General features: G+C 34.2%; 5 protein-coding genes and 1 long non-coding RNA gene across 19 annotated transcripts; 3 read left to right on the top strand and 3 right to left on the bottom strand.

The window, feature by feature from the left end:
- The first annotated feature begins 17,024 nt into the window (after nucleotides 1–17,024).
- Nucleotides 17,025–23,322, top strand: Grip163 (gamma-tubulin complex component 6). 8 transcript variants are annotated; one of them, XM_073974210.1, is made up of 12 exons: nucleotides 17,025–17,234; nucleotides 17,457–17,499; nucleotides 17,567–17,959; nucleotides 18,045–18,681; nucleotides 18,752–18,954; nucleotides 19,013–19,166; nucleotides 19,242–19,377; nucleotides 19,727–19,943; nucleotides 20,032–20,947; nucleotides 21,011–22,141; nucleotides 22,466–23,003; nucleotides 23,078–23,322. In XM_073974210.1, the coding sequence occupies exons 3-12, from the start codon at nucleotides 17,588–17,590 to the stop codon at nucleotides 23,295–23,297; spliced, it is 4,524 nt and encodes a 1,507-aa protein (XP_073830311.1). In that variant the 5' UTR covers nucleotides 17,025–17,234; nucleotides 17,457–17,499; nucleotides 17,567–17,587; the 3' UTR covers nucleotides 23,298–23,322. The 8 variants fall into 8 exon arrangements, with proteins under 8 accessions (XP_073830311.1, XP_073830313.1, XP_073830309.1 ...); XM_073974206.1 differs by having other exon boundaries at nucleotides 17,036–17,234; nucleotides 21,002–22,141; XM_073974207.1 differs by having other exon boundaries at nucleotides 17,036–17,237; nucleotides 21,002–22,141.
- A 1,785-nt stretch (nucleotides 23,323–25,107) lies between these two features.
- On the bottom strand, nucleotides 25,108–30,749 carry LOC141397761 (uncharacterized). Of its 3 annotated transcripts, none has more exons than XR_012411496.1 (3): nucleotides 30,523–30,749; nucleotides 27,411–30,451; nucleotides 25,108–27,357 (listed from the first exon to the last, which is right to left on the bottom strand). XR_012411496.1 is itself a non-coding variant. In XM_073974448.1 (2 exons), exons 1-2 carry the CDS (start codon nucleotides 30,747–30,749, stop codon nucleotides 29,902–29,904), a joined length of 777 nt encoding a protein of 258 aa, XP_073830549.1. In that variant the 3' UTR covers nucleotides 25,108–29,901. The 3 variants fall into 3 exon arrangements, 1 of the variants encoding a protein (XP_073830549.1); XR_012411497.1 differs by having other exon boundaries at nucleotides 25,108–27,349; XM_073974448.1 differs by having other exon boundaries at nucleotides 25,108–30,451.
- Nucleotides 30,750–38,025: 7,276 nt separating this feature from the next.
- On the bottom strand, nucleotides 38,026–43,031 carry LOC141397645 (polyubiquitin-C). Of its 2 annotated transcripts, none has more exons than XM_073974203.1 (2): nucleotides 42,744–43,031; nucleotides 38,026–42,087 (listed from the first exon to the last, which is right to left on the bottom strand). In XM_073974203.1, the coding sequence occupies exon 2, from the start codon at nucleotides 42,078–42,080 to the stop codon at nucleotides 38,187–38,189; it is 3,894 nt and encodes a 1,297-aa protein (XP_073830304.1). In that variant the 5' UTR covers nucleotides 42,081–42,087; nucleotides 42,744–43,031; the 3' UTR covers nucleotides 38,026–38,186. The 2 variants fall into 2 exon arrangements, with proteins under 2 accessions (XP_073830304.1, XP_073830305.1); XM_073974204.1 differs by having other exon boundaries at nucleotides 42,477–42,747.
- A 1,003-nt stretch (nucleotides 43,032–44,034) lies between these two features.
- Nucleotides 44,035–49,622, top strand: LOC141397646 (uncharacterized). The gene is made up of 3 exons (XR_012411466.1): nucleotides 44,035–44,363; nucleotides 49,239–49,316; nucleotides 49,404–49,622. It is a non-coding gene; the product is annotated as an uncharacterized lncRNA (long non-coding RNA).
- A 1,336-nt stretch (nucleotides 49,623–50,958) lies between these two features.
- LOC141397644 (cytochrome b5) lies at nucleotides 50,959–62,387 on the top strand. Of its 4 annotated transcripts, XR_012411463.1 has the most exons (5): nucleotides 50,959–51,236; nucleotides 51,300–51,388; nucleotides 51,595–51,663; nucleotides 60,493–60,603; nucleotides 62,232–62,387. XR_012411463.1 is itself a non-coding variant. In XM_073974202.1 (4 exons), exons 1-4 carry the CDS (start codon nucleotides 51,132–51,134, stop codon nucleotides 62,311–62,313), a joined length of 345 nt encoding a protein of 114 aa, XP_073830303.1. In that variant the 5' UTR covers nucleotides 50,959–51,131; the 3' UTR covers nucleotides 62,314–62,387. The 4 variants fall into 4 exon arrangements, 1 of the variants encoding a protein (XP_073830303.1); XR_012411464.1 differs by lacking the exon at nucleotides 60,493–60,603 and having other exon boundaries at nucleotides 51,595–52,901; nucleotides 61,516–62,387; XR_012411465.1 differs by lacking the exons at nucleotides 60,493–60,603; nucleotides 62,232–62,387 and adding an exon at nucleotides 51,911–52,032 and having other exon boundaries at nucleotides 51,595–51,841.
- Pex5 (peroxisomal biogenesis factor 5) lies at nucleotides 62,151–64,325 on the bottom strand. The gene has a single exon (XM_073974200.1). The coding sequence runs from the start codon at nucleotides 64,189–64,191 to the stop codon at nucleotides 62,518–62,520; it is 1,674 nt and encodes a 557-aa protein (XP_073830301.1). The 5' UTR covers nucleotides 64,192–64,325; the 3' UTR covers nucleotides 62,151–62,517.
- Nucleotides 64,326–72,089: the final 7,764 nt, after the last annotated feature.

The following is a 72,089-nucleotide window of genomic DNA, read 5'->3' as shown; positions in this document are numbered from 1 at the left end:
AGTTGTTTTTTTTTGTATTGTGATCTATATTACTGCTATTTTCGCTAATTGTAATATTATTAGTGAAATGTAGTTGTATATAGTTATCCCAATGCCTGCTAGTTTTGTGTTTTAATGACTTATCCTCTCTATCAAGTCTTCTCAAATTTTATTAAATATTCTGATATTTTACTTTTTTAATTTTTTATGATATTGTATTCCTTACATAGTTGTATCTCAATTTCTTAAATGTGGCCCTTGGGCTTTGAAATTATGAATAAACATGTAAATAAAATAAATAAATAAATAATATTTTTTATTTTGTTTTCGAAATATAGATTTTACCTTCGAATTATACCGCGAGTTTTGAATATTTTTAAAAATAAATTGCACATCCATAGAATTTGACATGTTCTTTCTTCGAATCAAATTAGAGAACTCGCGTTATTAAAAGTGCAAAAATCGACTTTTTTATATGTACATGTTGTTTCATATGTTGTTTTTCGCCTTGTTTACAAATTTTGACATTAGGTGTGTTCGTTTACGCGATAATTTGTACAAATTTGTACAAATTGTTACGGGATGTTGTTCGTTTACACAATTATCCAGCAAAAGAGAGCGAATTGAGAGAGCACTTTTGACAGTTGTGTGACTGAGAACTTACAAATTCTTGCTGGGAAAATTTGTCCAGTAAGAATTCGTAAGTTAGATCAGCTGTTCATTAATCAGTTGTTTTGCGGTAAACAAACAAAACAAACAAGAGTTTGCAGAATAAATTTATTTCTTAACACTTTCAAAGGAAAAAAGCAAGTAAAAATAAAAAAGAACTTTTGGTTAACAATTTAATTTAGGTGACAAAACAAAGCGCGGTGACTGGAGTACCTTTGCCAACCAAGAAGATGCTGGAAGAACAGGTACATATTTGTTGTAGATGCTTCATAAATGGTTGTTAATTGCTTTGTAATTTGTGTTCATACTTTACAACAGGCTGTATGGTCAAGTGATTCATGTTTTGGACGAAATTTCTTTTAGGCAATTTGAAGTAAATTTTGTTCTGTCCACCCGTTCATCTGACTGAAGCACAAGGTGACAACCGAACGGAGTACCGATACTTTGCGCATAGTAAGCACTCATTGTAGTGGGGCAACACAAAACTTCAAATGTGCAGTTTTAAAGAGTACTTCCTGAGATAACTATCCTTAAGTTCTAAAAAAAAATATTCAGCCACCGAATAAATTGCTAGCGTTCAAGATAAATTTCCAAAGCTTAAACATTGGCCTTCCAAATTCACATAAAATTCGAAGATGGATTATATTAATGTACCGTACCCCCATAAAACTTCAAACATTTCGCTTTAATAAAGGCTGATACCAGTTCACCCATGGTATAAGTAAAGAGGTAGATTTAAATGAAAAAAATCTATAGAACCCTTGTTTTTCTTGAATTCCTAAAACTTCAAAATAAAAGCAACAAGTGGGTTTGTTTACAATGCATTTTTTGAGCATTTTATAAAAAACGCGAAAAATGAATGAAGAGTTAAGATTTCTCCGCATAATCGAATTGTGAATATGATAAACTGCTTGTTTCAATGCAAATCTTACCAATTTCTTCCATACAAATGGTCTAAAAACAAATTTAAAAATCATTGAATTCGATTGTTTTTAAAATTGTTTGGCATTATTCAAACACCACACACACACATACACAGTTTGTTTATATTGTTTTGAAGTTTTAGGCATACTCGAATGAAAAAATTTAAATTGACATAAAGCTTTGGCTAACCTTTCTTATTAAACCATGAGTTCACCAATAAATTTTGAAGTTTGTTTAGGATAGTGGGCCACGCCCAATTGTAAACACATCCGCATTGCACCCTGAATACCCTGGTTCGGGCAATTTCGAGTTGATTTAGCCATGTCCGTCCGTCTGTCTGGTGCGTTCGGTAACCAATTTGGTCCATACTTTGTAAATCGTAATATTTCTACCAGACACTCGGTCACTTCTTCGTGTACCTTCCACACTAAATTTCGGAACCGCATCCAACCATGTGATTTTTTGGAATCACCATCAGAATTTAATTGTGGATTTGTCTTATCCTGAGAATATGAAGATGCCAATTCCAAACCAAGTTGTACCGCGTTGACTCCTGGTTCGGGATTTGGCGAGAACACAATCTCATCAAAATCTTTCGAAGTCATTTGGGACAAAACAGAATTCATATACTCTCGATCTAAAAGATAATCAATATTAACTAAAACAAAAATACTTCGTATAATTTATAATACCACTTGCTACTCGTTTGTATGTTCCTGGGGAGCACACCAAATCCAACTTCCTTTTATTATTCATTTTGTGCAATAAAACTGTTCCAATTATGGCTTTGCTGATTTTGTTTATTTGCGCCAAACACAAGCGATAAAAAGAGACAACAAGAGACCATTTGGCGAAAATTTTGACAGTTTACATTACAAAAAAAGTTGCTTTGTTGTAGCAATTCGCCGATGCATCTATCTTTCTTATTGTACCATGGTTTTATGTTTTGATTTTTCATGGCGAATTCCTAGTTTTTTGACGTTTTAGATTCGATCAGCTGGGCTGAGGCATCTACCTTCTTAATTGTACCATGTACAATTAGAAAGGCACAATTGTTTAATTGCCTTTTGGCAGTTGCTGGAGTAGTTTTTCAATTCTTTTTCCAAAAATTTGTATGGCTAAATTTATTGCCTTTTTGTTTGAGATTTATTTATTTATTTTTATAATTCATTTAATGATGGCTAATATTGTAGTAATTTATACTTTGATATTTTATAAATTATATTAACCCAGATAAAGCCACTGGTCGTTTAAACGCCACGAAAAATGGTTGCGAAAATTGAGGTAAATCTCTGGCTTTTTCGAATATTTTTGTGGGTTTTTTTTGCATTTTGTTATAGTATTGTCTATTATCTGTCATTTCACGCTTATAACGCTTCATTTGACCTACGCATTTCCACGCAATGGGCCTAAAATCCAAGCTATTCAAAAAAATCGACTTTTTTGTAATTTTCGACTTTTGATGAAAAATTTAAATATGCGATAAAAATTTAATCATAAATGTTAGAATCATATAAAGTCAAGGATTTGTTAGGAATATAATAAGAGTATTTTCTCAATTAAAAACCAAGGGATTGTCATGTAAGGATACACCAATATTACCCTCCAAAGTTTTTGGCACTTTTAAAAGAAGGCCTGATTGCAGGAAAACTATACGTTTTAGAGAAAAAAAGTTATTTTTTAAAAAATGCTTAAAAAGTCTCAAAAATATAATTTTCATAAACAACTTTAAGTTTTCTCGCAAAAAAAAAAAAATTCTCGGCGCTAAGTGGGTTAAGTTTATTATTATTATTTTTTGTCCAGTTGATTTGATAGTCAGGATATGTTTTATATGATGCGTGTTCTATGTTGTGTATGTTGTGTTTATCTTATGTTGAGAGCAAGATCTATTTAACAGGTCACGTAAGTAGCACAACAACAACTCTATTTTGGCCGAAAATTCTTCAATATGTCAAAATGTTTGTTTACGTTTTCATACAATTTATTCACAATAACAAAATATTTGACAAATTGAAACCAATCAGCTGGCCGTTTTCCGCCACCTTATAATTTCATCATGGTTGAGAGCTATTTCTGCTCGGTTTTTTCGAGTAGTTCTTAGTTGTTTTTTTTTTTTTTTTTTTTGTATTGTGATCTATATTACTGCTATTTTCGCTAATTGTAATATTATTAGTGAAATGTAGTTGTATATAGTTATCCCAATGCCTGCTAGTTTTGTGTTTTAATGACTTATGCCAAGTTTACACTTGCGCTCCAAAATCCACTGGATTTCACGAAATCCTGAAATACACCCCGATGTTTACACTTATTTGTTGATGATTTCAAACATATCACAATAATCAAGGTAGATGCATATGCGCAGCTGATCGAACATGAATTTTATAAACAAGTTGTTGTAAATTGTATTAATCATCAAAAATATACGACAATATAGAACTTTACAACTTTAGGGGTCGATCATCGATAACAATTATCGTTGAGTGGCGTTGTCAGTTGTCAAAATTGATCCACGTATGGCAACTCTCAACTGAAGTTGCGAATCTTATGCCTAGTTTACACTTGCGCTCCAAAATCCACTGGATTTCACGAAATCCTGAAATACACCCCGGTGTTTACACTTATTTTTTGTTGATTTCAAACGTATCACAATGATCACATATGCGTAGCTGATCGAACATGAATTTTCAAATCAAGTTTTTGTAAATTGAATTAATCATCAAAAATATACGACAATATAGAATTTTACAACTTTCTTTGGAAAATTATAGTAAAATTATCTATATATCGAATTATTTGTGTATAGTACTAACAAATGAAAAAATAAAAAAATGATTTTATCGTTGAGACATCGTTACAATAAATTTTGATAGATAAAAGTTGTGCTCAGATCCTGCACAATATTAGTACTTGCAGTAGTTTTCCCGTTTAGTGCTAAAAATGCGTTCCCGTAATCCGAAATCTAGTAATACTTGCACTTCTCTTCAAACAAAAATCGCGCCGAATAACACCCTCTTCTCCTGTTTTCTGCCATACACTTTTGGCCTAGTAGAAACTAGCAGCAAGCATGTTCATTGGTATCTAATATGATAGCTGATACGTGGATTTTGACATTTATGCTGGAGTTTTTGCACTTTCCGTAATTTTTCCGTTTCCGTATTTTTTAAGAAATTTGTATGGGGAAGCAATTTTTGACAATTCGCTCTTTTTTCTAACATTACCATTAAAAAAGTACGGGAGCACAATGAAAAATAGCATTGTAACAAAGTAATTTAATATTTTTTCACATTGTTTACAAATTTTGATACTAAAATTTTTTGTTGCAGCAATTGACCATCTACCTTATTTATTGTGATACGTGAAAAGTGTTGCAACTTTTGGTACTTTTTTATGCAAATACAGGGTTGTATATCATGTGTACTGTGATTAAGAGTTTACTGTGACATTAATGCCAAGTTTACACTTGCGCTCCAAAATCCACTGGATTTCACGAAATCCTGAAATACACCCCGGTGTTTACACTTATTTTTTGTTGATTTCAAACATATCACAATGATCAAGGTAGATGCATATGCGCAGCTGATTGAACATGAATTTTCAAAACAAGTGGTTGTAAATTGAATTAAACATCAAAAATATACGACAATATAGAACTTTACAACTTATCTATATATCATATATACAACATATCTATATATCATATCAATTGTGTATAGTATCAAAAAAAAAAAAAAATAATAATAATGATTTTATCGTTGAGACATCGTAATAATAAATTTTGATAGATAAAAGTTGCGCTCAGAACCTGCAAAATATTAGTACTTGCAGTAGTTTTCCCGTTTAGTGCTAAAAATGCGTTCCCGTACTCCGAAATTTAGCAAGACATGCACTTCTCTTTAAACAAAAATAGCGCCGAATAACAATTTTGACCTAGTAGAAACTAGCAGCAAGCATGTTCATATGTTCATTGGTATCTAATATTATAGCTGATACGTTGATTTTGACATTTCTGCTGGAGTTTTTGCAATTTCCGTCATTTTTCCGTTCCCGTATTTTTTACGAAATTTGTATGGGGAAGAAATTTTTGACAATTCGATCTATTTTCTAAAATTGCCATTAAAATAGTACGGGAGCACAATGAAAAATAGCATTGTAGCAAAGTAATTTAATTTTTCACGTTGTTTACAAATTTTGATACTAAAATTTTTTGTTGCAGCAATTCGCATATCTACCCTGTTTATTGTGATGCGTGAAAAGTGTTGCAACTTTTGGTATTTTTTAGGCAAAAGCAGGGTTGTATATCATGTGTACTGTGATTTCGATGTTGATTTCGCTGAAATCACGAAATGAGATGATTTAATTTTTGTATGCGAAATCATGATAAATTTTGCTTGATTCCGCACGAAATCACGAAACGCCTTCGAAATCACGAAACGACGCCGAATGTAAACCAAGCATTATGCCAAGTTTTTGTTGATTTCAAACATATCACAATGATCAAGGTAGATGCATTACTCAGCTGATTGAACATGAATTTTCAAAACATGTTGTTGTAAATTGAATTAAACATCAAAAATATACGACAATATAGAACTTTACAACTTTATTTGGAAAATTATCGTAAAATTATCTATATATCGTATCAATTGTGTATAGTACAAAAAAAAAAAAAAAATAAATAAATAAATAATGATTTTATCGTTAAGACATCATAATAATAAATTTTGATTGATAAAAGTTGTGCTCAGAACCTGCAAAATATTAGTACTTGCAGTAGTTTTCCCGTTTAGCGCTAAAAATACGTTCCCGTACTCCGAAATCTAGCAAGACTTGCACTTCTCTTTAAACAAAAATAGCGCCGAATAACACCCTCTTCTCCTGTTTTCTATTATACAATTTTGGCCTAGTAGAAACTAGCAGCAAGCAAGTTCATATGTTCATTGGTATCTAATATTATAGCTGATACGTTGATTTTGACATTTCTGCTAGAGTTTTTGCAATTTCCATCATTTTTCCGTCCCCGTATTTTTAACGAAACTTGTTGACAATTCGATCTATTTTCTAAAATTAAAAAACACACAATGACGGGAACACAATGACAAATAGCATTGCAACAAGGTTATTTAATATTTTTTCACGTTGTTTACAAATTTTGATTCTAAAATTTTTTGTTGCTGCAATTCGCACATCCACCTTGTTTATTGTGATACGTGAAAAGTGTTGCAACTTTTGGTACTTTTTTAGGCAAAAGCAAGGTTGTATATCATGTGTACTGTGATTTCGATGTTGATTTCGCTGAAATCACGAAATGAGATGATTTCATTTTTGTATGCGAAATCATGATAAATTTTGCTTGATTCCGCACGAAATCACGAAACGCCTTCGAAATCACGAAACGACGCCGAATGTAAACCAAGCATTATCAAGTCTTCTCAAATTTTATTAAATATTCTGTTATTTTACTTTTTTTATTTTTTGTATGATATTGTATTCCTTACATAGTTGTATCTCAATTTCTTAAATGTGGCCCTTGGGCTTTGAAATTATGAATAAACATTTAAATAAATAAATAAATAAATAACATTTTTTATTTTGTTTTCGAAATATTGATTTTACCTTCGAATTATACCGCGACTTTTGCATATTTTTAAAAATAAATTGCACATCCATAGAATTTGACATGTTCTTTCTTCGAATCAAATTAGAGAACTCGCGTTATTAAAAGTGCAAAAATCGACTTTTGGGGAAAAAGTGCAAAATGTGTTAGGGCTAAACCTATAGCTCTGCGTCTTGCGTGTGCGTTCAAAAATACAAAAACAAAATACATGTAATTCAAATTGAAATACATGTATTTTGTTTTTGTATTTTTGAACGCACACTCAGAGCTATAGGTCTTGGTAGAGTTGCGTCGTTCATGAACGAACCGGCTCAAAGGAACGATTCCGTAAAAAGAACGAACGGATCCGTATCCAGCTCATTCTTTTATATCGTTCATTTAGATACCCGATGGACGAGTCATTGCTACTTACAAAATCAGCAGCATTGGTTTTGCAGTCAAACTCTAAACAAACGCACAAAACGAAACAACCAATGATTCAGAGAGCTACTCTCGCTCAGTAACTCACCTCATTCAGTAGCACATCTCGGTCATATCTTTCTTTTGCATCATTCGTTCATCTGGTTCTTTCATATCAAAACCACCACCACTACGTTCAGAAACAAAACCACCCCCATTAGCACACAAACAAGCGAGTAACACAACAGTTGTGTCATTCGTGAACGAACATTTTCAAAAGAACGATTCGGTGAAAAGAACGACGGAGTCATATGCAGCAGAGAACGATCGACTTCAAAAGAAAATAATACAGTCAAACGTATTGTTGAACGAAAAAGAGCCAACGAACGAAGTAAACGATCCGGATCTTTTTGGTGAACGGAATGAAAAAGATCGATCCGCTCAATGAACGAGATTGCCCAACACTAGGTCTTGGCTTTAAATGTGTAAAAACTGTTTTAGTTCTGGAACGAAGCTTTTATATTTACATGTTGTTTCATATGTTGTTTTTCGGCTTGTTTACAAATTTTGACATTAAAAAAAGTTGCTTTGTTATAGAAATTCGCCTATGCCATGGTAATTGTGCCATGTACATACATACATACATATGTACATACATACATGCATACAGTTAGTCAACTATATTATTGCAAACGATGAATCGTTAAACATTTAGATTTTTAATTAGGAATTAATACAAGAAATTCTTTCAATAATGTTGGGTTTTTTGTACGTATCTGTTGATTTACCTGTTAATGACAACATCCAGCCAAAAAATGCAGAAATCGGTCGTAAATTACAAAAACAGCGGACAAAAAGTATAGGTACCTGGTTTTTGTGGTGTCAACTAAATGTTTGCAAAATGAATGAATGTGCAATAAAATCGTGGGATTTTCACAGCGATTTTTTTTTCAATAAAAGATTTTTATGATTTTATGTTATGTGGACAGGTAAACCCATAATTTTCTATCATAAATTAATTGTTCTGTGTGTAACATAGGCGGTATATTCAGAAAAAGAGAAACTCAGGTAAACGGATTTCGAAAAATATGCTACATTTGGTCTATTCCGATATAATAATGGTAAATCCGCCAGAGAAATCGCTAAAATCACCTCTCATAAGCTGATAACTATATGCAACATCATATACCGCACGGAGAGAGAAGGCAGGTTCAAACTAAAGACGTCATATTGTAGGCCAAAAGTAGTAAATCCACGAATTGGCAGAAGACTGATTAAAGAAATTGACGAAAGACCCCAAATCAGCACCAGATAATTGCTTTTTCTAACCAAAATAGAACTTGGAGTAAGTGTTTCACATGGAAAAGTCAGAAAAGTGCTACATAACAACAAGCCTTGATCATGAGTGACTAGGTAAAAAATATAGCCCTCCTAGCACAACATATAGAAACTATTCAGACTTGTTAGATACAGCTTTTCATGCCATCTTAAGTATTGGGATGACGTTATATTTTCTGATAAGACTAAAATTATATTGTACTATCACGATGGGCCTCAAAAAGTACTGCGAAACCCCTATATAGCCATGGAAAACAAGAATTTAATTCATACCGCAAAGTTCGGAAAACTGTCTATTATGGTATTGGGTTGTATACCAAGCAGTGACGTTGGTGACATCCAGATTTTGAAGGAAACAATGACAGAGTACGTTTATTTACGTGTTTTAAACATTATTTATCCAAAAACGTCAAGAAATTTGGACCTGTTGACCCTGAAAATGCAAAAAATTGCAATATGAATACTACCAAGACAACGACCCTACGCATAAATCGTATTTATGTAGGACTTGGTTGTTATGCAACTGCACCAAAGTCATTGACACCCCAGTCCAAAGCCTAAATTTTAACCCAACATCGACAATTCATGGGTACACCTGAAGAAAAAAGTCGGGAATAGGTCGCCCACTAACCTGGGGGACTAAATAAAATGCAATAAAGAAGAATGGTTAAAAAATACCATTGGAATATGACATTCCGAAACTTATTTATTAAATTCTGATACGTTTACAAGCTGTTTTTGATGCCAAATGTGGGCATAGTGTAACAGCCGTGTACAGTGGAGTTGGTACAAGTTGGTGTGGCTGCGGCTTAGCTCGCCGGAAGGGGGAGTTCTTTTATCCACTTGACTGTACATTTAGAAAATTTTTGTACCATCATCATAATATTGGTTCGATTTATCGGAATTTTTAATTTATGGTCTGTTAATGAGAAGAAAAATACCACAAGGAAACGAATGTACACCAATACTTCTTGACAGCCTTTCAACTTAAAATAAACAATGGTCAGATTTCACTTTGTTTTGAGGTTATGATGTTTTTACCTCATAGGCTTTTCCCACCCCATTTGACATATTTCAGCCAACCTTGGTATTTCAGTAGCCAAGTCTTATTGAAATACCCCAAATACGGAAATATCACTATCTGCAAATCTACTCAACCCATTTTAAGAAAATACTCAGAACATTTTAATTATATTCACTTAAAATTTCAAATTTTTAATTAATTTATTTATAACAGTCTTCATTTTAACATTTTTATATAATATCTACTCTTACATTATTTTATATAATTTTAAATCTATGTATTTTTTTATATATAAAAATTTTGGTTTTAGTTTAACCTTGATTTTTTTTGCATGCATTTATTTTAATATATTTTTTTATGTAGTCATTATTTTATGTATATTTGAAAATATTTACTTTCTTCTTTTCTTTACAGGTTATGTTTCATGATTTTTTTATGTTTTTCAGGTTATCTTTCTAATTTTCATTTAATTTCATGATTTTTCAAATTTCTTTTGGTTATTTAAATAAAATGACAAAAATTTATATCATGCTGGTATTTTTTTACAAAAAGCTTTTATACAGGGATAAATTTGTTCGTATAAATCAAAGCGCCTAAAATGCTGCTTTGAGGTTAGGTACATTAGATTTCCACATGGTGTAAATGAAACTTGTGTAATTGATTTTTGATAATGTGGCTGTTTGTAACCACGTGAAAATGGATTTTGTGGTTATCTCAAATAATCTACAGTTGAGCACTAGTTTTCTTTATATTTAACATATTAGCATCACTTTGAAACAATTTTCTTAAGATTTTCTTTTATATACTTTTGCGCAGTAATTTAAACTACGTTTACACTACCCTTTTAATTTCTGTTTTGTGTACTCACTGATTTTATTTTCAATGTCTGGTGGTGAATAGCAAAATTTCTTCAAGTTAGCCAAGACAGCAGCTTTTGGCGTAATCACGATAACCAAATTTATTTTGGATTGTGTCACCATCTGCTCGTCACAATGAGAATCAAATTTTGATAGGGTTTTTCATCCGACCTAATTTGGAATATTGTGGCAAATCTTCAAGCTAATTTCTTTGGGATTCGACCACAATATTCTGAATTAAATAATGAAAGATGTTTCAATATCTTCTTAAACCGAACTTTATTCAATAACTTTGAATAATTATGCAGACATTTGCTTACCCAAGTGAAGTATATGTACGTGTAAGACCTTTTTGGTAATTGAAAGATATTTCAGCCAATTGCACTCAATAATTATATTATATTTGAATATTAGCACTTTATGTGTATATTTGAATTACTTAAAATTTTGTGATAATTAAGTACTGTCTTCGTTCAAGTACGGTATCGACAGATTTAATTACGAACTTTTTGTTAAACTCTTTTTTCGGAGTGATAAATAACCTCAAAACTTTTGACAACTCTCTGATGACTTCAACAATTGCAATGACTTATAATACAACCCAATGTGACTTTCGGTAGAGGTCAGAATACACATGGAGAAGTTTCAGAGTTGAAATCCTAGTTCCCATACAACTATGGTAGATCCTGACTTCTCTTACTATCTTACATAGATGCTAAGCAGAACATCTAGATGGCGCTGTGTTGGTGGCATTACCATCAATGAATATTAATTTTCGTGATATTTGTGTATGTTTATAATTTATAGCTAATATTCATTCTATATCTGACGTATAGACAAATATAATTAGTTATAAGACCCTCATAATTGGTTCATAAACGAGTAAAAGGCATTTTACACTAGCAAAACAGGTGTGTTGGGAATTTATGTCATTTATTTGACAGACAATCTATGGAATTGACAGCTTAAGTGACGCATGTTTTATAAAACAATGCAAGTGTAAAATGTGTTCAACATGCTTGACTAAAGCTCTGTTCCAGAACTAAAAAGATTTAACAATTTTTACCACTTTATAAAGTACGGGAACAGACCATAAATTTACTAATGATTTGTCGTACAACTGTTTGTCAGCTAACAAAAGTGTTGGTGTAAATCGCCTTATAGCTGAAACAAACAAGACATTTTCCAACACTTACAACACATATGTTCATCATTTTATTTACATTTTGTTATTCACAACAATTCAAATGGGCCGGTCATAGAAATATAAAAATAAAAAAGAATTGTGCAAAGCTGAACATAGTTCTACTGAAAACTATTGGAAAATTTTTGCTGCCTTTCCATTTATTGACTCCAGCCAAGGAATGGCTGTCACAAAGCCTGATCATTTCACGGAAACCTGTGAAGTTAAATGATCTGGGAAAAAGTAAACACCAATAGCATCAGGTAAGCATAAGTGAATTTTCATTTTAGAAAGATCGTTAATGTTTTTTTTTTTCTATTTACAGATATGAAGCATTTCAGTGGATGACCCATACTGTGAATGTGATGGACAAATTGCACAGGTAGCATTATTGCCTTTGTTGGGTAAAGTGAAAAACTGCAACTGGCCAAAATGATACATGTCATAAAGTAGACAAGTTACATGCAGACAACAAAATGTGAACCTAGCTCTTATGACGAAGACATGATTTAAAGAAGGGAGAGTATATGTCCAATTGTGAAATGTTTTTCCAAAGTTATTCTAATAAGATTCTTGTTATCCTTTGCAGATACGTTGCTCTTGTCTTGTGGGTGCATGTGGCTGGATATATACATATTTATAAAAACCAAAAGTATGTGTCAAAGCAACACATACGGATGGAAACAAACGGATTATATGCGACTGAGAAAGGAATTGTCAAATTATGTTCAATAATGGTTTTCGTTACAATGAAACTATGAAACTAAAAAAATGCCTGGATTATTAAATTTGCAACACAATAAATAGTTCATAACACTTTCATGTGGGAATACAGGTAAGTAACCGCTTGCAATTGTTGTCTTTTCTGTTGCTTATTTTGTTTTACTTTTCAGGTATGATTTCAAAGGGGTCTTCTAACCATGAGTTGATGTGTGCATAATAAAATGTACAAATGAACGTGGCTGAATGCGTACAAACGTTTTTATAAAAAAAACAAATGTGTGTGCCTTTGGAAAACAATTGCTCTGTTCAAGAATTGACATGAAGCTACTGATTTTCATTTTTTTAACCTAATGGAAACATATGGATTGAGTGATTGAACAGGAGATTGACAAAATTACTTGCTTAGCGTAGTTTTCACTATAAATATATTGGGGTGTGGCAGAAAAGTAATATGGATATGGATGTGTATAAAAAATGAATGTGGCGATGAGGTCCAGTACAACATTAGAATATTATGATGGTATTTGCAGAGGAAAAATATTGAAAAAAAAACTACCTGCGTACATTTGCATTATGAACATTTCAAATGTGGCCGAACAATAATTGGTTGAATATGAAATGTTTGCAACAGAGAAAAAGTATTCCTATGATGCATATTTATACATTTAAAATGGATACTACATTTTTCAATGAATACAGGTAAATACATATTTTTGAGAGTGTGCGCCCTTATGTTGTTGACATGTCTTTTTATTTTTATTACAGGCATGAATCCAAGGGAGTTTTGTGACCAAATGACAATGACATTTCCAGGTAGAAATGAAAGGTTGCCATATAAGGATAATATTAGTAAGCTGCTACCAACCTATGACTATTAGAAAGACTATATTTTTGAAATTCGGAAAGTATAATTTCAAATTCATAATGTTTTAATAACTCTTCTAATAAGATATTTTGGTTTCTTTTTCAGATAAGTATTTTTGTTACAAGGCCTTTTTATTTTTGTTGGTATGCTTGTTTGTTTATTTTTTTTTAGTATTTTTGAATCTTAATTTAATTATATGAATCAACTACTTTATGATTGTTGATTTATTTAATGTAATTGAATATTTTTTTGATATTATTTTAAACAGTTAATATTGTGTTTTTTTATAATTCAGTTATCAAAATTACTTTTATAAAACTTTTACTGATTTTTTTATGACATACATTAATATTTTGGTAAATAATATTTCTTTGTTTTTCAATATTTTAAATTTTTATCGATATTTTTTATCTTAGGTTTAAGCAGTATAATTAATAATTATATAAAATTTAACTTTTTTATCTATTTTATTTTTGTATAATTATTTTATGATTATTAATCAATTTAATGTTTTTTTAATGAAAATTTTAATTATTGGGTTGAATATATATATTGCAGATAGCGATTTTCTTGTATAAACATTTTGTAAGTAGAAATCTGAAATACAATTAATATATCTTCTATAGCATTAATAGTCTTCTAATTTTATTTAGGAGCATAAAAAATAGAAAATGAAATTGTATTAAAATATTTTAGTTTACATTTATTTGTTAATAAATATATCAAATAAGTTGTTTATTTTAAATTAAAATTTGTTGTTTATGAAAAAAATGGCTTTTTGTTTTAAAAGTAAGTATGGGTATACAATTTGGAGGAAAAAAAAACTTTATATTAGTACTATGACTTTCGAAATCAATGAATTATGCTTACAAAAACGAACAAATATTTACGTTGCTATATAGCCTTACATGAATATGTTTCGCTTTTGATTGCATTATCATATCAATCGATTGGTGACTTCTGTACTCGATTACATCTGCGTACCTGTACAGCACGGTATGGCTCTAAACGTGCCTTCCGGGATACCGATGCGCGAATGCAATCTTGTATAGAGTTTTGGCTATGGGAAATAATGAAAAATTTAAATTGCTCGATAGTTGGGCGCCATAAATGTAACAGCCGTGTACAGTGGAGTTGGTACAAGTTGGTGTGGCTGCGGCTTAGCTCGCCGGAAGGGGGAGTTCTTTTATCCACTTGACTGTACATTTAGAAAATTTTTGTACCATCATCATAATATTGGTTCGATTTATCGGAATTTTTAATTTATGGTCTGTTAATGAGAAGAAAAATACCACAAGGAAACGAATGTACACCAATACTTCTTGACAGCCTTTCAACTTAAAATAAACAATGGTCAGATTTCACTTTGTTTTGAGGTTATGATGTTTTTACCTCATAGGCTTTTCCCACCCCATTTGACATATTTCAGCCAACCTTGGTATTTCAGTAGCCAAGTCTTATTGAAATACCCCAAATACGGAAATATCACTATCTGCAAATCTACTCAACCCATTTTAAGAAAATACTCAGAACATTTTAATTATATTCACTTAAAATTTCAAATTTTTAATTAATTTATTTATAACAGTCTTCATTTTAACATTTTTATATAATATCTACTCTTACATTATTTTATATAATTTTAAATCTATGTATTTTTTTATATATAAAAATTTTGGTTTTAGTTTAACCTTGATTTTTTTTGCATGCATTTATTTTAATATATTTTTTTATGTAGTCATTATTTTATGTATATTTGAAAATATTTACTTTCTTCTTTTCTTTACAGGTTATGTTTCATGATTTTTTTATGTTTTTCAGGTTATCTTTCTAATTTTCATTTAATTTCATGATTTTTCAAATTTCTTTTGGTTATTTAAATAAAATGACAAAAATTTATATCATGCTGGTATTTTTTTACAAAAAGCTTTTATACAGGGATAAATTTGTTCGTATAAATCAAAGCGCCTAAAATGCTGCTTTGAGGTTAGGTACATTAGATTTCCACATGGTGTAAATGAAACTTGTGTAATTGATTTTTGATAATGTGGCTGTTTGTAACCACGTGAAAATGGATTTTGTGGTTATCTCAAATAATCTACAGTTGAGCACTAGTTTTCTTTATATTTAACATATTAGCATCACTTTGAAACAATTTTCTTAAGATTTTCTTTTATATACTTTTGCGCAGTAATTTAAACTACGTTTACACTACCCTTTTAATTTCTGTTTTGTGTACTCACTGATTTTATTTTCAATGTCTGGTGGTGAATAGCAAAATTTCTTCAAGTTAGCCAAGACAGCAGCTTTTGGCGTAATCACGATAACCAAATTTATTTTGGATTGTGTCACCATCTGCTCGTCACAATGAGAATCAAATTTTGATAGGGTTTTTCATCCGACCTAATTTGGAATATTGTGGCAAATCTTCAAGCTAATTTCTTTGGGATTCGACCACAATATTCTGAATTAAATAATGAAAGATGTTTCAATATCTTCTTAAACCGAACTTTATTCAATAACTTTGAATAATTATGCAGACATTTGCTTACCCAAGTGAAGTATATGTACGTGTAAGACCTTTTTGGTAATTGAAAGATATTTCAGCCAATTGCACTCAATAATTATATTATATTTGAATATTAGCACTTTATGTGTATATTTGAATTACTTAAAATTTTGTGATAATTAAGTACTGTCTTCGTTCAAGTACGGTATCGACAGATTTAATTACGAACTTTTTGTTAAACTCTTTTTTCGGAGTGATAAATAACCTCAAAACTTTTGACAACTCTCTGATGACTTCAACAATTGCAATGACTTATAATACAACCCAATGTGACTTTCGGTAGAGGTCAGAATACACATGGAGAAGTTTCAGAGTTGAAATCCTAGTTCCCATACAACTATGGTAGATCCTGACTTCTCTTACTATCTTACATAGATGCTAAGCAGAACATCTAGATGGCGCTGTGTTGGTGGCATTACCATCAATGAATATTAATTTTCGTGATATTTGTGTATGTTTATAATTTATAGCTAATATTCATTCTATATCTGACGTATAGACAAATATAATTAGTTATAAGACCCTCATAATTGGTTCATAAACGAGTAAAAGGCATTTTACACTAGCAAAACAGGTGTGTTGGGAATTTATGTCATTTATTTGACAGACAATCTATGGAATTGACAGCTTAAGTGACGCATGTTTTATAAAACAATGCAAGTGTAAAATGTGTTCAACATGCTTGACTAAAGCTCTGTTCCAGAACTAAAAAGATTTAACAATTTTTACCACTTTATAAAGTACGGGAACAGACCATAAATTTACTAATGATTTGTCGTACAACTGTTTGTCAGCTAACAAAAGTGTTGGTGTAAATCGCCTTATAGCTGAAACAAACAAGACATTTTCCAACACTTACAACACATATGTTCATCATTTTATTTACATTTTGTTATTCACAACAATTCAAATGGGCCGGTCATAGAAATATAAAAATAAAAAAGAATTGTGCAAAGCTGAACATAGTTCTACTGAAAACTATTGGAAAATTTTTGCTGCCTTTCCATTTATTGACTCCAGCCAAGGAATGGCTGTCACAATAGGAAATATTAAAACCAACTTTTCGAAAAATATCGTGAAAAACTGAAAAGTTGTAAATTTTGCAATTCTTTAGTTGACAGAGCAAATAATGAGTTGTACTCATTTTTCTTAAGTTTAAGAAAATGTTTAGTGAAATTTAGCTACTTTTTTATTTAAAATTTTATAATAATTTTGGTTTTGCAATAATATAGTTGACTAACTGTATGTATATTTTTTTGACTTCTTCCATTCCACTCACATACTAAACAATTTCATGCAAAAAATTGCTAAGTTATTGCCTATGTTGTTTTCCCCTCGTTCTAACGGTGTTAAATGTAATTATACTTTAATTAAATAAATAGAAGGATATTGGAAGGACTGATTTTGTTCTCGCCTACTTAGCCCTGTTAACTGACTTGAAAAATGCACGATTTGGAAGAAAATAAAGACAGCGTGTATTATTTAGTTGGCCGATTGTGCAGGAGCATCCTGCTACAGACAGAAGATGTAAATAATGATGGAAAACAAAAGGTTTTGAACAAACTTAAGATCTTGGCTTACAGCATTCTATTGTCAGGGAATGAACGGGAAGAAGAGTTTGAGCCAGAACGAGCTTGGGACGAACAAATTTTTGCGGCCAAGATCAGCTCTCATGCACACAATTTAAACTTTCCAGCGTTTGAAGAACATCTAGAAATAATAAAAATTGAGCCCTACTTCAACACAGAACAAGGCAAAAGCGTAGTGGAACTACTTTTTGCACTGAACGGAAGTAGGCAAGAGGAATATGAAGTAGTAAGAAATATCTTTCGCCTGAGTTTCTAAGATATACATATTTTATATTTGCTGTTTTCTTATTTATATTTACTTTGTATTCTAGTCCAACAATATGTGCACTCCAGTTTTATTGTGTCCTAGCAGTTTTACTTTACACTCTAGTCCCAAAAACAACAAGCACTATCCCGAACTAGTAGATTACGATTTAATGAATCCAAAACCTAGATTCTTCAAAGGCATACAAGAACTGAAATCCAATGATAATCCTTACTTGCCGCACTTTATATTCGGTGGTGAAAAGGACCAACTCGCGGTCATTCAAGATAAATTTTCTCCCAAACAATCAAAGTGGGACGACAGTACATCCGAAATTACATTTACGGGAATGACAAAACGTTTGATTGGTTCGTCAATGCGTATTAATACGAGTGCACTACGGTTGTTTCCAGAATCAATAAATCAACCTGTTGTTAATCGACTAAAAACAAAGAAACCTACGCAAAGGCCAACACTGGGCAATATCAACCATGACAATTCCAACAAAGCAAACAAACAGAAGTTATTCTCATGGAATTGGGAAGGATTGGGTTGTTTTGGTATAACATGTTCCAAACCATTTGCCGGAGATGCCAGTGTTACCTTATTATTGCAGAGTTATATCAATGAAACGAAAAACCAGCTATTTATCGCAAAGGTTCTAAATGAAAAAAATTTTATAGCTGATCTGAAATTGTTGACAGGTACATCATTGACTGTCCCATCAGTAAACGTAAACATGTTGCACTAACAAAACTTTTGTATGTCTTACAGTTGGCATACAATCGGACACATTTTATCACGACGATTTCATCATATTCTCCATGGAGTCTAATATAACCATTGAAGGTGTATTACCAGCCACTGTAAAGAATTTAGTCACAGAGTTTCTTGAATGCGGAACATGTTACAAACGAATGCAAACCATGATTATGAAGAGAGACTATAAACTCATGTTCGAGGGATTCATGTTTAAGGTAATGTTTTCGAACTCACACTGTGCATCGCATTAGTAACAAAAGTTGTAAAATATAGGCCTTGTGTAGTGCTATTGACGAATACTTAATGACTTTTCGCCAATTTGTATTTGCCTACGACGATGAACACATAGTAGGTTATTATCAGCGTATCAACAAAATGATGAAGCAAATAAATTGTCTGTCCTACACGTTGGCAATTCATCCGAAAGGTGTGTAAAATATTAGGCATTTAGTTCCTTTTATAATGTTTTTCTTATTTTGTTTTATATTTCTTTGTCTTAAAGTTGATGCCACTGTAAAACCTCCAATGGGATCTCAATTTCTGGGCTATTTATACAGGGAAATAATGCGTTTAACAGAGAATGATTTGATTGCTGTATTAATTTATTTATTAAAAAAGTGTTGTCACGTTTATTTCAAGTAAGTTTAAAATATAAAATAGGCCTGGATGTCCTCAGTAAGCCTCAGTTTTTTTAAATGAAAGTGTTCACTTGACCTGCTATGAAAAAACATTACATTGGATATTATATATATAAAACACCCAACTGCCTTTATGTTGAAACAGCAGAGAGACAAAATTACGTGGATTTTACATTCGGAATAAGGCTCACCGTGTAGGAGTGAGACCGGTCTATTAGAGCAGCCCTATTTTCTTAAACACTTCATATCTACAAATCATATATTTTTAATATTTTTATTCTATGAAAGGATATCTTTAAAGATATTGAAAATATGTTTGTCTAAATAATTTAATAATCTCTAATTATAGACACTTGCAGAAGTGGATTTACTATGGATTGTTGGATGATCCTTGCAATGAGCTATTTATTGCTTTTGTGGATCATTACAGGGAAAACACAAAATACTTCTATGATAAAGCCTATTCAGTTCGCAAAGAAGTTGTACCTGATTTCTTTCAAAACTTCGAAGATCAAATATTGCAATGTGGCAAGTACACTATGCTACTCAAGGCATATGATCCAAATGTAAGTAGGAATAAATAAATGAATTGAATAATGAATAATGCCTCTTTTTTCCATTCGACGCACATATTTTACAAATTCTTACAAATAGCATCCTTTATTTGAATTGGATTACCCGCCCATATCAGTGTGCCTTTCTGTTGGTGAAATTGAGAGTTTAGAAGCAACATGCAAGTCGTATTTCGACAATGCTCGTAGTCTATGTTCGAGTCCAGTAACAATCGGTGAAGTATTTGAAACTAGAAAGGAGGCAAAACGTCAGTTTTTCCAGCGTATGCTCGAGAGATCTCGAGCTAATCTTGAACGTTGGACCGACGAACAGAAAGATATGGCGCAGGCGGCCACAGAACGGAAGAAAAAACTGCTTGAAGAACTTTCAACACAATTGCAAGATGCTAGGAAGCGGAAAATTCTTGAACGCAAAGCCAATGTAGAAAACGAATTAAAATATCTACGAGAAGCTGAACATATAGAACAGCAGCGCGTTGCAGTAGATAACATCAACTTACGAAAACGCATAGAATACTATCAAGAATTGCATAACATGATAACCGAAAAAGATAAAAAAAACAACACAAAGTTATCACTGGTAATACCACCCACGGTTATGTTGTTACCATCACCTCGAACCCCAGTAAGTACAGCTGGGACAGAGTTTGAATCTTGCTTCGGAGATGAGGAACAGACGTCAGAATATGAGGAGTGCATTTCGGATGATTTTATAGACAAGTTCAAGGAAAACGAAGTTGAGCTTCAAATCATGTCGAAGACAAATCACGGGACAGATAAAGAGGAAAACGCAGTACTTAATAAGGGAAATCAGGATTTAATAATAAATGGCGGACTAAAGCGTAGTACTTCGGATGTAATTAACTCCAATGATTTTCCAGACAAAGATGACAGTTTGCAGCGTAACCGGCTGAAAGCTATGTCGGGTACTAATATTGCAAATTGTATGCATTGGGAAAACAATTCTGTTACACATACGAGGAAAGAGGAAGGAATAGGTAAGTAATTTGTATCCACGTTTAGAAAATTGCAGAGAAGTCACATTTTGGTAGTCATTGCAGGTGGCGAAACTAGCAAGCTTCGAGTTTTAACTGAAGAATTCGGAATTCGTGGCAAAACTTCCCAGAAAGTATTCGTAGCAGATGTTAATCTCAATTTGTCAGAGAACACATTAACCGATCTGCAACGTAATCGTCGCCGCATGATGCAAAACGATTTGTTCAGTGAAGTCAACACAAATGTTTTGGATAATCGATCGCTAATGTACCTTGATTTGAACAGTGACAGGTCTAGAAACCGTAAGAAGGTTTTGGAAAGTGAATACAATATAATTACCGGATGTCCTCAAATGAAAAAAGCTAACTCGGTGGTGAATATTCCCAGCGACACTCCACTAACCCCTATGTCGACTGCATCCGATGATGTTCAGTTAACGAAGGATGGTTTAAGTGACAGTGAGGCTGACAAATGCAATGGGAATATAAGCTCGGAGACACAGATTTTTTCAAATTCTAATAATCATACACTTAGTTTAAAAATCGACATACAAGCTGAATATGAAGTTTCACAAGAACAGGAGCTAACAACAGCAAATACATGCTATGAACCAACACCAGAATGTGCACTGAATACGGCTGGGCTCATGGCCAAGCAAGGATTTTTGTTTCCGAGCGATGACAAGGGCACCGGACGTCAACAAAATAACTCTGTCGATAATTTTACTAATCATGTGGTACAGCTAGAAAATGGCGAGATGGATTCGCCTAGCAAAACGAACTGCGATAACCCATATAAGCGATGCGAAGAATTAATTGCCACAAATTTTAAATGTAGCACATCAAGTCCTTTTATGCGTCTTAATATGTTCACAAACAATTCGTCAGAGATCAGAAAGGACTCTGCCTTAACTGAATTTCTTACAGAATTTCTACAAAAATCTGTCATAATTCCGATGAGTACTCATTTGGAGCTGGTAAATAACGAAGTTATGCGCATGTTTTTACATGACCTAAAAGTGCTGGACCACTTTAGGAGCTTGCGAAACTATTTCTTTATGATGGACGGAGAATTTGGGTCCATTATATGTGACGGCATTATTGGCAAGTTAGAAGCAGGGGCCAAACCGGAAAAATTGCTGAATTATCAAATATTACATTCGATTTTGGACACAGCATTGGGCGCTAGTATTACAGGTGATTTTATTTTCTCTATATATTCGACTATCGGTTATGGTTTGGGCTATAAAATATGGAACAGAGTATGTAAATGTTGTCACTTTCAAAGATCAATTTTTTGTTAGTTTTAAACCTTCCTTATCCGTATACCCTAACCCATATATGCATAAGAGGCTGCATCAATTTGTTACCTGTTGCCTAATTTGCGTGTAATCCGTGTGTAATACAATGCGTCGCATTCATTCTGTATCACTGCTATATGGAATAGGATGCTTAAGACATTCACAAAACAACTGACGTTTCGAAGTCAGCCGTAAACTCATTCTTTTTTTTGTTCTTTAGGGAAGGACAAAAATGCAGAAAATTTGTCATTTATTGTTAGTGATGTTCCAGATAAGTTTGAACTCTCTTCACCGGATGTTTTAAATAATCTCAGTCTAAGTTACCGCATAAACTGGCCACTAAATCTTATTTTGAATCCAGAAACTTTGGAACAGTATGCCAACATCTTTAAGTATCTGGTACGCGTGAGACGCATCAGTTGGATTCTAGAAAGAAGCTATCAAATTCTTAAAGAGAATGTTAAACAACATGGAAAAGACATTCTGAGGTCGCCGCAGTATCGACATGTTCAATTGATTCGTCATAAATTTTACCACTTTGTTGTACATTTGCAAAATCATATCACATCAAATGCTTTGCAAGCCTCTTGGAAAACTTTTAAGGATGAACTTATTTCAGCAAAGTCCATCGAAGACATATACAGGAAGCACGCCACCTACATAAAGCGAATATTGTTCTTATGTATGTTGAACAAAAGGAGTGCAGAGTTTTACAATGCCATCGACAATATCTTTAAAATTTCAATACGGTTTTACAAGTTAGTACCTCCTCTATATACGCAACAATGTTTCCACATTTTACTAATGAACATATGTATCCGTATTTTTTCAGCAACTTAAAGTCGAGAGAGTTTAAACTGAAGCCTGGAGAAGAATTCTATACGCACTCTAGATATGAGAAACTAGTTTATGATGAAATCGAATTCAATAAGTTCATTAAATACACAATATATTTGGGCAATAAAATTGTTCGACATGGATATCAGGCGGAAATTGGCGAATTTATAAATTTGATTAACTATAATCAGTACTATCTTAATTCAATATACTAATAAATGCAATTTCGTTGAACATGTACATGCTGTTCCTTCCCAAGAACAAAATTTAATTTTGAAAGGTCGCGTTGCCAGTTGCAATTTTTACATTACGTATGGCAAAATTCGCCCGACGACGTCAAATTCTGTCGCCATAAAGATCATTTTCGGGCGACAACAGATAAGCTGTGACCGTGCATATTTAAAAAAAAAAAATAAAAATTGAAACATAAGTAACATTTTTATTGCATTTTTTTTGGAGATTCTTGCTATCAGGAAAGCCCATGAATTGGTTGAAAGGGCTTGAAGGCAGCCTTACAGGACCGGTGACTATATATCGCTCATTTACTCAAAGAGTGACATAACTCCAAAAATGCGTCTTCTGATTTAGCAATTTCTATTTTTTCTACGACTTCTACTTTATCTTGTGTCAAATTTTCATATTGTTATCTCTAAAACTCGGCGATTTACAGTTCATTTACTACGAGTTTCGCATAACTCAACACAAAAGTTTTTTTAATGGGCCGATTCCGTACAGCGAGGCGTGTCGCGTTGCCAGTAGCAATTATTCCATTACGTATGGCAAAAGTCGCACGACGACGTCAAATTTTGTCGCCGTAATGTTCATTTTAAGGCGACAACAAATTAGCTGTCGTCGTTCATTTTAACTAACGAATAAAAAAAAATAAAAATAACTTGTTATCGACGATTATTTTCTATCGCTGTACGTAGTGCATTTTTTAAATTTTGTCACAGAGACGATAGACGACGCGACATGACTCGCCTTGCTGTACGGAATCGGCCCATAAGTTTATGAAGAACTAAAACACTTCAAATCATGCACAGAAATTTAGCACTGATTTCTGGCAAAATATGGTCCAAGTAGTTATTTTAGTTTTAGTGTAATAATCTTTTTAAGTTAGGAAGTTAAAATTCAATCGCCAACTTAAAACGCGTTTTTCGCGAAACTTGATTTTTCGAGATATGTCACTCTTTGAGTAAATGAGCGATATGTCGATAGTCAAGCGGCCCTCAAGTCTCTCAAGTCATGGACAATAAATTCAAGAGCTATTCTTGATTGTAAGAGAGCTCTGCAGGATATACGCCATATCGTAAAGCTATGTTGGGTTCCGGGTAACAGCAACATTATGGGAAACGAGGTAGCAGATGAACTTTGCTCTCGGTCTATCGACTTATCAGTTAATGAAACCGTTCGGCCACCGATGTGCCACTACATCGGCAAACTTCGGGAGATCTTCAACGAGAGAGCACATCAAAGATGGCTATTGGAACCTGGTTGTAGGGTATCCAAGGCAATCTGGCCTGTGGTCTCTCGTGGAAGAACGGCTTCCCTCCTCTCACTTCATAAGTTGGGGATGAAAATCGTGGTGGGACTTATAACAGGTCACTGCAGAGTGAGATCTCCAACTTCAAAATGGGACTACAGTGGCATTGACTACTGCAGACTATGTGAAGATGCGGCGGGAGATAGAGGCTGTCGAAAATCTGCTTTGTAGGTGCCCCTTGTTGCAAGCAACGAGATACCGAACACTAGGTAGATATGAGATGGACACTCTGACCTTCCTGTCTAACATAGATCCCATGGTCCTACTCAACTTTGCCAAACATCTATCATGGCTTGGCAAAGGTCTTAAAAAACCAATAATAATCAGACTCTTTTCACTCTTCCAGAACATTCTCATCTATACCTTGGCATCAATCTCCATCCTATTTTTAGGTTATGGCCGAATCATGTGCGCTATGATATACTTGAATACTGGACTATATAGTAGACACCCTAAGTGTTAAATTGAAACACGTGATCTTATTGAATGTTACATAGAGAGTGAGAATATATGAGTTTATTATTAATGACAGTTGTCACTTACAAGTTGTATACAACATATGATGATAACTAGTATGTTATCGATAACTATCTCTGACATTTCTTCCTTCCTTAACAATTGCTCTGTTCCAGAACCTGCAAGAATCTACTATTTTTTACTACGATAACAATTTTTCCTTTATGTTATCGGAAAAAATAGTAAAAATTAGTAGATTCTTGCAGTACTGGAACAGACCAAATAATTCATTTATTAATGCTTAATAGAGAAATGTATTTTTATAATAAAGAAATGTATTTACTTATAAAATGCATTATAAATTTAACCGATTCGGAGCCCTTATTTGTCTAGATGAACGCCGTAAATGTTGTGGTTCTGTAGCAGCAGGTGTTAATAAACTTGTAGTATCTTGGACCTCTTCATGATCCGCTGATGCAGATAAATCCTCAGGAGAGACAGGTTGATATTCACTATCAGGATTCCTTACAAAGTTATGCTCAAATGAAGATGGCAAACTAGCGCTACCTTCTCTCTCCTTAGCTGCGCTTTCGTTCTCGTGCGTTGACGCAACCAACCGCATTTGGTCAATGTGTCTTCTCCAAACACGATTATCTTCCAGCTCCACATCGTAGTGTAACTCTCCCACTTTTCGAATAACTTTGCCACAACGCCATTTCTCACCTGACAAATATTCACGCACCATCACCTTTTACCCTTCTGAAAACTGTATTTTCGGTACAGGACGATCCGGCTCCTCCACCCCTCTTGGTACAATTAAATCCAGGCGTGATGAAATTTGACGACCCAACATAAGCATCGCTGGAGACCTGCCTGTACTTGGGTGCACTGCTCTTCGATATGCTAACAAGATCCTTGATATTTCTTTTTGCAAATCCGGCCCGGTACATTTTACTGCTTTCAACTTATTTTTTATTGTTTGCACGAAACGTTCCGCGAGTCCATTTGTGGCGGGGTGGTAAGGTGCGCCCATTTTATGCTGTATGCCATTACTCTTTAGGAATCTTTGAAATTCTTTCGACGTAAACTGCGTCCCATGATCGCTTACGAAAATTCTCGGAGCTCCCATCCTTGCGAATATTTCCCGACAAAGCTGTATTGTGGCCTCCGCTGTCATACTCGATGTCAAATGAACCTCGGGCCACTTACTAAAGGCATGAACCAGGATCAAAAGGTATTTTCCATGATTTGGGCCGGCAAAATCGGCATGAACACGTTCGAATGGGTACGTTGCGACACTCCACGGATGACTTGGCGATGTTTTCCCAGGATCCGGTCGAACCATTTGACAAGGCCTGTATGTCTGTACCAGACGCTCGATTCCTTTATCCATAGTAGGCCACCAACAATAACCCCGTGCCAATGCTTTCATTTTTGGTATACCAAAATGACCGGAATGCAGCTCTGCTGATATCCGCTGCCGTAGTTTGCGTGGAATGTAAACACTGATGCCACGCATTAAACATCCCTGTTGTAGTGCAAATTCAGTTTGTTGTAAATGAAATCGGTGTCTTGGTTCACACTCACGTCAATGCTTCAAACCTTCCAACAAAACTTTTACCTCCTCGTCCTTTTGCGTTTCTTTCCTTAATTCATCCAAAGTCACCGGTAAACTTTGCAGCAATTCCATTTCTATTACATCTACTTCCTCAATATTCGCATTCTTACCTTCCAGAGGCAATCTCGACAATGCATCTGCATTCGAATTTTCCTTAGATTTCTTGACCTGTATAATGTAATTGAACGATGATAAGAATAAAGCGTAATGTTGCATTCTACTGGCTGTAAGTACTGGTAGTCCTTTATCGGGTGAGAAAATCTGGGCTAAAGGCTTATTATCCGTTACCAGCGTAAATTTCCGTCCGTATAAATATTGATGGAACTTTCGAATGCCAAAAACTATAGCGTAAGCCTCTTTATCTATCTGACTGTATTTCTGCTGAGTCTTTGTTAGGGTTTGCGACGTAAATTGTATTGGTCTCTCCGATCCATCCGGATAAGTATGGCTCAACACCGCCCCTACTCCATATGGGCTTGCATCCACCGCTAATTTCAGAGGCAACTTGGGATCGTAAAATGCCAGCACTATATTTGAACCCATTATTTTTTTAATTTTCCGAAACGATTTTTCACAGTCATCATCCCAACTAAAAGGCACCTTTTGTTGCAGCAATTTATTTATAGGGTACAGGATCGCACTTAAATTTTCTACAAAACTTCCATAATAATTGATTAGACCCACCAGCGCTTTTACCTCGTCTCTATTTACCGGCCGCTTCATGTTCGATATTGCTTCCATCTTTTCATCAGTTTTACTTATGCCACCTTTGCTAGCCTCGTATCCGCAATACTGAATTTTGTTTTGCATCCACTCACATTTATTCAAATTAATTCGCATATTACATTCGTTTAGTCGTTGTAATACCTGTTCAACCCTCCGCATATGCTCCAAATCATTTTCAGCTGTTATCCGAATGTCATCTAAAAATACGGCAACACCGGGAATGCCTCTCAGCAGCTGCTCCATAAATCGTTGCCATTTAGCCGGGGCACTAGCTATGGCAAACATTAGTCTCGTCGGCTGAAACAATCCTTTATGTGTATTTAGAGTTAAAAGATGACGATCATGCGGATGAATTTCCAACTGCAAGTAGGCCTTCGATAGATCCAATTTCGTAAATTTGTCTCCCCCTGCCATCGTACTAAATAGTTCATCCACATTTGGGAGGGGGTACTCATCAACTTTCAGCACTGGATTTATTGTTATTTTGTAGTCACCGCACAATCTTACCTGCCTGTCTTTTTTAGGCACTACCATGGTACAATCATTAAAAGGTAGGGCACAGCACACATCTGATTACAATTTTTTCCTGAGGTCCTCCTATTGTGTCAAAACAGTTTTGACAAAGTTGGCAAACGGCAAAATAAATTTATTCAAAATCACATTGGAAACATACAAAAACAAATATAGAAGATGTACAATTTTGAAAGCAGAAATGACTTCAACATTGTCGACGTGTTCTTGCATTAAACGATGGGGTCAGATGAGTGGAATATGCTGTGGATATGTGTTGTTATTGCAGCTTACCGATGTCCAACTTCCGTGTTGTGTCTGTCCGTAACAATAAATCTAATACTGCTAACGGCCATGTTTTGTCGCTGAGAAGTCTATCAACATGATTCCTTTGGCAGAAGCTTCACTGGGAAGACAGAATTTTCGGACTGTTGGACCAAAGTCATTCTCCTTTCCAATTTCGGCATTAAAATCGAATAAAATAAATGTGTCATGTGCAGGACAACTATCATGCGTTTCTTCTAAGCGCTCGTAAAATATATATTTGGTCTGTTCGGACCCGCATGTGCCGGGGCCATTAGGTGTTATTGTGGCGCCTTTCCCAATGCATCGTATATCCTGTATGGCAGTAATATCGGTCTTGTATTTTTCAAGTACATATTCCAAAGCGTAAACTGCACCTTCTGTGAAGATTCCGAACATTCCAGGTGCAGATTCGCTGTTTGTAATCCATAAAACTTTTGCGTGGTCATCAACGTAAGATGGGGGTGTTTTCTGTTTCTATGTTTTTCATAATACGATCTTTTGGAACGATGGGTTACTAGCCCAATGCCCAGCTCAAGTTTTTAGGGTTCTTATGAGTAAACATGTTAGCTCACTAACCTTAACAGATGGTAAAGGTAGCTTGGAAGGTGGCACCACGGTGAGCTTAGTGACCACTGGGCCGGGCGAACGTTTTATATCCTCCGCCGTTAAGTTTTCTGAACTAAAATTTACAGGTTTCCTTGTATGGGGGTTATACCATAACGTGGACTTTATAAAAAATTTTTTGTGGAAATGTGTTTTAACTTCTGCAGATACAAAGTCTTAAATTACAAGGGCAAATTGGGCTAATACATTCAAAATTCTTGAAAGCGACAATTCGCGTTATATGGGGCTATACCAAAACGTGGGCATACATATGTAAAATATTTCAATTTAAATATTTGACAATATTTCAAATAAACAAAACCTGTTGCATTTGTTATTAGTCATTTGAAGTTATAAGCAAACCGGCATCAGAGTTGTTTTTTTATAATTTCATGAACCTGCCCAACCTTCTAATAATTGAACCATGGGCACTACTACTATTGGCGTAGCCCAATCACTTGCACTAACTGGTTCTAGCAATCCATCTCGAAGTTGTTTTTCCAATTCCTCCTCTACGGGTTGTACCAGGGAAAATGGAACCCTTCGTGCTTTAAAAAACTTTGGAACAGCACCTTCCATTATCGACAACCTTGCCTGATAACCGGTTATTTTACCCATAGTTGCAGAAAATACCTTTGAGTATTTACTTATCAAATGTTTAATTTCTTGATCAGCCTTCGATGCACTTATTCGATTAACCATTGTGTCGCCTTTCCCCAATTTATCCTCCAATATAGCTGTCCAATTAAGCTTAATCATTCTCAACCATTCCCGTCCCAGCAGTGGGTTCCTCTGAGATTTGACAATATACAATTTTAATGGAGTATACGTCTCAATACCATCCATTGTAACGATTATGTAACCTACACAGTCTAGAGGAGTGTGGCAATAACTATACAGTACCGTGTCACTCATAAATTTTCTCTTTCGCAAAATGTTTCTTTGCATCCACCAAATTTATTATTGATACAGGTGCACCAGTATCGATTTCAAAGCATATTGTGGCACTGTTAATTTTGAATCGATGCGAGATTTTAGCACGGTTCTTGGCCACCTGTTAATTTTGAATGTTCTTAACGTCACCTTCGTATATCTGATTTATCTCTTCCACCAAGTTCTGCTCGTCCTCGCTGATGTCTTCACTTATTTGATTCAGATGTCGTGATGCCTTCAAACATACCCGCCGTATGTGCCCTTTCAATTTGCAAAAATGACAGATTGTGTCCCCATGTACGCATTGATTTGCCAAATGTTTTCCGCTACCACATCTAAAACATTTCTTATTTTCTTTAGGCTGTTGCAGCTTCTTTACTTTCTTCCGATCGCCAATCAAATCCACCACCATATTATTTGTTCCTTGATGTAACTCCATGCCGCCCTTTGCTGCCGCTTCACATGTATTTGCCATATTAATAGCCGAGTCTATTGTCAAGTCGGCTTTCTCCAGTAAACGACTCTGTATAGTTGAATTCCTCAACCCAAATACAAACTGATTCCGTAAAGCCGTATTTAAGTATGACCCAAAATCACAATTAGTAGCCAACCTCCTCAGCGTTACCAAATATTCTGCACACGTTTCGTCCTCCTTCTGTCTACATAAATTAAATCTGTAATTTTTAAAATTACGTTAGGTTTCGGATTGAAATGTTCACTCAGCAATTTCACTATCTCCTCATACGTTTTGTCCTCTGGATTACTTGGTGACAATTTGTCGCAGAGCATATCGTAGGTTCCAGCACCCATGTAATGCAGAAGGAACATTTTCTTTTTAACCTCTGCGCACTCAAAAATGTTCAATGCCGTCTCAAAACGACGTACCCACCTTTGCCAGGTAGTGACTCTCGCATCAAATGGTTCGAAGTTAAATCCCGACACTTGAATTTTCGTTGCAGCCTCTGTTGACATAATTGTACTTTTTTCTTTTGCAAAAAGGCAGTGAATTATCAAATCTCAGTTAACTTTAACCTTACTCGTCGCCAAATGTTAAATTGAAACACGTGATCTTATTGAATGTTACATAGAGAGTGAGAATATATGAGTTTATTATTAATGACAGTTGTCACTTACAAGTTGCACACAACATATGATGATAACTAGTATGTTATCGATAACTATCTCTGACACAAAGCATATCCGGTATCCCATGTGAAGATCCTACGACTTCCCCCGATGACGCAATCACAGCTTAAAGTACTCAAAATATGCAATTTTTACAAGGTCCGACGTATGTTTTCTATATTTTTTGATATATGTATGTTAGAGTTGTGCGAAAGGAACTATATGGAACTATCTAGTTCACTTCGCAGTTCCAATGGCCCACATTTTTTCTTTGAACAAACTGCGTATACTTACTATCACACGTTATATTTCATGTTGTTACTCATACGTTTTGGAACTAGTACAAGGAACTAGGAACTAGATTACCCAACTCTAATGTATGTATATTCACCATAATTATTTCAAAATCTGTTTGTATCGAACGTACAACATCCCCTTAATATATTAAGTGTCGAAAAACCCACAAAAAATATTTGTTTGTATCCGGAAATAACGAAATTCTGGGCAAAACTCGTAAAAACCGATTTTGAGCTATATCTCAAGAACAAGAGCTGATGGAGAAATACCGCGACCGGATATGAAAAGATGCGTGAAATTTCTTAAAAAAACCTATTTGGTTTTTTTTACGCGGCGGATCTAATTAGCCCATCGAATCCATCCACTAAAACCGAGGATGTAGATACCTTGGAAATAGGAAATTCAGCAAAAATATGTTTTGACAAATCCGCGTACTAAACCGCGATTTTCTTCAAAAATTTTTACATAAATTGAATCCTTTTTATGCGATTATAATGTTTGCGAAAACGCGTGCCATAAATTACAGAGATGTGCGAGTAAGATGGGTCTTTTATGAATGTGGAGGTACATCCGCGGTTCTTGAAAATCTATTTGAAATAGATGTATATTGACGTATTTTTGATGGGCACTAATGATCCGGATGCGCATCAAAATCGTATGCATGTTGCGCGACTTTTACCCACTTTAAGGTTTCATGCATAGTGTGATGTAGCTGACGGCACACTTTGGCCGCTGAGTGAAACATCGAAATATTCATAGATATTAAAAGAGATTGATTCGCTGTATCCAAAATCGGATGCACATCAAATGATTTTAACTAATTCGCGAATAACAGGCTTTTTAATTTTCATATTTTTTAAATGATTGTAATTTCAATATTACTCTTACTTTCCTGTCCATTATAAATTATCACAGTAAGCAGTTAAGCTCTCGCGAAGGTAAACCATATTGAAGAAGTTTTAGCAGTATACATACATTAATTATTGTATTGTATTTTAACGAAATAGTTGGAGAACTCCCAAATATTTTTTTTTTCTAATAATTTTTCTAATCAAACTAAAAAATATAGGGTAAGTGCACCTAATGTCGGCATGTACCAGTAGTCGGCACCTTTTGAATTTGAACTCAAATAACTAAAAATTAAGAACACAAAATAGGAAAATAATCTTAAAAATTCTTCAACAATATTGTCAGCTAACTAACTAACTTTTAGCTAAAAATTATAAAAAATACTAAAGAAATACTTTATAGGCTAATTAATAAAAAAATAGTTTCAATTTGAAAGGAACTTTAGCGATTTTAAGCAATATTAGCCATGATTTGAAGTACGTACGTTGTGGGGTGCCGACAACTGGGTAATAGATGCCGACTACTGGTACGAACTAATTTATTTAAACAATATGTTTAAATTCCCTTATTTTTTGAAGTAAAATCAATAGAAATGTACACAAATAAACTAGAAATGTATAAATAACTAATGCTTAAGCTATAGTTCTTTCAAATATTTAAGAAAAAATGTAAAGTATGCATTTTTTCTTTATTTAAATATAACATGCCGACTACTGGATCATATCATGCCGACTATAGGGGAATGGTGCCGACTACTGGTGAAAAATCAGTATTTCACTAAAATTTTATTTTTTGCATGTTGAACAGAAATAATCAAAAAAATTGTTTATATAATCTAAAACTACACAAAATAACGAATCATAACAACTTAAATTTAATTTGATTGGATATTTAGACTCGGAATGACATACGGCTGAAGATACGAGAATCCTTAAAGTGCCGACTACTGGTGCACTTACCCTACGTTTTTGATTGAATCTAAAACTAAAACACATGCCCTTGCAAAATTTCAAGCTTCTACGTTCAAAAATAACGATCCTATTCAAGAAAAGGCATTTCGGAAAATGGAATAGCATTGCAATAATTTAGCATATATGTATATACGTTTGTGTGATCGTCGTCGTGTCGTTGAGGAGACTAACACGTTTTCAATAGAACGTTAATCGTCTGATTTAAAAAAAACCCGAAGGTTATATTACGAAAATGAATAAGAGTTGTAAAGATTGTATATATTATGGTTATTTTCCAATATATTTTAATAATTATTGCCAAAAATTCTTTTGAAATTGATTTGTTTTTACTTGTTGTTCTGCGTTAATAGAATCAACCATGACTCTTTTTCTCGTATTTCAATACATATGGTCTGTTCCAGAACTGCAAAAATCTACTAATTTTTTTTTTTTTTTTTTTGTTTTGTTCGAAAGGAACATTTTTTATCGGTGTAAAACATGTTAGATTCTTGCAGGTTTTTGTATCATATAAGAATATGCAAAATCCGAAGTCTACTAATGACATATTTTACAGTACATTCTGTATGATTTTATTAAGCAAACACATGGCGATTATAAATATTCGCAATAATTTTGTCGTGTAGATGTCTTAAAATATGAAATTTCATAAATATATGAAATTTCTTGAAATTTTTTTCAAACTCCCACACTGTTTGCTGGGGAGATTTTTCCCACAAAAAGACACAAAATTCTCCCACAATTCAAGATAGAGAATGTATACTTTTTTCCCATGGGAACAAATTCCCAATTCGAACTTCATTCAGAATGAGGGAAGATGGGAAATGGGAAAAAACTCCCACAAAATTTTATTCAGAATCAGCCCTATTCTGAACATTCCCATGGGAACGGTTTCCCATGGGAGCGAAATTTCCCATTCCCACGTTTTCCATATTCTAAACGACGTGGGAAGAGCAAACCGTGGGAGCTGAAATTTCGAAATTCGAAATTAGTTACACCAAATTATTATAGCATACTTTTGGGAGCTGTTATTTTGTTTTGTAATACAAAATGCATGGTAGAACAAGAAAAGGTAGCAGCAATACCCAGCTGACTGAACTGGGTTGTTGTGTTAGTGTCAAATTCCATTCGACATTTTATGTATTTATTTCTATGTTCGATGTATGTTAGGGATATATAGTTTTTGAAGAAAAAATATATTCATCAAAAAAAAAAATATTTCACATAAAGACTTCTTCATATAAATTACATGTAACCTCATCCAAGTCCGAACGACATGCCGCACACTAAAACACCGCTTATAGAGGCGGTACAATATTTGTTAATATGTGTGGTATTTTGTTAAACTTGAAAAGAATAAAGCCCTAATAAACATGTGCTTTTTTGTTTTCAAAAGCAAATGATTGAAACATCTTCTCTTTTTTCAATGAATTACCAGCGACCCGAAACATTTTTGCAAGTATTCTACTTTCTGCGAGAAATTATGCATTTAGTGGAATGATATGGAAACATTCAAATTGAAAATCTAACGAGTTTTCATTCATGTTTTCCAAAATATTTAATCAAATGTGAAAAATTAGCTGTGTCTGGTTACCCTAAAATTTGTAACAATTTGTACCAATTGTTGCTGGAAGTCTGTTAACACAAAAAACCAGCAAAAGAGAGCGATTCGAGAGAGACATTTTGACAGTTCTTTCACTGAGAGCTTGCAAATTCTTGCTGGACAAATTTCTTCTAGCAAGCACTTGCAAGCTCTTCTTCTTCCTGAAAACAATCAATCAGCCGTTTTTAGTTTTTTGTTGATTTATGTTTGTGAACATTAAAAACAATTTTATTGTGGAAATAACATAAGCTCTGTTCCCGAACTAAAAAGTTTTTACAACTTTCACCACTTTTACACATTTTGCGTTCCCGTACACAAAATTTATATGAAAATCGTTTACGACTTTTACAACTTTTACGACTTTTACCACTTTATAAAGTACTGGAACAGGCCAATAGTCTAATTGTATTGTTTTATGGAGAACAAATTTGTAAAGTGGAAAAATACTTTTTGTTTCATTTTCTTTTTTATTTTTAATAAAATACAACGTGTTTGCTTCCTTTGTTGGCGGACAAATTGTTCTGTTTTGGCAAGTCAGCTGATTGCTTGCTGGTTTTTGCTGGGAAGGTGTCTGTTTACTTTTTACAATTTTCTAGCAAAAGAGAATAAAAACCCCTTACTCTCTGAGAAAGTTCTTGCTGGACAATTCTTGCTGGGAAAGTAACCAGACAAACTTATTATTAGTTTTTTAAATTCCAATAATTTATAGACATTTCCTTGTTTTGTTTACATTTACGTTGACACTAATGGGCCGATTCCGTACAGCGAGGCGAGTCATGTCGCGTCGTCTATCGTCTCTGTAACAACATTTAAAAAATGCACTACGTACAGCGATAGAAAATAATCGTCGATAACAAGTTATTTTTATTTTTTTTTTTATTTTATTTGTATTCGTTAGTAAAAATGTACGGTGACAGCTAATTTGTTGTCGCCGGAAAATGAACATTTCGGCGACAAAATTTGACGACGTCAGGCGATATTGCCATACGGAATCGAAAAATTGCATTTGACAACGCGACACGACTCGCCTCGCTGTACGGAATCGGCCCATAAGGTTTACAAACAAAAACAAATTCCTTTGTGGTTGTTGTTCGAGTTGTATTTGTTGTAGTATTAACTTTACCTTGTATTTGTTCTACCATGTACAAAATGCCTATTTGCATTGAATTCGCGGTTTTTGAATTAGATTAGCAAAAGCACAACTCACTTAATTCAACAACCGTGCATTGATTTATGGATTTTTAAGTGAATGGAGTTAGCGATGTGTGATTTTGTTCTAATAAGCACATTTTCTTCAGAATGTGCGAATTGGTGTAAGCATTTTTTTAATTAGTAGGCAAAAATAATTTTTGTGTATAAAGTAATTGTAACGAATTTAAAAATTGCATGTAATATTAGTTGGGGGTTTAACGGAGTAATTTTAGTTGGGGGTTTAACGAGTACATTGCTAGTTTTACTTATTCCTAATGATCGCTAGAACTCGTATTTTGCATATTTAAAAAAAATTCAAAAAGATAAATTCGGATATTTTTCTCAATTATTACATATTTTTGCGTGTTATTACATATCGTCACCATAAATTTCCGAAGACGTATCTAAAAAAAAAAAATAAATAAATAAAATACGTTTTTGATTGAATCTAAAACTAAAACACGTGCCCTTGAAAAATTTCAAGCTTCTACGTTCAAAAATAACGATCCTATTCAAGAAAAGGCATTTCGGAAAATGGAATGGCATTGCAATAATTTGGCATATATGTATGTATGTACGTTTGTGTGATCGTTGTCGTGTCGTTGAGGAGACTAACACGTTTTCAATAGAACGTTAGTCGTCTGATTTAAAAAACCCGAAGGTTATATTACGAAAATGAATAAAAGTTGTAAAGATTGCATATGGTACGGTTATTTTCCAATATATTTTAATAATTATTGCCAAAAATTCTTTTGAAATTGATTTGTTTTTACTTGCTGTGCTGCGTTAACAGAATCATGACCCTTTTTCTCGTATTTCAATACATATGGTCTGTTCCAGAACTGCAAAAATTTACTAATTTTTTCTACATTTTTTTTTTTTTTTGTTTTGTTCGATAACATAAAGGAAAATTTTTTATCGGTGTAAAACATGTTAGATTCTTGCAGGTTTTTGTATCATATAAGAATATGCAAAATCCGAAGTCTACTAATGGCATATTTTACAGTACATTTTGTATGTTTTTATTAAGCAAACACATGGCGATTATAAATATTGGCAATAATTTTGTCGTGTAGATGTCTTAAAATATGAAATTTCATAAAAATATGAAATTTCTTAAATTTTTTTTTTTCAAACTCCCACACTGTTTGCTGGGGAGATTTTTCCCACAAAAAGACACAAAATTCTCCCACAATTCAAGATAGAGAATGTATACTTTTTTCCCATGGGAACAAATTCCCAATTCGAACTTCATTCAGAATAAGGGGAGATGGGAAATGGGAAAAAAGTCCCACAAAATTTTATTCAGAATACGAAAATGTGGGAATGGGAAAAAATTCCCAACTCCCATGCGTTCAGAATAGGGCTGCATATGATTCTGAACCGCTTCCCATATCTGAAAAATGTTGGCCAACTTCAACTCCACCTCCAAATTACGCCAAACTCGATTGAGGTCTTCCTTGCTTCATTGATACAGGGATGAACATGTATAGTTGCCAAAAGAATTTCTAACTGTTTTTTATTTGTTACCTTTAACGTAAAACACAAATAAATACAATTGATTACCATTGCAAAAGATTCGTTTCTTGTCGATTTTTCTATAAAAAATGTCCATAGTTACATTTTTTTGTTCAACTCACCTTGATTTCTGTAGTGAGAGAAAATTGCCTCACATTCTCACTTTCTTGACATTTATGATAGCTACTTTTCTCACGAACGTGAGTTTTGTTCTCCCTTATGATGTTTATAATAAGGGAGGAGGCGAGAGTGAGAAAACTCACGGTGAGATGATGTTTATGATTGGGCTGATACGCTTTTGTATTACAGATTGCGGCGATGGCAGAAAGGAAAAGGGAACAAAAATAGCTAGGAAAGGACATACGAAAACGAATTAGAGACGCATCGCAATAGAGGGTAACCCCCCTGATTTTTTTGGAGTTACGTCTTTGGGTATTCTTCACAATTTAAAACATTTTTAATTCTTCCAATTAATCTAGGTACCTACCATGGCAGAACTACCAGGTAGTGGTATCACACCAGCTGATCGAATATGAAAAGTCAAATCCCTTTATAAAAGAAATATTTTTGTTGTAATTTCCCCAACAACATAAAGAAAGTTTTGACATAAAATATTCAAAATTTTACGATGCCACTACCTGGGTAATTGTGCCATGGTACCTACGTATTTCTTGCTTAAAAAAAAAACAAAATTTCGTTTAATTTATTTGTGATTCAATTGGGCACATCTTTTATTAATTCAATTCAAACAAGTAAAATTGTTGAAAATAAAACTAGCAGTGAATATAGTATTTATGTCGTATTGGCTAGCCCTTTAATTTAAAAATCATATAGAAAACATTCTGCGGTTTTTACACACTAAAAATAATCTAGAGAGCCTCCGCGAAGACGCAGTACCAGATGGAGAGTTGATTCCTTTTGGATGTTGTAGTCGGAAAGTGTGCGCCCATCTTCCAATTGTTTTCCAGCAAAAATTAACCGCTGTTGATCTGGGGGAATGCCTTCTTTGTCTTGAATTTTAGCCTTGACGTTTTCAATGGTATCAGATGGTTCCACTTCCAAGGTGATGGTTTTGCCAGTCAAGGTCTTCACGAAGATTTGCATACCACCACGAAGACGCAAGACCAAATGCAAGGTTGACTCCTTCTGGATATTGTAGTCGGACAATGTACGACCATCTTCCAATTGCTTACCAGCAAAAATAAGACGCTGTTGATCTGGAGGAATACCTTCTTTATCTTGAATTTTGGCCTTGACGTTTTCAATGGTATCAGATGGTTCCACTTCCAAGGTGATGGTTTTGCCAGTCAAGGTCTTCACGAAGATTTGCATACCACCACGAAGACGCAAGACCAGATGCAAGGTTGACTCCTTCTGGATATTGTAGTCGGACAATGTACGACCATCTTCCAATTGCTTACCAGCAAAAATAAGACGCTGTTGATCTGGAGGAATACCTTCCTTGTCTTGAATTTTGGCCTTAACATTTTCAATGGTATCAGATGGTTCCACTTCCAAAGTGATGGTTTTGCCAGTTAAGGTCTTCACGAAGATTTGCATACCACCACGAAGACGCAAGACCAGATGCAAGGTTGACTCCTTTTGGATATTGTAGTCGGACAATGTGCGACCATCTTCCAATTGCTTACCAGCAAAAATCAGACGCTGTTGATCTGGAGGAATGCCTTCTTTATCTTGAATTTTGGCCTTGACGTTTTCAATGGTATCAGATGGTTCCACTTCCAAGGTGATGGTTTTACCAGTCAAGGTCTTCACGAAGATTTGCATACCACCACGAAGACGCAAGACCAGATGCAAGGTTGACTCCTTCTGGATATTGTAGTCGGACAATGTACGACCATCTTCCAATTGTTTTCCAGCAAAAATTAACCGTTGTTGATCTGGAGGAATGCCTTCCTTATCTTGAATTTTGGCTTTAACGTTTTCAATGGTATCAGATGGTTCCACTTCCAAAGTGATGGTTTTGCCAGTTAAGGTCTTCACGAAGATTTGCATACCACCACGAAGACGCAAGACCAGATGCAAGGTTGACTCCTTCTGGATATTGTAGTCGGACAATGTACGACCATCTTCCAATTGCTTACCAGCAAAAATAAGACGCTGTTGATCTGGAGGAATACCTTCCTTGTCTTGAATTTTGGCCTTAACATTTTCAATGGTATCAGATGGTTCCACTTCCAAAGTGATGGTTTTGCCAGTTAAGGTCTTCACGAAGATTTGCATACCACCACGAAGACGCAAGACCAGATGCAAGGTTGACTCCTTTTGGATATTGTAGTCGGACAATGTGCGACCATCTTCCAATTGCTTACCAGCAAAAATCAGACGCTGTTGATCTGGAGGAATGCCTTCTTTATCTTGAATTTTGGCCTTGACGTTTTCAATGGTATCAGATGGTTCCACTTCCAAGGTGATGGTTTTACCAGTCAAGGTCTTCACGAAGATTTGCATACCACCACGAAGACGCAAGACCAGATGCAAGGTTGACTCCTTCTGGATATTGTAGTCGGACAATGTACGACCATCTTCCAATTGTTTTCCAGCAAAAATTAACCGTTGTTGATCTGGAGGAATGCCTTCCTTATCTTGAATTTTGGCTTTAACGTTTTCAATGGTATCAGATGGTTCCACTTCCAAAGTGATGGTTTTGCCAGTTAAGGTCTTCACGAAGATTTGCATACCACCACGAAGACGCAAGACCAGATGCAAGGTTGACTCCTTCTGGATATTGTAGTCGGACAATGTACGACCATCTTCCAATTGCTTACCAGCAAAAATAAGACGCTGTTGATCTGGAGGAATGCCTTCTTTATCTTGAATTTTGGCCTTGACGTTTTCAATGGTATCAGATGGTTCCACTTCCAAAGTGATGGTTTTGCCAGTTAAGGTCTTCACGAAGATTTGCATACCACCACGAAGGCGCAAGACCAGATGCAATGTTGACTCCTTCTGGATATTGTAGTCGGACAACGTACGACCATCTTCCAATTGCTTACCAGCAAAAATAAGACGCTGTTGATCTGGAGGAATACCTTCCTTGTCTTGAATTTTGGCCTTAACATTTTCAATGGTATCAGATGGTTCCACTTCCAAAGTGATGGTTTTGCCAGTTAAGGTCTTCACGAAGATTTGCATACCACCACGAAGACGCAAGACCAGATGCAATGTTGACTCCTTCTGGATATTGTAGTCGGACAACGTACGACCATCTTCCAATTGCTTACCAGCAAAAATAAGACGCTGTTGATCTGGAGGAATACCTTCCTTGTCTTGAATTTTGGCCTTAACATTTTCAATGGTATCAGATGGTTCCACTTCCAAAGTGATGGTTTTGCCAGTTAAGGTCTTCACGAAGATTTGCATACCACCACGAAGACGCAAGACCAGATGCAAGGTTGACTCCTTCTGGATATTGTAGTCGGACAATGTACGACCATCTTCCAATTGCTTACCAGCAAAAATAAGACGCTGTTGATCTGGAGGAATGCCTTCTTTATCTTGAATTTTTGCCTTGACGTTTTCAATGGTATCAGATGGTTCCACTTCCAAAGTGATGGTTTTGCCAGTTAAGGTCTTCACGAAGATTTGCATACCACCACGAAGACGCAAGACCAGATGCAATGTTGACTCCTTCTGGATATTGTAGTCGGACAATGTACGGCCATCCTCCAATTGTTTGCCAGCAAAAATTAGACGCTGCTGATCTGGAGGAATACCTTCTTTGTCTTGAATTTTAGCCTTGACGTTTTCAATGGTATCAGATGGTTCCACTTCCAAGGTGATGGTTTTGCCAGTCAAGGTCTTCACGAAGATTTGCATACCACCTCGAAGACGCAAGACCAGATGCAAGGTTGACTCCTTCTGGATATTGTAGTCGGACAATGTACGACCATCTTCCAATTGCTTACCAGCAAAAATCAGACGCTGTTGATCTGGAGGAATACCTTCTTTATCTTGGATTTTGGCCTTGACGTTTTCAATGGTATCAGATGGTTCCACTTCCAAAGTGATAGTTTTCCCAGTCAAGGTCTTCACGAAGATTTGCATACCACCACGGAGACGCAAGACCAGATGCAAGGTTGACTCCTTTTGGATATTGTAGTCGGACAATGTACGACCATCTTCCAATTGCTTACCAGCGAAAATAAGACGCTGCTGATCTGGAGGAATACCTTCTTTGTCTTGAATCTTGGCTTTTACATTCTCTATTGTGTCAGAAGGTTCAACCTCCAATGTGATTGTCTTTCCCGTCAATGTTTTTACGAAAATTTGCATGCCACCACGAAGACGTAGTACCAAGTGCAATGTGGATTCCTTTTGAATATTGTAATCAGACAATGTACGACCATCTTCCAACTGTTTGCCAGCAAAGATCAAGCGTTGCTGGTCTGGGGGAATACCTTCTTTGTCTTGAATCTTGGCTTTTACATTTTCTATTGTGTCAGAAGGTTCAACTTCCAAAGTGATAGTCTTTCCAGTCAATGTTTTCACAAAAATCTGCATACCACCTCTAAGACGGAGTACCAAGTGAAGTGTTGACTCTTTTTGGATATTGTAATCTGATAGTGTGCGTCCATCTTCAAGCTGCTTACCAGCAAAAATCAATCTTTGCTGATCTGGCGGAATACCTTCTTTGTCTTGAATTTTAGCTTTTACATTTTCAATGGTGTCTGAAGGTTCTACCTCCAAGGTAATGGTCTTGCCAGTCAGGGTCTTCACGAAGATCTGCATATTGTTTCTAAAAATTATAGAAAAAAAAAATAAAAAATCTATTAGTCTGACAAGTATTTCAAAAGTACTGCTAAAATAAGTGACTCAATTCCGAGAGAAATAATGCGCATTGGAAGAAAATACGTTGTACATTGTCGTCATTAAAGCTGACTCATGTATACATGGTACATATTATATACATTATTTAATTCCAGAACTTCCACTTCCAATAATTGTCAACCCAGGATGTTGGTGCGAGCATTGTACTACAAACTGTATATATTTCAACTTGTTTTAACGGAATTTTACAATTCGCCATTAATATGAGGGATTCAAAAATGTTCCTAATCCCGAATTTATAGAAGTTAATTAAGTGTTCCCATGTAACTTGTAACTGAATTATGGTTATGTACGTACATTTTATTGTATGTATAATAGAATGCAATACCCCAAAATATTCCCCTAGTTAGATAGCATTGACAACAATGACGCCATAACTGCAAACGTATTTTCTAGAATGCGTTAAATGACTTTGGTTGCTGCTGTTGTGAAATTAAGATTATTTTTAAGACTGAATGAATAATTTGTCAATTTTTTTGCTTCGCGTGTTTCTTTTCCTGCCGATAATTGCAATGTAATGTACTTTTTCATATAAAGAAATATTTACTGCGTAGTTGCACTCACCTTTAATGCGATAAATATGTTATGCACTAATTTTTATTTTTTTTTTGTAAGCACACACAATATCAATATCACTATGCTTCCAAGTACGTTTCTCTCAATATTTTCTGTATAACTAAGTGCCAATACGAAAGATAAGTGCCTTTTATACCTTTCCTTGGAAAACTGGAATGCTTTGTTTTATTTTCACCCTGTTTAGTTTATTGGAAGTTTTATTCACATAACATTCTCTCTCTCGCTCTTTCTCTTTGCCTAGTGTTGGAAAACGTACTTTTGTTGTGTGCTAGTCATGGCACAATTACCAGGTGGATGCATCAGCCAACAACTACAACAAAAACCAGTTCAACACTGTAAAATGTCAAAAATGTTTTCCAAAAATAAAGCAATTTTCAACAAAATTTTGTTAGACAGGTATTATTACAAAAAAACCATCAAAAATTCACAATTTTTATTTAAAATTTTTGTTTTTTAATTTTGTGTTTTCAATTACAACTTTTTTTACAGCTTGCAGTACATCAGCTGGGCTGACGCGGATACCTGTATGATTGTGCCATTGTGCTAGTACTGACAACTCTCGTCTTTGATCAAAAACTATTAATTTTCTCATCTTATCATATGACAACAAATTTACATGTTCAAACTGGAATGGCAAATTTTTCCCAATAATTGCTTAAGCTGGGTATGCATTGTCACTTTTGAATGACAGCTTTGCTCAAATAATCACTCGGTTGTTAGTGTGGCCGTTTATTATTGCATAGATGGGCAAAATTTCTCTTAAATAGAATTTAAGGCAAAATTAGAAAGGGGGTTTTATTAAAATTTGTTTGTTTTTTTAATATTTTTGAAACACAGACGATATCTTAACAAATCCAAAAAACTATTATATTAAAAACAAATTTGCAAAATTACCCGTAAATGTTTATTTATGTTGTAACAACGAAAAAGAGAAACAAAAACGCTGGCGTGCAAGAAAGCCCTTCTATGCATTATTGTCATTCATCATGCAACCACAAAATATTTTTTGGTTGTGGAAAAACCGACGTTCAAAACTGACAATTTGTACTGCACCTTTGCTTTGTTTGCTTTTTTAATGGAAAAGCTAGCAAAGAAGCAAACTTGAACTTGTTTGAAATTTCAGGATCCCATTTCAGACTTTCAGAATAATGACTATTAAAAAAATTGAAAACTTCAATCCGAAATCGAGTTTTTAGCGGAAAAAGCACTGTAAAAATATATTTTCTGGAAAATGGATTGAAGGGATGCCACATACTAGTCAATCACATACTCACACAAGGGTTTATCCAGCTGTATTCCATATAGCGTATGAGCCACAAAACAACCCCCCAAAATCCATCATGCGAAATATACTTTGTACGTAAAAATAACTATGTGGTCAACACTGACAATGTTATTTACCAACACTGAATTTGAGTAAAACATCTCATCTCTCTCTGGCCTGGAAAGCTGTTTTTATTGTATTTCGTTCTCATTTTTATTTACTGGAAATATTTTTTTATAATTTCAAAGAATAATGGAAAGTTCGCGATTTCAAAGGAGGATGACGACAACGAACTCATAATTTCGTTATATGGACAAAGAACAAAATAAACTGGAAGTAAAATGGTATATTTTTTTGATATATCATAAAGGAAAAATTGTTATCGTAGTAAAAAATAGTAGCGTCTTGCAGGTTTGGATCTGGCATTATATGTCAAAGAAAATGTTGAATTCCAAACATTTCTCAGGAAAAACATATTTTCATGATCATGAAAATGAGTTTATATGTAAGTCGATGGTCAGACTAGCAAGGTTTCTTGAAACCAATTTCGTTAAAGTTTCTTTTCAAGTTTCGTTAGTGTCCACTTTTCCATTCGCGTTTGTTGTGTTTCTCATACCAATAAAAATAAACATAAATAAACTAAAAAACAACACTAAATAATTAACATTAATAATTAAATTAATATTGTTAAACTGTCACTATTTCATTAATTAAATGTTTTTATTAACAGCTAGTTTCGGTATGTCGAAAGAAGAATGTGTGCGAATGAACCACGCCCGAACTTTAGTTTTCGAAATAATTTTACCTTTGCTTTTGCTTCAAAACAAAAAACAAATTTGAAAAACACACAAGAGTTTAGACGTGTTTCTTTCGCACACATTCTTCTTTCGACAAACAGAATCTGACTGTAAATCTTTTCATGCTTGTTTTGTTGTAAACGTTTGCTTGAGAAAATAAAAATGGAAGAAAAAATCTTGCAACGAATAACAAGAAGAGGCAACACAGAAAACCATGTATATAAGTTTCACTACTTCAGACCCCTCGCCTATAAACTTGGCGTCGCCATGTTGAAATCGTGCTAGTCTGATCATCGACTAATGCAACTTTTTCGTCATTTGGAGCTGTTTCGTCATTTATTTGCTAAAACAGGCAACATTTTGCGTCATTTACCATACAAAAATAAATGACGATAGCTGCGTCATTTATTGTAAACAACGCACAAAAACACCATACTATTATACGCAACCCTGTTTTTTCGTCATAAACTACCAAAAAAATACAACTGTTTTATGATGACTTTGTTTGTGTGTGTTGTAGAAAAACAAAAATACTCAAACGATGAAAAAAGTGTAAATAAATGCTTAAAAAACTTGCAAAAGTTATATATGTATTTTAATTTTGAATTAAGTCAAGTTATTTGGTAAACATTAATGTTGTGGAATTCTTATTTTCGGAATTAAAATTATTGTGTGCGTGTGTATGTGTTATTGCATCCGTGTGTATGTGCGATTGTGTGCGTAAGCAAATGACGCAAAAAACAGATGTAAAACGAAACAATATTATCAGCCCAATCATGAATGAAAATTCTGTGCGGAATTTCTCTCTTTTCCCTTGGGATGAGAGAATTTTGGACATACAAAATTGTTGAACAACAATTATTGAAAAACACTGGATAAAATCATATTTTCAGTTATTTTTATTTCAGAATTCGTATTTTCAATTTTTGACATTATTTAATTAAAAACACTGGTTTCTAACACATTCATGATAGTGGCAGTTCCATAGCACAAAGGAGTCAATTGCGGAACAACTCTAGTTTAGTAAAAACTCTCCGATTTTTTTGACATTTTTTCCAGAGGTAGTTATTTTTGCGCTGATCACGGAAATGTATAATTTTCTTGAGGGACGGACCCGGTTACAGGGTTATTGGACCCGAAAGTCCGGGTACAAAACCCGTGTTAGACCGGCTCTTCTGAACCGATTGCTGCAAAATGGGTATCATTGGAAAGCTTAAGCTATCCAACAAGTTGTCATATGATGGGATTATTTTTAGGTGGTCAGGTGATACAACCCAAAAACTGATTTTTGACCCGGATTTTTCCATAAAACCCTCAAAAAGTCGAAAATGGGTCCATTATGGGTGCCCGCTTAATGTATGTCAGATTATAGCTCGCACTTTAACCTTTCCAAAATGGTGCTATATGTTGTAATACCTTCTCTGGATCCAGAGATATGGCCCTTAGAATCTTCAGAACTCGGTTCTGTAGGGCTCATTTCTTTAGATTATAGGTGTCTATGGGAAATTTTAAATTTCTAAATTGAACAAAATTTTCTTTTAAATTATAATTTTTCTTTAAGTAGTCGGCCGGGGATTTAAGACTTTCTCCTATGGACTGGCGCAAATCTCGGGAACGGGAACACATTTTTCTTTTAAATTATAAATGTTTCTTAACATAGCCAACCTTCGGCCGGGGATTTAAGACTTTCTCCTATGGACAGGTGCAAATATCGAGAACGAGAACAAAACGTTTTTTTAAATTATATTTTTTTCTATAAATAGCCACTTGGAGAAACCGGGTTTTCGAGATTCTAAGAGCCATATCTCTGGATCCAGAGAAGGTATTACAACATATAGCGCCATTTTGGAAAGGTTAAAGTTCGAGCTATAATCTGACATACATAAAGCGGGCGCCATTTTCGACTTTTTGAGGGTTTTATGGAAAAATCCGGGTCCAAAAATCAGTTTTTAGGTTATATCACCTGACCACCTGAAAATAATCCCATCATATGACCACTTGTTGGATAGGTATTTACATAAGCTTTCCAATGATACCCATTATGATGACTTTGTTTGTGTGTGTTGTAGAAAAACAAAAATACTCAAACGATGAAAAAAGTGTAAATAAATGCTTAAAAAACTTGCAAAAGTTATATAGGTATTTTAATTTTGAATTAAGTCAAGTTATTTGGTAAACATTAATGTTGTGGAATTCTTATTTTCGGAATTAAAATTATTGTGTGCGTGTGTATGTGTTATTGTATCCGTGTGTATGTGCGATTGTGTGCGTAAGCAAATGACGCAAAAAACAGATGTAAAACGAAACAATATTAGGTGTGTTCGTTTACTCAACAATTTGTACAAATTTGTACAAGTTCAGTAACTTCTTGTAATCGGCTAAGGTCTTTTGCATTGTACTGTAAAGTACACGAACGACATCCAGTAACAATTTGTACAAATTGTGAGTAAACGAACACACCTATTATCAGCCCAATCATGAATGAAAATTCTGTGCGGAATTTCTCTCTTTTCCCTTGGGATGAGAGAATTTTGGACATACAAAATTGTTGAACAACAATTATTGAAAAACACTGGATAAAATCATATTTTCAGTTATTTTTATTTCAGAATTCGTATTTTCAATTTTTGCCATTATTTAATTAAAAACACTGGTTTCTAACACATTCATGATAGTGGCAGTTCCATAGCACAAAGGAGTCAATTGCGGAACAACTCTAGTTTAGTAAAAACTCTCCGATTTTTTTGACATTTTTTTCAGAGGTAGTTATTTTTGCGCTGATCACGGAAATGTATAATTTTCTTGGGGGACGGACCCGGTTACAGGGTTATTGGACCCGAAAGTCCGGGTACAAAACCCGTGTTAGACCGGCTCTTCTGAACCGATTGCTGCAAAATGGGTATCATTGGAAAGCTTAAGCTATCCAACAAGTTGTCATATGATGGGATTATTTTTAGGTGGTCAGGTGATACAACCCAAAAACTGATTTTTGGACCCGGATTTTTCCATAAAACCCTCAAAAAGTCGAAAATGGGTCCATTATGGGTGCCCGCTTAATGTATGTCAGATTATAGCTCGCACTTTAACCTTTCCAAAATGGTGCTATATGTTGTAATACCTTCTCTGGATCCAGAGATATGGCCCTTAGAATCTTCAGAACTCGGTTCTGTAGGGCTCATTTCTTTAGATTATAGGTGTCTATGGGAAATTTTAAATTTCTAAATTGAACAAAATTTTCTTTTAAATTATAATTTTTCTTTAAGTAGTCGGCCGGGGATTTAAGACTTTCTCCTATGGACTGGCGCAAATCTCGGGAACGGGAACAAAATTTTCTTTTAAATTATAAATTTTTCTTTAAATAGCCGGCCTTCGGCCGGGTATTTAAGACTTTCTCCTATGGACAGGTGCAAATCTAGGGGACGGGAACACATTTTTCTTTTAAATTATAAATGTTTCTTAACATAGCCGACCTTCGGCCGGGGATTTAAGACTTTCTCCTATGGACAGGTGCAAATATCGAGAACGAGAACAAAACGTTTTTTTAAATTATATTTTTTTCTATAAATAGCCACTTGGAGAAACCGGGTTTTCGAGATTCTAAGAGCCATATCTCTGGATCCAGAGAAGGTATTACAACATATAGCGCCATTTTGGAAAGGTTAAAGTTCGAGCTATAATCTGACATACATAAAGCGGGCGCGATTTTCGACTTTTTGAGGGTTTTATGGAAAAATCCGGGTCCAAAAATCAGTTTTTAGGTTATATCACCTGACCACCTGAAAATAATCCCATCATATGACCACTTGTTGGATAGGTATTTACATAAGCTTTCCAATGATACCCATTTTGCAGCAATCGGTACGGAAGAGCCGGGTCTAACCCGGGTTTTGTACCCGGACTTTCGGGTCCAATAACCGGGTAACCGGGTCCGTCCCCCAAGAAAATTATACATTTCCGTGATCAGCGCAAAAATATCTACCTCTGGAAAAAATTTCAGAAAAATCGGAGAGTTTATACTAAACTAGAGTTAAGCCTCAATTGCGCTGTCTTCATAGAAATTTCCAGTCCCATCTGATGTTTTTCATAATTAGTAACATCTTCTGAATGTCTTTGATGTATAAAAGTGTAATTTATTTGATTAAATTTGTTGATTTTGTCTAAAAATACAAACACTTAAAATTTTCTATTTGTTTTCACCAAAGATGTCAATATTATAAGATAGGAAAAGTCAATTGTGAAAAATTAACTGTAGAGGGAGTTAACCTCTGTTGCTACGATATCATAGCAACATTCTGTTAAACGAAAACTGTTATTCATTGGAATATTGACAAGAAAAACATTAAAACTCAAATTTTACGTCGTTGACTTTTGTTTTTTTTTTCTTAAATAAAAAATAAAAAAATGTGATGAAATAAATTTCAGCCACAAAACACGACGTTTATGTTATCTGTCGCGAGAAATGGGAATCAAAAACGATTAGCATTGCTGTTATCAATTCCAGTAAGTTGTTTTGCCATCTGTAACCAAAATGTGGAACTACTATCATATGTTTTTGGAAATTTAAATTATATTTTTTTCTATAAATAGCCACTTGGAGAAACCGGGTTTTCGAGATTCTAAGAGCCATATCTCTGGATCCAGAGAAGGTATTACAACATATAGCGCCATTTTGGAAAGGTCAAAGTTCGAGCTATAATCTGACATACATTAAGCGGGCGCCATTTTCGACTTTTTGAGGGTTTTATGGAAAAATCCGGGTCCAAAAATTAGTTTGTTTTCACCAAAGACGTATAGCAATAAAGACCCGAACAAATACATTTTCCGTTTGTGCTCCTAAACGACATTTAAGCCGAATTTTCTAATGAAAATGTTGATAGTCTGGCAAAAGACTACATTTTGAAAATCCTCTAAAGCATAGTACACACTGACCAACAAAACTGACAGTCATCGGGGTCTATTTCGTTTAAATTAAAGTCTAGCTGAATAACTACTTTCCAGTAGTGGGATTCTGTAACTCATTTTTGCTGTTACCGACAAAAATCGGTAAAATTAAATCGCAAACTTATGACTAAAAACATAAAGAAAAGTTGGCATCACTGTTTTTGTCGGTAGAGGCTAGCGACTACTTTTTATTCATCGTTAACTTGAAAAATGTCGTTAATTATCGAAATTATAAGCACCCAGCATGATGAAATTATAAGGTGGCGTAAAACGGCCAGCTGATTGGTTTCAATCTGTCAAATATTTTGTTATTGTGAATAAATTGTATGAAAACGTAAACAAACATTTTGACATATTTGGTCTGTTCCAGAACTGCAAGAATCTACTAATTTTTACTATTTTTTGCGATAACATAAAGGAAAAAATGTTATCGTAGTAAAAAATAGTAGCTTCTTGTAGGTTCTGGAACAGAGCAATTGAAGAATTTTCGGCCAAAATAGAGTTGTTGTTGTGCTACTTACGTGACCTGTTAAATAGATCTTGGCACCCAGCAAAAAAGTTTGGAAGTAGTGCAATGCAGAGTTATGATTTCAATACATCTTTCGATGCCATCCACACGGAGTTATGAAAATGCACTCCGCTCGATACCTTTTGGAAGCACTCGCTTAAAGATCCCTAGCCAAGCAAGCCAATTTTTTGATCCCTAAAGTCGCAGACTTTTTTTCTGAACATAAGAAAGAGTGTCTAAAATCATAAGAATTTGTTTTAAAAAATAAAGAAATACAAACTAAAATTACGAACATTGCTATTGGTCTGTTCCTTTACTTTTAAAAATGGTAACAGTGGCAAAAAGTGGTAAAAGTGGTAATCTGGTATCATATATGGCCTGTTCCCGTACTTTATAAAGTGGTAAAAGTCGTAAAAGTTGTAAAAGTCGTAAACGATTTTCATATAAATTTTGTGTACGGATACGCAAAATGTGTAAAAGTGGTAAAAATTGTAAAAACTTTTTAGTTCTGGAACAGAGCTATAAATTGTATGCTATTAAAAGTAAGGAAACACTTTACAGGTTAAAAATGGTAAGATATGGTAACCTCAGGCACGTAAAGGAACAGAGCAATTATAAGGTGGCGTAAACACCTGATTGGTTTCAATCTGTCAATTTTTTGTTATTGTGAATCATTTGTATGAAAACGTAAACAAACATTTTGACATATTGAAGAATTTTCGGCCAAAATAGAGTTGTTGTTGTGCTACTTACGTGACTTTATAAATAGATCTTGGTATTAATTGTATTTGAGTATTTTTTACGAAAAGTTCGTATCAGAACGACACGACTACATTTGCGATTTTGAAAATATCTCGAGAACAAAGATGGTTGAAATTTCACTGGAAACTGTTAAGCTGCACAACACACCAAGTGACCTCTGGGTTGTAATAGAAAACAAAGTTTATGACCTCAGTAAATTTCGAAGTGAAGTAGGTATTCACTTGGCTAGTTTGAGAATGGTCTTTCAAAACATTCTTCTCTACTTCATTTAGCATCCTGGAGGCGAAGAAACACTTGACGAAGTAGCAGGACGTGATGCAACTCAGGATTTTATTGACGTTGGCCATAGTCAAGAAGCAAGGTGGGACAAAAAAGTACGGCTGACTTCAGAAATGACACTTGTCAATGTCTTAAACGTCGCTACACATTCTATCCCATAAACACAGGAAACATAAAGAATAAACATTGAGTAGAAAACGGATGCATTAGGATGAACAATAACTTGTGGCATTTTGGAAGTCAGCCTACATTCGGCGCTTGTTATTTATTTATACTTTTTTATTTTAGAGAAATGATGAAGAAATATTTTATCGGAGATTTGGCTGCAAAGGACTGTAAAGGGAAACTGCCGCTCAGGTGAGTTCAATTGTGTCGGTGGAAGCGTGTACGATTCTTTGTAACAGTACATCATTTAATCAAGCTCATCTAACCTAAAGTCCAAGACCATTTTGGGTCATGTTTTGTTATTGCAAAGACCAAAATTGTAGAAAATGTCAAACCTTTTGCTCGTTTATGCCAACAAATGATGTAAAAAGTGGGTATAAGTTTTTTTGTGCAGATCCCCTACTATTAATTTAATTTAATTTTTATTTGACAAACACAGTAACCTAGCCCATAGGGCCATGAGCGGTTCCAAAAACAGCTATACAATAACTACTCTCAGATACTTATATCTAACAATATTTCTTAGCATATCATGAATAGAATTAAACATAAATAAAAGCAAAAGCATGTAAATTAAGAAATGAAAATATATAACAAAATAATCATTAATAGAATCAGCTATGCAACAATATATCATTACAAACTAAGGCAACATTTGTGAACGCTGTATTTGATTACGATTAAAATGAGCACATAATTTATTCTTGTAACATTTTAAGGAGGAATTAAATGTCTTGAGACATGGTGGCAGATTGTTATAAACACGCGAAATTCTAACATAAAACGATTTTTCCTCAAAACAATATTTAGTCAAAATATACAAAGTTAATTTTCGATTTATAACAAATTTAGACTAAAACCAGTAAGGAAAGGATCAAAGTCGACCGGGGCCGACTATATGATACCCTACACCACTGTGAATAGGTAAAATATATATGGGAGCTAAATCCAATTGTAAATATATTACGATTATGTGATTGTTAAAAGGTTTTGTCATTTTTACCCCAGATCTCACATTCTATATATGTACATAGATAAATTTATTATATTCCTCATTGTATTAAACAAACAAAAAACATTGTTCCACAACATCCCATACGGACAAGGGAGACTTCTGTTATATAAATTAGCTCAATGATATGGGACCTACAGTTTATCGCCGAGTCCGAACGGCGTGTCCACCACTTGTAGAGAAGGTTTACATGACTGAAATACTCAGGAAATGTCGCCAATATTACTGAGGGGTATTTTGCCACCGTTGAAAATTTAATGTTCCTAGACGGGGAATCGAACCCACGACCTTCTGCGTGCAAGGCGGGTGTGCATACCATTGCACCACGGTGGCACCCATTATATTATTATTCTGAATTTTAATCATGCAATTGTCAAATTATTATTTTGAGTAGTGATAACATACATGGTATGTTCCAGTACTGCAAGAATCTACTAATTTTTAATATTTATTTCGATAACATAAAGAAAAAAATGTTATCGTAGTAAAAAGTAGTAGCTTCTTGCAGGTTCTGGAACAGAGCAACAATGAATTTTTATAATTTAATTCATCTTTTTTTTTGGTCCGATGGCTTTGAATTAATGTTCGGTTGTTAAATAAATAAAAAATATGTATTGTGGGAAAATGTACCATTGTAAAACAATCTGATTTTCGCCTTGAAAACGTCAAAATACATCTGCATTAATTTTTTAAGTTTATGTCTATCAAATGTTGGCCGCGTCTACGTCTGAGACGGTATGTCCGCAGACATTTCGACTGGTAAAGGAAGCGCGATGTCTTGCCCCAAGATCTGAATCGAAGCGGGGTTGTCCGCATTCACTTTAGACTTTACAGGGTAAGTGCACCAGTAGTCGGCACTTTAAGGATTCTCGTATCTTCAGCCGTATGTCATTCCGAGTCTAAATATCCAATCAAATTAAATTTAAGTTGTTATGATTCGTTATTTTGTGTAGTTTTAGATTATATAAACAATTTTTTTGATTATTTCTGTTCAACATGCAAAAAATACAATTTTAGTTAAATACTGCTTTTTCACCAGTAGTCGGCACCATTCCCCAATAGTCGGCATGATATGATCCAGTAGTCGGCATGTTATATTTACATAAAGAAAAAATGCATACTTTACATTTTTTTCTTAAATATTTGAAAGAACAATAGCATTAGTTATTTATATATTTCAAGTTTATTATATACATTTCTATTGATTTTACTTCAAAAAATAAGGAAATTTTAACATATTGTTTAAATAAATTAGTTCGTGCCCAATAGTCGGCATCTATTAACCAGTTGTCGGCACCCCACAACGTACGTACTTCAAATCATGGCTAATATTTTTTTGAAATTCAATCATCACTTTTAACTTTATTTCAATTTTCAATTTCAATTTATTTCCATTTTATAATGCCCAGTTTAAAATAACAAATTTCATGACTTAATATAGTAGCTTAAAATTCATAAGGAAAGGCTGTTAAACTACTCCAATCAAAACAGAATACTCATCATAATAAAGGGTAAAAAATACATATAAATTTGCATCTCCTTACAGAAAACTTTTGATTTAAATGCATGAATTGAAACTACTCCAGCAAGGAGTGGGAGGGATGTTCAACTACTCAAACATATTCCTTAAAATCGCTAAAGTTCCTTTCAAATTGAAACTATTTCTTTATTAATTAGCCTTTAAAGTATTTCTTTAGCATTTTTGATAATTTTTAGCTAAAAGTAATCGATAAAAATCAATGTTTATAACCCCATGCCGACTTCAGGCAAAATTTATATTTTTTTGTCCCTAAAGTCGGCATCAGCAAAAATTGCACAATTATAAATATTTTTTAAAAATTTCTTTTTCTAAAGTGTTCTTTTAACAGTTCTCTACCTACATAACAAAAATTTTGTGGAAAATTCCTTCATTTTAAAATAATTACAGAGCTTATAAGGTTAACATATCCACAATTTTTTTCTTAAGAAACATGAATTTTCGGTTGTGGTGAAAAACCCTCACTGACAAAAACTTAAATTTCGATATAATAATTGGTCCTAGCTCAATGAAATTTTATATAAAGTTAGCTGACAATATTGTTGAAGCATTTTTAAGATTATTTTCCTATTTTGTTTTCTTAATTTTTAGTTATTTGAGTTCAAATTCAAAAGGTGCCGACTACTGGTACATGCCGACATTAGGTGCAGTTACCCCATATCCCCACAGGAAAAAGTCTTAACGGTGTGATATCAGACGATCTTTTTTATCTGAGGATATATTTCCCATAAAAAACTATCCCGATGTCAGAACAAAATATTTGTTAAAGGGTAGTTTGCACTGTATGTAAATGTCATATGACATGAAATTTTCCATCGTTAAATAATATGCAATATTGTCGATTTTCCTTACGCCATTTACTCTGTGTATCCACACCAGCAAAAATGTAAAAAAACGTCTCCACATTGTAGATATGGAATGTTTTTATTTCGTGTCATATGACATTGATAGATAGTGTAAACTACCTCAAAGTTGTATTTTTTTGGAATTTTTTATTGAGTTGCTTAGTTACCACACTCAATTCGAACATACTCGGTGAAAGAGGCCGACGTCCATGTTTTCATTAGTGTATGCAATAAGTTTTTAAAAATTTCAAATAAACGCGAGAAGAACACCTTGTCATTAGAAACAAAATCAAAAATTTTAAAACGGTTTAATGATGGCGAGAGTTTGAATAGTTTAGCTAGAAGTTTTAATGCGACAAAATCTTCCATTAACTATATTAAGTCAAAAAAAAAAAAAAAAAAAAAAAATAAGAAATTATTGCTCTGTTCCTTTACTTTTGAAAGTGGTAAAACCGGCAAAAGTAACAAAAGTTGTAATCTGCTTCCATATGAATTGTATGGTGTCTAAAGTAAAGGAACGCTTTTCGAGTAAAAAGTTGTAAAACTTGAAGATTCTTGCACGTAAAGGAACAGAGCTTACACAATGCAGAGAAGAAATAAAACATCGTCTATATGCTTGGTTTTTAAATCAACGAGAAAAGAATAATGCAGTAACTGGGCCGATATTGAAGACAAAAGCTAAGTCAATTTTTAAAGAATTGTACTCAGATAAAGATGAAAAATGTTTTACTGCAAGTGATGGGATGGTTCGCAAAATTTAAAAAACGACACTGTTGTGTATTTAGATTTAAAATAAGCACGCGTTTGATACTGATTAAATAATGATGCTTTATTTAATAAATAACTAACAACAAAGATTAAGGTTGATTATAAAAATGGAGTCGAACGTTTGATGAGTTAGATGGTTGAAATCGAAGTGAACAAAGATTGTAACTAATAAAAGCAAAATGGCAGTTACTAAAAATGTAACGAATACTAATTAGTACAAAAGATACTTTGATTAAAGAGAGAATTTATAACATAGAAATAGAGTTGCCATGTGTATGAAATGTAATAATGGAATACACTACAGTCTCCCAGGCTTAAATAAGGACTTGGTCCGTCAGGAGAGCAGGAGGTTGTTTCCTTAGGCTTGAACTTCTTATACATCAGGTGCAGCTGAGAGGGACTGTTGACTGCAGTGATGACATGTTTTGATAACAATGTTGATAACATGGCAGGTTTAAATTTTGAAGATATTGAAAGTTGCTGATTTGGATTTTTGATCTGGTTGTGTTGATGATTTTGGAATTGTTGAATTGATTTTGTCAAATTGGTTGATGTTGAACTTTAGCTGAAGCTGCTTTCCTTTTTAGAAAATTTAGATGTTGTTTTTCGAACGTTGATAGATTCTGTATGTTGAATTTGTTGAGGTGTTGATTTTGAATACAACCACTGGTGATTCTAGGAACAGGCACTCTTTTCTCCCAGGCTTAATGATTGTGGTATGTTTATATTGTCATCATTGAGATTGATGTTCAAGTGTCGTATCCAACTACGACCCAGCACTGTGGCGCACTTTGGATTGACAATATACATTTCTTCTATTGACGTTTTGTTTTTGAATTTTACTTGTACGTCCACAACTCCCACAGGCACAATTTCTTCACCCGTGTACGATCGAAATGTAATTTTTGATTTCCGTATTGGATTATTAATATGTAACTTTTTGAATTGATTTTGCGAAATTAATGTGTGGCACGCACCCGAATCCACTTCAAAAATTGTATTTTTATTTTCAATTTGCACTTTTGCATAAAATTTGTCTGCATCTGCTATTGCCGTTCCTTTTCTGTTTTTGTTTTGGTCGATATCGATAATTTTGTTGATACCAAAACAGTCATCGGTGGGGTATGTTCCGTGAATTGAATTAGAATCATTTTGAGAGAACAGCTGGTTGCACTCATCGATCGATTGGGTATGTTTATTGATTGTTGATATGTTTTCCTTTTGATTCATTTTCGCTTGAATGCAAACTTTTTGAACATGTCCCCTTCTTCCACAATATTGACATTTCAATTTATGCTTGTTTACATTGCACTCACTTGCTATGTGGTTTGATTGTCCGCAGCGCACACACATACCATCCAAACCCAATTCGCTGTAATTGATTGTTGTTTGGCTGTTTTGACTACGGCTTCGATTTTTGTTTTGGCGGTATTGATGAATTTGATGTATTGATGTTGATGTATTGTGAGAAATGATGTTGCTGTCAATTTTTGCCGCTTCGAGTGTTGTTGCTTTTTGAACTATTTGCGTGAAACTCAGTTCTGGCGTTTGTAATAGTTGCTCTCGTATGTGAGCATCTCTCAATCCTCTAATAAATTGAGAGCGTAAAAATATCTCGGCCACTGACTTTTTGCACTCACACACAAACATACATTCACTAGCTCGTTCTTGTAAAACTGCAACAAACTCAGATATATTTTGATCTTCATTTTGAATTTCGCACAGGAATTTATGTTGTTCAACCAAAATATTCTTTTTGGGGCAAAAATGTGAATTTAGAATTTGAATTATTTCCTCGTACTTTAACTCGGTAATTGTCCTTGGTGCAGCTAGTGTGGTTAGGGTTGAATATACAGATGAACCGATGTACTGCAACAAAAGCTTTGCACTGGTAGCCTTGTCGTCAAACACCCCTTTTAGCTGCAAGTGGAGCTCCAAGCGTTCCTTGTAGGTTTTGAAATTTTCCCTTTTTGGGTCGAAAGCATCGAAATTTGTGATGATTTGAACACTGTTTGTTGTGGAAGTAGAAGCTGCTTGCTGATTTTGCATGGCTGTTGCCATTGTTGTAATGGCATCCAACAGTTTTGCCAATTGATTTTGATCCATTTTAGGTTATGGATTTTTGTTGAACTTGAAAATGATTTTTTTTCACAAAATCTTGTAGAAAACTCTTTGAACTTTAGTTTATCCTCGTCGCCAATTTTGTTGTGTATTTAGATTTAAAATAAGCACGCGTTTGATACTGATTAAATAATGATGCTTTATTTAATAAATAACTAACAACAAAGATTAAGGTTGATTATAAAAATGGAGTCGAACGTTTGATGAGTTAGATGGTTGAAATCGAAGTGAACAAAGATTGTAACTAATAAAAGCAAAATGGCAGTTACTAAAAATGTAACGAATACTAATTAGTACAAAAGATACTTTGATTAAAGAGAGAATTTATAACATAGAAATAGAGTTGCCATGTGTATGAAATGTAATAATGGAATACACTACAGACACGGGATACGATTTTTAGTGGGGAAGTGTTGTCAGCTGATACTAGCGAGTGCATTCCATTCCTTCACAGATTTCGAGCTAAAGTTGCAGAAATGGACTTAAAAGAGTCCCAAATATATAATGCAGATGCAACCGGGTTATGCTTTCGTTGCCTTTCTGATAAAACATTTGTAGTAGCAGGCGAAAAAATTGCTCAATGATTTAAAATTCAAAAAGAACGTGTTTCAATTTTGCTTTGGTCAAATTCTGATGGCTCACATAAATTAAAGCCACTAGTTATCGGAAAAGCAAAAAAGCCAAGATGTTTTAAGGATTTCAACAACCCACTTCATTATGATTGTTAAAAAAATGCTTGGATGATTTCTTGAATCTTTTATGATTGGTTCCACAACAAATTTATAAAGGAAGTAGGTTTATCTATTTTCGTATAAATACATTAAGCACATTTTTACAGGTTGTTGAATTTTCAAAAGAAAATAACTTGCCTCCAAAAGCTCTACTACTTTTGGATAACTGTACTGCACATTTACCAATAGAAAAACTTCCAAATGAGGATGGAAACATAATTGCATACCTTTTACCACCAAATGTCACATCCGCCTTGCAACCAATGGATCAGAATCCCATTAAAATGACAAAACTTATTTACAGAAATAAGTAACTGGTTAAATTAATAGGGGAAGAAAATGCCATTGACAAAAAAATTTCAATTCGAGAAGCGATAATATTGCCTAATAAAGCTTGGAATGAAGTTTCAGAAACAGTTTTGAAGAATTCTTGGACAAAATTACTTAATTGGGATTCACGTGGTTACGATAGCGATGATGATATGCCAATTGCACTATTATTTCCACGAAATCTGGATTGCTCAGAATTAATTTGAAGACAATTTAAATCTTTTAAATCAAGTTGCAAACAACCCAATAAGCGTAGAAGAAGTAGAAAAATGGAATGGAAACATTCACAAATTAGAACGGTCCGAAAAGATTAGTGGGCCTAATTTCAGAGATTCTACTGTAATTTAAAAAACAAATATTTTTCACATTTGATTCAATCTTTTAGAAAACATGAATGAAAACTTGTTGGATTTTCAATTTGAATGTTTCCATATCATTCCACTAAATGCACAATTTCTCGCAGAATGTACAATTCTTGCAAATATGTTTGAGGTCGCTGGAAATTCATTGAAAATGCTGAAACTGTTTCAATCTTTTGTTTTTGAATCCTGAAAAGCACATGTTTATTAGGGCTTCATTTTTTCAAACTTAACAAAATACCACACATATTAACAAATGTTGTACCGCCTCTATAAGCGATGTTTAAGTGTGCGGCACGTTACGAGGAGGTTACATGTCATTGATATGAAGAAGTCTTTATGGGAAAAAGTTTTTTCTGATGAATATATTTTCTTCTTCAAAAAATATATATCCCTAATATACATCAATCATAGAAATAAATATATAAAATGTAATTTGGAATTTGACACTAATATTACAGCCCAGTTTAGTCAGCTGGGTATAGCTGTTACCTTTTATGAAGGTCTAGATTTCGATGTCCTTGACAACCCCACACAATTCTATGATAATCGGTTCATTAGTTTTCGAGCTAGAGTTGGCACCGATTTCAAAATGCCATTTCGAAAAAAACACGTTTTTAGTTTCTATGTTGCAAACAAAACCCAATAAATTTTTCCCTTCCAATGTTCATATCGCCGTGTAAACCAAATCGTTAGAAAAATCATTGAGTAATACAACATTGATAATCCTCCAATACATTATAGATTTGCAATACTTGGCTGTCTTCCGAAACGTCAGTTGCTTTGTAGTAGTGCATGAAACGGTTCCAGAAGCCACTACACATTTACTACTCCAAAGTCTTAAAGTAATAACTATACGGTTTTTATGCAAATCTCTTGCTATTAGTCCTCAAAATAATATTCTGTCAAAATATGCAAAGTTTATTTGAGATTTGTTATAAATAGGTCAAAAATAAAAATTACCCACTATTTTGAGGTGTCAACAAAAGGGCTGACTTCCGAAACGACAATTGCTTTGTAGTCGTGCATCAAACTAGGGGTTCTTAGATCGAGTTTCATACTAGAGTAACTTTATGAAATTGCGTAGTGGGGAGTAGTAAATGTTTTGTGGTTTCTGGAACCGTTCATGGCCCTGTGGGCTAGGTTCCCATTTATGAAAATAAATAAATTAATTTGTTGCCATAAACGAACAATTAATGTGAAAGTTTCCACAATTTTGGTAATTGCAATATATACATACATTACTATACATTATACAATCATGAATACATTATAAAAAAGCGCATGTCGTTATCATTTATCAGTAACTTCTTAATAGTTGTAGATATTTTTACACGGCGAAAAAAATTAAATATTTCAAATCAACTAAATGACATATACCGATAATACATTAACTGCAATGCATTTACGATTCAATACGTATCTACAAGTAAGTTGTATATCATCTAAAGCACCTCATGTCTGTGTAGTGTACTGCCTAGTCCTTATGGCTCGGTTATATCGTTTGTTTCCAATTATTTTTCCTTTTTCTGTTTTTTTTTTTTTGCTTTTTAGTGACCATGCACGTCACGATGAGTTCAATGTTAAATGTATACAAATTTTAAAGTAAATGTTATATTGAGGAAACTTTATAATTTAAACCTATCGATTCCATGGAATATTAAAGCGAAGGTTGTTCATGCTATTATGATGCCAATCTTTTTATTTACATGGAAGTGTATTCAGGGACAGTGGATTTATTTTGAAGAAGTTGCGTATAGTTTTTAATGACGTTGTGAGGTACATTGTCTGTTCCAGTACTGCAAGAATCTACTATTTTTTACTATTTTCTTCGATATCATAAAGGAAAAAATGTTACCGTAGTAAAAAATAGTAGCTTCTTGTAGGTTCTGTCATATTTTAAGACATCTACGTGGCAAAATTATTGCAAATATTTATAATCGGCATGTGTTTGTCAATAGTAGAGGACGAATTTCTTGGCTTAAACAGAGCATTTCTTTTTTGATACGACAAATCGATATTATATGCCGGTTGCAGAACCTGCAAGAATTTACAATTTTTTACTCCGATAAAAAAATTTCCTTTATGTTTTCACAAAAATAATAAAAATAGTAGATTTTTGCAGTTCTGTAATATACGATATGTATTGAAATACAAGAAAAAAGTCATAGTTGATTCTATTAACTCAGCACCGCAAATAAAAACAAATAAAGATGTTTTTATTCATTTTCGTAATATAACCTTCGGTTTTTTATCAGATGACTTTCTATTGAAAATCTGTTAGTCTCCTCAACGACTACGACAACGATCACACAAACGTACATACATTGTTCTGTTCCAGAACCTGCAAGAAGCTACTACTTTTTACTACGATAGCATTTCTTCCTTTATGTTTTCGGAAAAAAATAGTAAAAATTAGTAGATTCTTGCAGTTCTGGAACAGACCACATATGTATATGCCAAATTATTACATTGCTATCCCATTTTCCGAAATGCATTTTCTTGAATAGGATCGTTATTTTTGAACGTAGAAACTCGAAATTTTGCAAGGGCATGTGTTTTAGTTTTATGTATTAGATTCAATAAAAAAAACAATTTTGATTTTTTTTTTGAGAAACGTCGATATGTAATAATACACAAAAATATGTAATAATCGAGAAAATATCCGAATTTATCTTTTTGATTTTTTTAAATATGCAATATACGAGGTCTAGCGATCATTAGGAATAAGTAAAACTAGATATACTCTTTAAAACTCTAACTCAAATTATTCCGAATGGACGTCAACATACAATTTTTAAATTCGCTACAAACTTAAAAATTTGCTATTAGTTTATACATGTTTACCTAATAATTAAAAAAAAAAGCTTACATCAGTTCGCACATATTGAAAAATTGTGCTTATTAGTACAACACCACACAACGTTGGACTTTTTAGCCAATTTCAGCATATAAAATAAAAAAAAAATAAAAAAATTTAATTTAAATAAAATTTCAAAGATTTATTTAAGTGCACGTATAAGCTAATTATTTCCAAAACATTTACTTTATTCACAGGGAAATTGGAATATGCCTTGTATCTGTGGCGATTGGAGCAGCTGCCGTACTATTGTTAAAACAAATCGTAGCTAGAAATTAATTAAAGCAAAGTTCTAAACTAAAATGTCATTCCTACAATTGAGAAAATGTGTAATAAAGCAAAATTCACACACACTCTTTGAACAAATCATTTTAATGTATGATATATGTAAATATATATTGTATTGCATTATAACTAGAATCCCATATTTTACAGAAGTGAAAAAATCCCAACACCATCGTTAATCTATATGTGCATATAAATTCAATCTCTAAATGCTTCATTCAGCGCCGCTAGGTTTCGATCGCTCACGTGACCCTGTAAGTCGTTTCGACCCATTAAAGAAATGACCATTTTCAATGTACTCCATATAGACTCGGACATTTGCTGGCCCGACCCCATAGCGCCCTCGGCAAATTCTCGACTTGCTGCAACATTTGCCTGCATATTTAGGGCTGTCAATAGATGTTCGCAGGCTTGTTTGTACGCCTTTAGGTTCAAGCAGCATACACCAACATTGTATCGAACGCGAATAAAACCTGGCTCCAATTCCAATGCCCTTTGATAGGCTTCGACGGCTTCAACAGACCGGGATCCATTGGCTAAGCTAGCACCTAAACGGTTCCATATCTTAGCGTTCTGAGGATCAACTTGCAGCGCTGCTTTAAAACAATCCGCGGCCTTGTCATACTCCGAAGAAAGGTTGTATAGTACACCTAAAGCTTCTTGTACTTGGGGATCGACGTCTAGTGGGTTCATGCGAACAGCTGCAAGAAACATATCTTGTACTTCTTGAAGTCTATTCCCCCTAATCAACGAGGATGCTAGCGTTGCTGCAGTATCTACAGGATTCTCACTATTTTGCGTCGACCCAGCTAGGTGCCTATATTTGGGGTTGATTTGCAGCCAGTTGGTTAACATTTTCACAGCTTGCGACTGCAAGCTTTCGTTTGTGTAGCAGACCGCTAATGCCATAAGAACTTTCGGGTTATCGGGGTTTAAATCCAATGATTTCTTTAGCGCTGCTATGCCTTGGGGGTCCATTTCATTTTCTGCTTGACTCATACCCAAATACTCCCATGCGTCGGCATTTTCGGCGTCTTTAGTTACGGCTACTTCAAAACATAAGACAGCGCTGGGAATGTCGCCTTTAGCTAGATATTCTTTTCCTTTTTCCAGAGGGTTTTGTATGTCTTTCATGGGATTTTCTTCTGCAAACTTGTATTCCTTGTAGGGGTCATAGGTTTCGTCGAATTCTGACAGCCAGGGATGATCTGATTCCTCCGATATTTTAGCCCATTCGTCTTGGAGACGTTGCCAGAATTTTTCATTGTAGTTTGCTGCCGCCTGTTCGTTGCTCTCATTGCTGGCTTTGTAGTCGTTGATCCAATCTTCACTCTGCAAACTTGCAGGTACATCTAACGCATTAGCTTGTGCTGCTTCTTCGAAAAACTTGTCGGTTAACCCCGTCTGCATTTGTTGCACATCAGACATCATAGGAGCATACATTGGCACATACGGAACATGTCTATTTAGAAATGATGCCGAAGTGCTAGGCCCGTCTTCGAAAAAGTCTCTGACATGGCCCATTTGCTGTTGTTGTCGAGGCATTTGACTTGTCATCTCACTTCTAAACTCCTTTGACCACTGTCCAACCACTTCGTCAATTACACGAGGCGCTGCCAGAGGTTGGTTGTTGGCCTGCTCTATCTGACGCATTTCTTGTAATAGTGTCTCCATTTGGAACGATTGAGGAGGAGCCGCAACTTGTCCCAGAAAATCGTTAACCATTTGTTCATCAGGACGCATGCTACGTTCAAACATTCCCTGAGAGAAACCTTCATCTTTGCGGGCTACATCTCGCGTGAACTCTCCACCCAGTTGCATGAGAGGATTTACACCACCACAATCACCTTCTACTAGCTGTCGCAATGACATTTTTGCCGTTTCTGTTACACTTTTGATATTTTTGGTGGTACGTCTTGTTTTTATCTTGGATGAAACTAAAGTCTAAAGTCTCACTATTCACAATTTGATTTCATTATCAGCTGGATTCCTCTGGTCTCCAGACCAGTGTTGCCGTTTTGGGCATTTCGGCCCAAATTTGGGCCGAATAAAAAATAATTTTTAATTTTGGGCCGATTGGCGGCCCAAATCCATTTTGGGCCGTTTTCATGCTAATAATTTTAAACAATATTTTATAAAATATCAGATATTAGTCTTCGAACACTTATTACATGCTTACTTTTACTATTGGATGGATTTGAAAACGTAAAATAAAGCAATTTGGTGGCATTAAAAATATAATTTTCACATTAGAACTTAATGCCAAGAAGGTCCTCCTAGTTGTTTAATGGCACTTTTAACTTTTAGTTACCCGGGTTTTGAAATATATTTTCATGATACTTAAGTATTTGGTAAAGATTCATGCATTGTGTTCATAAGTCCCGGTCCACACTAGCGTGAATTTCATTAAAAAATTTCATGAAATTAGGCGTTCTTAAATCGAATTCCTCACTGCAGCAACTTTAAGATTTTACTCTACTATGGAAGTCGATCTAGAGACGCATAATTTCATGACATTTTTTCAATGAAATCACTCTAGTGTGGACCGGGACTAAATAAAAAAGTTCATAATAATTTGGTGGAAACTTCATGAATATTTGTAGGCACAAAAACAGATAATTACATTTATGCACTCCTACTTAACAGAAAATGAAAAGTTTGAAATAAAATTTGCTGTTTTGGAGTTTTATTTTAAATTACTAGATCAAAGTAATAAGAGAATATACTATAAAAGTGACCCAAATACCCCCCTTTATTACAACTCTTCTTTTGTTATAGTTTGGATTTTGCGTACAGATTTATAGCGTTTCGGCTAACTTAAAGTTGAAAGTAATGATTAAAATTGAAGGAGGACCTTCTTTGTATTAATGTTTAGTGTGAAAATTACGCTTCTAATGCATCCAAATTGTTTTTTTGCGTTTTCAAATCCATCCAATAGTAAAAAACTAAACTTCTAAATACAATAACTCCATATAAGGTAACCTCAAACAATGTTTTGCCTATTATGAACCAGTAGTGGGATTCTGTAACTCATTTTTGCTGTTACCGACAAAAATCGGTAAAATTAAATCGCAAAATTATGACTAAAAACATAAAGAAAAGTTAGCATCACTGTTTGTGTCGGTAGAGGCTTGCGACTACTTTTAATTCATCTTTTACTTACCGAAAAATTTCGTTAATTACACTATGCAACACTGAAAATGCAAACAACTTCTAGTATGCATTTTTTGAAAGTACATATTTAGACTACAAAAACCCTAGTAGGGTTTTGTCCTGTCAGATCCAGTTCGGATTTTATGGCCTCATCTAAACCGGGCTAAATCTACACTTTTTTACATTTATCAGGCCTTTATCTCAGAAATGAATAGGTATTTGGCCTTGCTGTCTTTAGCAATATTGTAGCCCTAAACTAGTAGAACTTATCTTTTGAAAAAACCACATAAGAAAAACTCCATCTAGGGCATCAAAATCTATAAAATATAGAAAATTTTACATAATTGCTAAAATACTGGTCAGTATCGGCTAAACTATTGGGAGTTGAACCAAGTAACCTTTTGCAAAAATCTTCCAAATAAAGTTCTTAACAATTCTTTAGAACATTCTGAAACTCTAAAATGCTTACTTCATGTTGTTTCAGCGGTATTTTGCATCATATCCTTTACAACACGTATTTCAAACACAGTTCACACCAACAGTTTATTCGCGCATTTCGGATTTCACTTCATTATTGACATTTTTATTAAATCGTCGTTGAAAAATGTACTGAAAACAACGGCTTAGAGGCATTTTACAACAATGACATGTTCTGAAGAGTTGTGTTATACATTCCATTCAGAAAAAATTAACGGTTTTGGAGATACGGTGCGAAATGTATAAAAATTGTGGAATTCTTGCATATATTTTGAAATTTGAGGCAATAAACGTAGTTTTTCGAGTTCATTATTTCTCCAAATATTTTATTCATGTCCTTATCTACAAATTTGCTTCAGAGGTCAGAAGAAGATTCGCATTGGTTTCGGAGATATAGCCCCGAATTTCTTTAAAAACTCAATATTTAAGCATGTTTAGATGGGGCCATAAAATCCGAGCTGGATCTGACACAGCAAAACCCAACTAGGGTTTCTTGTCTCTTGGGTCTGTACTTTCAAAAAATCCTCAGTTCGAATTGTTTGCACAAGATCACCTTAAAAATGTTGCACAGTGTTATCGTAGAATGTGACCCCAATTTAATAGTAACAGATTGGAATTTGCTAAGACTCGGTGAAACTATACTTTCTTTCATCTCAAAGAACACATCTTATAATACCTTTGGAAATTTTGTTGTTGAAAAATAGTGCATATTCTTGAGGTAAATGGCTATCTGCGAAACCATCTTTTTGTAAAAGCGTTTTGCGGTGCCAACGATAGCTCGAAAACGGATGGGCCGATCATAGTATATTTTTGTAAGCGTTTTAGGAACCTGGTAAAACAGAGTTAAAAAAAATATTTTTTAAAAAAAAAATTTGAGCTGTCAAAGTCAAAATTTCGATTTTAACAAAAAAATTGACTGTTTTTAACAAAAAAATTGGGAAAAATATTTTTTTTTAATCTGTCTCGCTTAAAGGCAAGCGTTTTATGTATGAATGATATAACAAGGCCATATGAAGATCAGTCAATTCGTTTTAGAGCTATGGTTGGCACCGACTTCAAAAACGCCGTTTCGAGAAACGTTTATATGCTACATTCAAATCACAATATTGTTGGCTTCCAATCATTATATCTCAGACAATTTTTGCCGACATACTACCTTTACGTAAAAATAGACAATATTTTTTTTTCGATTTTTCTAAAAGTAATAAAAGGTATCTATAAGAAATACATATGTATATATTTAAATTTTTAATGTTGGGCCGTTTTAGGTCGTTTTGGGCCGTTTTTAGAAAAAATTTGGGCCGAAAAAAATTTTTCGAACGGCAACACTGCTCCAGACAACGAAGCCGACCGATTTTTTCAGGCCGCTCCAATGGCACAATAATACAGGTACAACGGGAAAAACAGCTGATTATCACACTAGTTGTCAAATAGCATTATTGTGAATAAAATCACAAACAAAAGTTAAACAAGCAATTCACAGCAATGCGTTATTACGCTTGTTCGATATCTTCACAAGTAAAAAGTATTTGCAAGTACTTGCAACTAGTTTGTTATCGAACAGCATTTTGTAAAAGTTTGTACAAATTTGTACAAACTTTTGTAAACAAAGACATAGAATTGTAAAGACTGGAAAAGGTGCATAATGCATATATGTTTATGAAACAAAGTATATAAACATTTTATCAACAACAGGGGTATGTTAATGTTAAAAACTCCATTAAAGCGCATTTCGGCTTATACGAATTGTAGGAAAGCAAAAAGTTGGACTTATACCCCGTTTATATATAACCGGATTTAACAAACCGACTGGGTTTTAAATGTCAATTCCATTGCTTATATTTCAAACAAATCCTCATTAAGAAGGTTAACCCTGCAAAAAGCTCTAATATAAACAGCATATTAGGATTATATTCCATAGCAGTTTCCAATTCATAGTATATGAACTTAGCGGTTAAAAACGCCTGAAATTGTTAACTACTTAACAGAATTTTGTTATGATATCGTAACAACAGAGCTTAACTCCATCTATTTACAAATGTTAACAATTGACTTTTCCCATCTTATGCTAAGTTTACATTTACGAAATCCACTCGATTTCATCTGTCAATTCCATAGCTCAAACGTCAAATGAAATCTCATCTGAAATCCATTGGATTTCATTTGACGTTTAACCTATGGATTTGACAGATGAAATCGAGTGGATTTCGTAAATGTAAACATAGCATTAGTATATTTACATCTTTGTTGTAAAAAAGAAAAGGGCAACCCAGTTCGAAATTTGCGCGGCCTTCTTTATTCTTTAATTTTTGTTATGTCAAAAATGAAGCAGGAAAGCAAGCTAATCAGGCGAGGAAGCTTATGTACCCAGGCCTTTAAGGTCTTTTGCATTGTACTGTAGAGTAAACGGACAACATGCAGTAACAATTTGTACAAATTTTGAGTAAACGAACACACATAATCACGATGTTAGGTCAGCCAAACTTTTCAATTAGAAGATAAGAGAATGGCATTTTGTTTTCGATGTCTTAAGTTTTGGATACAATTTTTGCTATTTTTGGCGTTTTAAGCCAAGCAAGAAATGGGAAATGACAGTTCGAAATTAGATACGACAAATTATGGCCGACTTCCGTATTGTCAGTTGCATGGCGGAATAATGGGCCAACAGAGCTATGAAAACTGCACTCCTTTTTTTTCTAAAGACAACAAAAAAAGACTGTTTAAATTTCTAAGAATTTGTTATAAAATAAAGAAATACAAGCTAAACACGACATTTTGGAGTGGAGTAGGAGTCCATGGCGAAAGCTGTACTAGTGATGGAAAGGCAACATAAATAAAAAATAATTAAAAAAAAATAAGTTTCAGTGTTTTATTTAGAAATGCACTTAAAACAAGAAAATAATTTCTCGCTTATAACCCGGTTACACTTAACCGGATTAACCCAGTGGGTTTGGATTTAAAATGTCAATTCCATAGCGCAAACGTCAAATAAATCCTCTCGAAGTGGGTTAACCCGGCAAAAAATTTTAGTGTAACCGTGCTATTAGCTTCAATAAATATATTCTTTCTCATGATGGAATCTCAAAAAAAAAACAACGCTTGCCGTTTAATTTTGCCGCCATTTATAATTTAAATGTAAGCGTTTTATTTGAGAGATTCCCTCATCAGAAAGAATACCCAGCAAAAAAATTTTGGAAGTTGTGCAATTGGAGTTATGATTTCACAACATCTTTCGATGTAGTCCAACAGAGTTATGAAAAATGTACTCCGTTCGATACATTTTATAAGCAGTTGCTGTAGAGATCCCTACAGAAAAAACAGTTGGTTGATCCCTACACATTTCTTCAAAAGATAAACAAAAGTGTATACATTTCGAAGAATTTGTTATGAAATAAAGAAATAACAACTTAAGTTGCGAACATTTGTGCGGTAATTCACGAGACGGACATTTCTAATGGAGTGGAGTTGGAGTCCATGTCGAAAGCTGAACTAGTGATGGGAAGGCAACATAAAAAAACCTTAGGATGATGAAAGAAAATCAGATGCACTTAGATTAAATCGAGAACGGAGGAAGTAAGCTCAAATGTGATTGAATTTAATGGAAACCTTTTTTAATTTGTGTTTATATAATAAAGTTCTTTGTGTTCTTGTTTTACACAAATAATAAATGCATTTTATTTATTTTGGGATATTTCGCAATGGCTTGCATTTTAATTGCATCTTTAGACTGATTAAAAATGCAATCTGAAGAATGCATATAAATTCAATTCAAAGCACTGCATCTTAAGTTGTGATTTGGATCGAAAACGGAGTGTATCGTAGCTGTGTGCTGTGGAAGCAAAATGTAGTGCATCCTAGCTGCGCGCTCCTTGTAAAATTCATAGGTGATTCAACTGCATCCGCGGATGCAAACTTTTTGCTGGGATGTACTCCAACGGCACTTGTACTGTACACTTGTTGTGATTAAACTGCATCTACGGATGCAAACTTTTTGCTTAAACAGCACACAGCTAACATGCACTCCATTTTCGATCCAAATCACGGCTTCTGATGTAGTGCTTTAGATTGAATTTAAAGGCATTCTTCGGATTGCATTTTTAATCAGTTTTTACGCCGGATTTCCCCAACCGGCAACCCTATTTCTATTTTTCAATATTCCTAAATATTTGTATTCGGCATCCCTAACTCTGCCCACAATTGTGCCATGTATGCTCTCATTCTCTATTTGAATTTCATTACTGAACTTTCCTTTGTCCCGGTCCACACTAGAGTAATTTCACTGAAATTTTGAAATGAAATAATGCGTCTCTAAATCGAGTTCCATAGTAGAGTAAAATCATGAAATTCCTGTGGTGGGGAATTCGACCTAAGAACACCTAATTTCATGAAATTTTTAATGAAATTCACTCTAGTGTGGACCGGGACTTTGTAATAAGAAGTCGCTCCGTTTCAACGAATTCAATAAAGGAACATTATTGTTCAATTCCAAAGTTCTAACATATTGCATTTTTCTTTCCTTTTCCCATTTCTAGATTTCTTGGTGGATGAATCTTGAGGAAAATATTTCCATTACTGAAATATTTTCGAGGCTCACGGCAAGAATCCAACCGCCCTTCTTTATAGTGAAAATACCCACAATTGGCGTTTTCAATCTGTCTAAAGATGCAATAAAAATGCAAGCCATTGCGAAATATCCCAGAATAAATAAAATGCATTTATTATTTGTGTAAAACAAGAATTCAAAGAACTTTATTATATAAACACAAAATAAAAAATGTTTCCAATAAATTCAACCGCAATTGAGCTTACTTCCTCCGTTCTCCATTTTATCCAAGCGCACCTGATTTTGCTTCATCCTAAAGGTTTTTATATTGCCTTGCCATCACTAGTTCAGTTTTCGACATGGACTTCAACTCCACTCCATTAAAAATTTCCGCAACTTAAGTTTTTATTTCTTATTTAATTACAAATTCTTAGAAATGGGTACTCTTTTTTATTTTTAGAAAAAATGATTTCGCCAGCGGCAGGTAGGGATCAACCGTTTTTTTTTTTTTTTTTGTATGGATCCCTAAAGTAACTGCTTATAAATTGTATCCAACGGAATGCATTTTTCATAACTCCGTGTGGACTGCATCGAAGGATGTAGTGAAATCACAACTCCACTTGAACAACTTCCAAAAATGCTTGCTGGGGTGTTAAAGGTACCTAGCGCGCAGCTAGGATGCACTCCATTTTGCTTCCACAGCACACAGCTACGATACACTCCGTTTTCGATCCAAATCACAACTTAAGATGCAGTGCTTTGAATTGAATTTATATGCATTCTTCAGATTGCATTTTTAATCAGTCTAAAGATGCAATAAAAATGCAAGCCATTGCGAAATATCCCAGAATAAATAAAATGCATTTATTATTTGTGTAAAACAAGAATACAAAGAACTTTATTATATAAACACAAAATAAAAAATGTTTCCAATAAATTCAACCGCAATTGAGCTTACTTCCTCCGTTCTCCATTTTATCCAAGCGCACCTGATTTTGCTTCATCCTAAAGGTTTTTATATTGCCTTGCCATCACTAGTTCAGTTTTCGACATGGACTTCAACTCCACTCCATTAAAAATTTCCGCAACTTAAGTTTTTATTTCTTATTTAATTACAAATTCTTAGAAATGGGTACTCTTTTTTATTTTTAGAAAAAATGATTTCGCCAGCGGCAGGTAAGGATCAACCGTTTTTTTTTTGTATGGATCCCTAAAGTAACTGCTTATAAATTGTATCCAACGGAATGCATTTTTCATAACTCCGTGTGGACTGCATCGAAGGATGTAGTGAAATCACAACTCCACTTGAACAACTTCCAAAAATGCTTGCTGGGGTGTTAAAGGTACCCAGCAAAAAAGTTTGGAAGTAGTGCAATGCAGAGTTATGATTTCAATACATCCTTCGATGCAGTCCACACGGAGTTATGAAAATGCACTGCGCTCGATACATTTTGGAAGCAATCGCTTAAAGATCCCTAGCCAAGCAAGCCAGTTTTTTTATCCCTTCAGTCGCAGTCTTTTTTCTGAACACAAGAAAGAGTGTTAAAATTCTAAGTACTTGTTTTATAAAAAATAAAGAAATAGAAACTAAAGTTAT

This window comes from Musca autumnalis, unplaced genomic scaffold (genome assembly GCF_047663935.1).
Source record: "Musca autumnalis isolate F117 unplaced genomic scaffold, ASM4766393v1 scaffold_3, whole genome shotgun sequence".
In the NCBI taxonomy this organism is placed as follows: domain Eukaryota; kingdom Metazoa; phylum Arthropoda; class Insecta; order Diptera; family Muscidae; genus Musca; species Musca autumnalis.
Note: the sequence above shows the minus strand (reverse complement) of the source record. Positions and strands in the feature narration are given on the sequence as shown.

Excerpts from the sequence above, each read along its gene's own strand:
- Grip163 (XM_073974208.1), top strand. The coding sequence starts at position 17,588 with ATGCACGATTTGGAAGAAAATAAAGACAGCGTGTATTATTTAGTTGGC. Across the intron at positions 18,682-18,751 it reads TGATCTGAAATTGTTGACAG|TTGGCATACAATCGGACACA; the intron begins GTACATCATTGA and ends TATGTCTTACAG. Across the intron at positions 19,944-20,031 it reads TCAAGGCATATGATCCAAAT|CATCCTTTATTTGAATTGGA; the intron begins GTAAGTAGGAAT and ends TCTTACAAATAG.
- LOC141397761 (XM_073974448.1), bottom strand. The coding sequence starts at position 30,749 with ATGTCAACAGAGGCTGCAACGAAAATTCAAGTGTCGGGATTTAACTTC. Across the intron at positions 30,452-30,522 it reads AGTAATCCAGAGGACAAAAC|ATTTAATTTATGTAGACAGA; the intron begins GTATGAGGAGAT and ends TAAAAATTACAG.
- LOC141397645 (XM_073974203.1), bottom strand. The coding sequence starts at position 42,080 with ATGCAGATCTTCGTGAAGACCCTGACTGGCAAGACCATTACCTTGGAG.
- LOC141397644 (XM_073974202.1), top strand. The coding sequence starts at position 51,132 with ATGGTTGAAATTTCACTGGAAACTGTTAAGCTGCACAACACACCAAGT. Across the intron at positions 51,237-51,299 it reads TCAGTAAATTTCGAAGTGAA|CATCCTGGAGGCGAAGAAAC; the intron begins GTAGGTATTCAC and ends TACTTCATTTAG. Across the intron at positions 51,389-51,594 it reads GGCCATAGTCAAGAAGCAAG|AGAAATGATGAAGAAATATT; the intron begins GTGGGACAAAAA and ends TTTTTATTTTAG.
- Pex5 (XM_073974200.1), bottom strand. The coding sequence starts at position 64,191 with ATGTCATTGCGACAGCTAGTAGAAGGTGATTGTGGTGGTGTAAATCCT.